The sequence below is a fragment of the Acinonyx jubatus genome, chromosome C1, assembly GCF_027475565.1.
Source record: "Acinonyx jubatus isolate Ajub_Pintada_27869175 chromosome C1, VMU_Ajub_asm_v1.0, whole genome shotgun sequence".
Classification (NCBI taxonomy): Eukaryota; Metazoa; Chordata; class Mammalia; order Carnivora; family Felidae; genus Acinonyx; species Acinonyx jubatus.
In genome coordinates, this window is record NC_069381.1 from 92,102,502 (window position 1) to 92,174,212 (window position 71,711).

Sequence of the window (71,711 nt, forward strand, 5' to 3'; positions counted from 1 at the left end):
CCCTCTTCTCCTCTGGAGTTTGTTGCTCCCTCCTTTGGAACTCAGGTTCTCTGAAAGCTCCCCTTTGCTGCATAGCTGGGGCTTCCACTCACCCTCCAGCCTTTGGATCTGAGCGGGAGAAGGCCCTGCTCCCTCATCTGCTTATCAGCAGGGAGTGAGCAGAGCTTTTTCCCTGGACCCAGGCAAATGCTCTCGTATTCCTGCATCTGGCTGAGCAAACACCGCAGGTCCGTGCTGGCCTAGGAGCAAAGGGGGATGCAGGGAGGCACCAGACCTGGCCTTATCCGTAGGATACTCCCAGGTACAGGGAAAGAAGGCCTGTCCCCTGCCAACAGGAAACCACTTAATGCCTGAGAGATCATCCCCGTGAGCCAAGGAGGGCTGTACAAGCACAGAGACCCAATTCTCATGCTAGACACTTGACCGTTGTGGGCTCACGGAAGCCTCACTGTGGCCCATTCAAGTCAGCCCTGTTGTAGCATTGTACAGATGAGGGGAATGAGGCTCAGAGAGGTGAGTCGCCTGTCGGAGGTAGCAGAGCTGTGAGCAGAAGCACTTCATTTTGACCCCAGAGAGGTCGACTGCAAAGCCCACTCTCCCTATGTACGTGCTTTTTCCTCCTGGATAAAGGATGAGCACCAGGTTGGGAGCCAGGGTCCATAACTCACCTCTGACCTTGACTTTGGGTGCTGTAAAATGGGCATAAGCACTGAAAAAATAGTGAGGATTACACTCAGAAACTGTAGAAAAAATTATGAGGTGCGATTCAGTCATTGATTCAACAAGTATTTATTGAGCACGTGCTCTGTGCCAGGCTCCATGCTGGATTTTAGGGATATGGTCTCAAGGGAGACAAATGCAATTCTGACTTACACAGATAACTACGTAAGTACAAACCGAATCATGCCAAACAAGGTTGTTTAATTGGGATCCAAACATGGGGCCAAGGAGGTTTTCCTAAGGAAATGGGATTTAAGCTGAAGGATGAGGGGTCAGCCGGGCACAGAGCAGGAGAGGGACCCCCAGGCACAGGGGGTTAGTGCAAAGTCTGTAGTGGGGAACAAGCCAGATGCATGAGCCAGGAGGGGCTTGGGGGTACTGACTGGGCTCGACTGGGTGTGGTTTTGCAACAGGGAGCTAGGAGGATTTCCTTTAAATGAGCTAACAATAAACCTCTATTTCCAGTCCTTTTCTGTTTGGCCTGGGCCCCTGGACCCAGGACCCCGGAGTGTCTCCCTGATTTCTTTGCTCTTGATGTCCGTTCTGCCTGGTGAGAGCCGAGCCTGGGGAGGAGGCCTCAGCCCCCCCGCCCCCTCCCTGGGCTGAGGGGCAGCTGATTGGAAGCAGATGCCTTGCCCTGGTGGGGCCCTGCCGGGGATGGTGAGGCCGTGGTGGGCCCGGCTCCCCACTGCTGACCTCAGACCTGCACCGCTGGTATGTCCAGGCCGCAGACTCTCTGTCAGCAAAGCCGCATCCGTCCTGCAGAGAGACGGTCACTGTGGCTGTCCGCACCCCCAAGCCAGCAATTTCCCTGCCACGGTGAGAAACCTCCTGTGCTCCCTGGCCAAGGCCCAGCCTCCTCCAATTGTGCTTGAGATGCCAAGTAAGTTCGTGGATGGGCACGAGGCTGGAAGAGGTCTGCATCACCCTACCTGACTACTCAGACACCTGGACCAGTGTGATGCCAACTGAGGCCGCCCTTTGGCACCATGTGCCAGGCTCCGGGCTGAGTGCTTTATATCCTGCCATTGAATAGTTCCATGAGGTCCATACTGTTGCAAGGTGCATGACTGAGGCTCAGAGAGGGTACCTTGGCACACAGCTGGTAGGTGTGAGCTGGGGTTTCAAACCAGGTTATTGGGCTTCAAAGGTTGTGATCCCATATGTCCTTTGCACTGGGTGCTGGCTGTTGTTTCTGTCCCCCTTGGACACTTGCGTCTGTGGAAGGCCAGGTCAGCGGCTGTGCAAGCCCCAGAGGCCCCTGGAAGATTGCATCTTAGCACAGGGCACTGAGATGGGCACAGAGAGAGTTGGAGCAGCTCCTGGGCAGTGGGAGCTCTTCTCTGGGGCAGCCTGAGCTCTGGACTCTGTCAAAGGCAATGGGCTTGTTTTGATTTACAGTTTGAACCAGGGCTCTCTTCGCAGAGGGGAGTTACAATTCCCTGGATCCCTCTGAGAGCCCCCTCCCACAGACCTCCCCCTCTGTGGCTGCTGTCCCCACCAGCTCCTGCCATTCCTGCTCCCCAACCCCTGCTAGGCACCTGAAAGAGTCCGGCAGTCTCCAGAGTTCTCCTAAAGATACCTCCCAGGTCCTTCAGCAACCAGAGCACCACCCTCATTGCCCCTAGAAAAACATCCTCTTTCCTCTGTTCCTGTGAGGCTGCCCCACTTCTCCTGCAGACCCACATGCTTCTCTGCTTCCGATGGGCCTGGTTTCCCCTATTCCGGCCAACCCTCCATCTCTGCTTGACCCTCCCCACTTCAGATAGGTTTTTTGCTCTCAGTCAGTTGGTCAGTCAACAAACATTGACTGAGCCATGCATGTGGACATGTTGGTGAGAGCTCAGGCTCTGGAGCCAGATGCTGGGGGATACAGAAATGCAACCCTCTCTTATCCTCTGTTTCCAGGAGCTCACATCCCATGCTCCTGGAGCATAAAGAGAAAAGGGCTCTACCACTGCCCTACCTTCAATTTTGTCTTCTCTCTGCTGCCTAGTTACCGAGAAGAAACAGTATGGCAGGGTGCCCCACTGGAGATGGCTCTCTCTCTAATTCTGGAGAATTACCTTGGTGGTCCATGGGCAGGGGAATCAGCACTGAGGCTAGCCATCGGGTAGGGGGCTGGAGTGGCCAAGGTGTGCTGCTTTCTGAGGTCTTTCAGACACAGAGGAATAATGAGACTGTTTGTATTTAGGTGTCTAAAAAAGAGAACCCCAAACCCAGGGTGGATCCTGGGGAAGGAAAAGGGATTAAACACCTATCCAGTCTGTGAGGGGTGGTCCCAGGAGCCCCGAAGAGTCAGCACTGGGAATGGCCACATATGGGCACGAACAAGCCACGAATGTGGGTAGCAACCCCAGGAGTAGGAGTGAGGGCACTCTTGGCCATGCTTGGAGTCATCTGCCTGGAAGATCCATGTGGCCTTGCGGGGCGCTGGGTGGGGCAGGACCGGCTTCCTCCTTCTGACCGCATGGGAACAGCTGTCAACAGGCACCATGGCAGTGGGACTAGTGAGAGTTCCAGTTCTCCTGGCCCACGGGTGGAAGTTGGACCTTCCACCTCCTTCTTTTGGGGCACGTAAGACTTGGGGCTCTTGAGCAATTTAAAGGGAGAGGAAGCATCCTTCCTCTCCTTCAAGTAAAGTAGTTTGGGTCTGGATGGTTTTAATTAAAACTACAAAATGAAGGAAGTGGGATAGTATTTGCACCCTGATTTCTGCTGCCCCTCATAGTGTTGACTGAAACAAGAGCTTGTACTTATTGAGAGCGTACTGTGTGTCAGGTGTTATATCAAACCTTCCGTGGGCAGTGTTCTAGTCAATCCTCACAAAATGGTAGGTGCTTTTTAGGAACATTTTACACATGAGGAAACTGAGGCACAGAGAGGTTAACCAAATTGCCCAAAGTCACACAGCCAGCGAAACTATGAACTGGGCTTATAACACACATATTTCCCACTCCAAAGTTCTTCAACCACAGATCCCCCCCTACACCTGCATCTAGGGGTTCCCTGCATCTGGGGAGGCTCAGGAAATACAGGCCTATAGAGAGGAACCCTGGGGTCTGGGGGCCTGGGACCTGAGCCGGTGGGGCCACCATCAGGTGCCTGTCCCCCACAGCAGCTGGATCCCATTGCAGTGTGGATGGCAGTCTTTAGAAAGCCACCTTCTCCTGGGCTGCGATGGAACAGGGTGACCACAGCCAGTGAAGCCTGGGGCCCCTTGAGTTCCCACTGCCTGCCCGGCAGCGTTTCACAAACCCGTTGACGTTGACAGGGCGGCCTGTGTGGACAGGGCAGGAAGCCCGGGGGCTCTGTGGTCTGCAGGCATTGCCCAGAGTTTCCTGGGCTGAGCTCTTCCTGCCGCCCAGCGGCCCTGTCCTGAGGCTTCCGTTGGTCCTGTCTGGCTCTGAGAGATATCTCCTGTTGACTCCAGGACCTCTGCACATCCAGGAAGGGCCCATCCTCTGGGTGCTGAGTCTTGGGGGAGCTTTGAGGTTCTGTCTGAAGTTTCCTGGGGACCAGCACCGTGAGGCGGGGCAGGGACAGTGCTACTTGCAGTCAGAAGACCCAAGCTCCACTCTTAGATCCAACACGGATGAGGGCAGCAGCCTCGGGCGGGTGTCTTACCTCCCTGAGCCCCCTGCCCTCATCTGCCTCACAGGGGAGTGTAAAGTGCTTTGCAGGTGTCGGTGGCCCTAGCAGGGCTGTGGCCTGACCTTGGGCCGGCACCCCATTAAGTCCTCCCTTCTGAAAACCCTGCCATGGTTGAACCCACAGATTCCTGCAGAAAAGGGGAAAAGCATTCCAGGTAGAGGGCAGTGAGAGCAAAGACGTGTGCACAACATGCACCCACGCACCCACACGCATACTGAAGTCTTTGTACCAGGAAGTGTTCTAAACATCTTATATATGTTAACATATATGCACATATATTATATATATTAACGCATATTAACTCATTTACCTCTCTTATGAGCCCTGTGAAGTCGGTATTAGCCTGCCCTCACTTTATAGAGAAGACAAGGTCCAGAGAGGTAAAGTAATTTGCTTAAGGTCACACAGCTAGAAGTGGGGAGGAGCCAAGATTAGAAGCCAAGCGTGATTGAAAGCAGGGATGGTGGGCCTGGAAAGGACGAGAGAGATACTGGGATGGGCCACATCTGCCTTTGTCCACTGCTGTGGGGCCAGTGCCCAGTATAGTGCCTGGCCCATAGGTTTCTGAAACATGAGCTCTGCAGAAGGTATGGCCAACTTGCACGTTTGGGGACACTGAAATTTTGCACAAGGGGATGCTGGAGTTGCTACGTGGGGGCAGTATGGGCCCAGGGATGAAGCCTCTTAGACCACCTTGTCTCCTTTCTAGCTTGAGATCTGGCCTCTGCCCAGGGCTGTCCTCAAGCAGCAGGCTCCTTCTCAATGGGACTGCTGAATCCCCACTGGCAGGAGGGGCCACCAAGGAGGCAGATGGGGAGTTACAAATAGTTCCTCAGTACCCCTCTGGCCCCCCCCCTTAGTCTCAGCCTCTCCGCCCTTGGCACATGAGCATCCTTGCCTCCTTGTGGAATGTTCTAAGCTCTCCCAGAGGCAAGGTCTAGGGAGGGCCAGGGCTCTGAGGGGAGGACCCACACAGGCTTAGAGGAGAGTGTTTGCTGCCGGCAGAGGCTGCTGAGAGACCGGACGGTGTGCTGGGCTGGAGAGCTGGGGTCTGGTGAGAAAGGAAGTTTCCGTCCTCTGTGGCATTCAGACCCCACCAGGAATGTGGCTTTGGGCCAGGATCCCTCTGGGCAAGAAAGGATGACTCAGCAGAAACAGCGTCCTGACCCCACAGGATAACAGAGCCTCTGCCCTGGGGGGTGGGGGGGGGGGCAAGTGGCAGGGCTGGTGAATTGACGATCCTCCACCACAGCCTTCGTCTGTCCGGCTCCCGGCCCTCCCTAGATGTCCTTCTCTGCACCGAGGTTTTAAGACTCTCAGAGGAGCAACTTTCAGACAGACCAGGGAGGCACCCCACACTCTTTCCTACTCTGGGGGGAAGAAGCAGCTTGCTGTTGAGGCCTCCCAGGCCTGGCCAAGGGCAGAAGCCCCCGCATGATTCAGGGTGGGGGGCACTGGGCAGCTGGGGTTGCTGGGCTGGGCACTGGGGAACTCCGGCACAAGACAGCCAATTGGAAGCACATGTGTTGAGACAGGCACAGAAAGCCACAAGGCTGCTTCTCCATTCCGTGAGCCCAGCTTCTGAAAAATTAAGGATCCATCACCGGGAGCCCCGGGGAAATGCATCCCTTTGGCACCAGCCTCCTGCCTGCTTGCGCCCCAGGGGCCTAGCAGGAGTGGGTGCTGGTGGTGGTGAAGAGGACGATAATGTCAGGGCCACGGCCACCCCTGCTGTTAGCATTTGTCAAGGATTTCCCACACGCCCTGCTGACCACTTGTACCTGTCTAATCTCATGCGCTCCTCATAACAACCCCATAAAGTAGGGAGGTACTTGTCCTACTTTTTAGAAAGGAAACAACACTGCAGAAGATTAAGTAACTTGCCCGAGGTCCCCCACATAGTGACTGGCAGAATAAACTTCCAAGTCTGGGATCTTAATGGTTTGCTTTATTCATGACACCTTCTTCTGCCCCTTGGAGGGAGGAGGAAGGCAGAGTCCTGTGGTCCTGCACCCCTTCCCTTGAGGGCCCCACAGTGACTGAGGGTCAGCGGGGTTGGCACATGGAAACTCTGACCTCTTTCTGGGAGCCGTTGCAACACTTGGCGGTTTCCTGTGCGGTTTCCATCGGAGGGTGCTTGGGGCCCACAGAGCAGCGAAGATCCTGGGATTCAGGGCTAGAAGACACGCAGCTACCTCCTGACTTACTAGCTGTGTACGTGACCCTGACACCTCACTTTGTCTTTCTGGGCCTCAGCTCCTTTACCTGTTAAATGAAAGAAGAACACAACAACTTGGTCTTTACCACCAGCCCTGGCAGGATAAAGTGTAGACCATTAGGCCACTGTGGCCAGGGGCCTGGCCAGATAGAAAGCAGAGTGGGCCAGTGGGGGTGGGGGTTGAGAGGGAAGGGGGTGTGGGGTGGCAGGAGGGGGCTGTCAGGCAGGCATCGTGCTGCTCTGCTCCCAGGTCAGGAGGGAGGCCGACAGAGGTGAGGATTTCCTCTCCTAACAGGTGACAGCCACTTTGCACAGTATCACCCGCCTTGATAGGGGAGCGGAGCCAGGAGCCTTTGGTGAAGACCCAGAGCAGAATGGCTGCATCTTCCCGGGAAAACTGCATGGACAGAACTGTTCTAGGCGCCAGATGACTATCAGTTTCTTGCAAGCGCCCTGTTTGCTGACTTCCTGTTGATGGAAAATGTCCTGCTCTAACCTGGGCTGCTGTTAGTTGACTGGTTCCTGTTACCCCAGCAACAGAGCAATAGTGGAGGTGGCTGCAAGCAGCTATGTTAAATCACTTCATCAATTGTCACCCACAGGCACTGTGTCAAACAAGGGGTGGTTACAGCCCTGTTAAGCTTAGTCACTGCCTGCTACTAAATGTGGCTGAGATGGTTGTAAACATGCTCGGAATAGGCAAACAACAGGCCTCCAACAGACACGTCTTGGTTGATGAAAGAACTTTTGGAATCATGAAGACTTCAGATCATGTCCCTTACGGGTATCACTGATGACTCTATTTTGTTACATTTAAAATCTTGGCAAACCAGTAATTTATATAGGATGTGCATGGCCAGGCTACCCCCAGCTGCCCCATTCCTTGGCTCTTTACGAGGATTTATCAATAACAGCATATCCGTTCTGTTTGGGCTGTTATTATGCCTCTATCCTGGAACATCCTGTAGTGGTTATTTTTTGGAAACATCATCTGGTTCATAATCTCTTAGCAACAGAACTTTGAGGGCTAACGGCTGATGCACACTCCCAGCAAGATGATTGTGACTGGTAGGCAAACAAACCCACAGCAGCCGAGTTGGAGCACCCCTCTGATTATGGGTTTAATTGTTTTAGGCCATCAGACGTCACCAGCACCCACCATGGGCTGAGCTTGCTTTGTTAGACGCTTGAGAGCATTTGCTGTGGCAGCCACACACCCAGGCCCGGGCTGAGGTGGTGGGGGGAGCTTTCAGTCACCGGGTGCCCAAGGCTGGCACAGTCTTGTCTCCTCGTGGAACATGAGGAAAAGGTCCTGGAACATGTATCTGACTCGAAGAGGAGGAGGGCAGGAGCAGTGGCCTTGCGCTCTGTCCATGCCCGCACAAACTCCTTTCGTGGCAATGTTAGACTGTCCTCACACTGGATTGGAATCCAGCCCTGCTTGAGCCCCCAGCCTTCCCTCTTTCTTTCTTTTCTTTCTATCTTTTCTTTTTCTTCTTTTTTTGCCCCCAATAGTTAATTCTGTCTGTTCAAGGGCTCATATCGCAAGCATTAAACCAAGTGCAGGCTTTGATTCTGTGAGCACAAATTCATGTATCTACAAAGATAAAAAGCAAACTGTGATCCATGTACATGGATAGAAACTAGAGATTCATGGTTAATCATGTTGGAGTTTTTAAATTTCTACAGCCTAGAATCCAGAAGTCACAGATCTTTTAGGTCCTTCTTGATGTCCCACAGGGTATCTGCACTTTTCTGGAGCTGAGCAACTTGGTCGGCCTTCAGCTTCTGGTTGATAACACTGGTTAACCCCTGGGCACTCAGGATACATGGAAGGCTCAGGAAGACTTCATTCTCAATGCCGTACATTCCCTTCCCCATCATTGACACAGGATGACCCCTGGATAGATTTTCAACATGCATTCAATGAGGTGAGCCACACTTATCCAATAGCCTATCTGGTATATCCTTTGGCTTGATGGTTCCATAGGCACTTCTGGTCACCATCTTCTGTGCTTCCTCCCAATTTTCACTATCATTCCCATTTTTGGATTCAGTTCCTAAAGAGAAATGCCTGCCACATTCACTCTACTCCATACAGCCTCACTAAAGACACCGTGTTCTCCCCAAACTCGGCAGCTGCTGGGACGAATGCCAAGTTTTTCACCTGGAAGATCTCAAAATCTCGCACTCACTTCCAATCACATCATGCTCAGGTAATCCAATTAGTCTCCAGGTAACATATGTGAGAATCCACCGGATCGGGAACTATAATTATGACGCAATTGGCTGTCCTTGATGGTCTGAAGAATGAATCTGAAGACATTAATGTTCCCCTGCACCAGATTGAGATGACTCTCTTCCTCTGGCTGGCAGACTCCTGCATTTTCCATCACAATCTTAGAATTGGCAGTCAGAGTAATCTCTATCTGCCACAAGTTTTGGTGTCTGAAGAAGTAAGCTTCCATGCTGCAGATGCACCTCCTCTTTTTTGAGTTTATCTTCTAAAACATCCACGACGGCAAGTTCCTCATTTAGAGACTTTCCCAGAAGGCTGCTGGCACATACCATACCAACTAGTTCAACACCTACTGCAATGATTTCATTGTTTGGCACTACTGCCATTGCCTCTTCTTCTGCAACCAGGGCGATCAGTTTTTCCATAAGAGTTGCCATCGAGTGCAAGAGAGAGAAGGCTCTGGGGAGGTTGTGGTAGCCATGCAAAGAAGACAATGGCAGCTGCGTACCTTGTCTTCACTCTCTCTGCTCATCCCATTCACATATCCAGGTCCATAGGGACAGCTGGGTCCTTACTTTATGTGTAATCTCCAAAGGTACTGCATAGTGTAGCACATGAGGGCCACTGCCACAGACCAGTTCCAGGGGTCAAAGGCCACACACAATATGTGCATCCTGGAGTCACTGAACCCAATACTCACAGGTAGCACGGGGCCTCCTGTCATTGGGGCTCACGATCCTCTTTTATTCTGGTTCTTTCTGGTCCCTCCCCAAGGTGAGATCATGATTCCCCATCTGTGAGGAGTAGGAATAAAAATTAAAATAATAGCTACCATTGGGGCACCTGGGTAGCTCAGTCGGTTGAGGGTCCAACTCTAGATTTTGGCTCAGGTCATGATCTGATGGTTGTGGGCTCCACGCTGAGCATGCAACCTCATTGGGACTTTCTCCTTCTCTCTCTGCCCCTCTCCCTGGCTCGTGCTCTCTATCTCTCAAAATGAAATGAAATGAAATGAAATGAAATGAAATAAAATAAAATAAAATAGCTACCACTTATTACTATGAACCAGGATCTTTACTGATATGCCCTTATTTACTCCTGAAAACCTTTTAAGGACATGATATTGTTTTCCCCATTTACAGATCAGGAAATTGAGGATCAGTGTAATTGAGTGATTTGCTGTAAGTCACAGAAGCAATTTCTGTTTGTGACACCCACAGTCATGCTCCTCCCCCTCCCCAGCCCTATTACTCATGAGCAGAGGTGGATTTACTAAGAAAGTCCTGAAGCTCTGCTCTGGGCCCCGACACTTGCACCGCCCTGTCCGAGGCCCTAGAAATTGATTCATAGGGCCACATATTGTTGGGACACGAGATATTTTAATATTTTGCCTAAAGGAGAGTCCCCCTCTGATTCCACAGATTCTCTCCTCAGATTCTTCCCCTTTCTGTCCCCTTCTCTGCTCTATTCGTTCTCCTTAGCCTAGTCACTAATACACCGTGGTGTACCATTGCACATCCTAGGCACCACTCACTATGTGTTTTGAATGAATAAATGAATGAATGAATGAATGAATGAGTACAGCCATTGTCCTTATGCGTAAAGCAATCTTGTGCCATAGGTCAGGCAAAGATATAAAACTGTGAAAAGTGACTTGCTCAAAGCCCCTACTTACAATCCAGTCTCCTTTCTCTTGCTCTGAGCTGCCTTTGAACTTGGTCATGCCTAGGTTTCCTCTGGCCCCAACACTACAATTTACTCATAGACCAGACATCATGTCACTGGTGTTTCATCCCTGACTCCTCTCTCTCAGTGACTTCCTTTACCCCCCAAATCCTATCAACTGCCTCCCAAGTGTCTCTGAAACTGATCACTCTGTTTATCTCCACAGTCCCCACCGCAGATGGGGTCTCCATCAGCTTCCTGGCCTCCTCTCTGCCCCCTGTCTGTTGCCCACACAGCTTCCAGAGACTGATTTTCCTGCTGGAATTACTCCCATGAATTCCCATTTTGTAGAGATCGTATCTGAAATCCTTAGCCTGACCCACAAGGCTCACATTGGCTTTTTTTTTTTTCAGTTTCTCAAACTCACCATCTCCCTGACTCAGAGCCTTTGCATATGCTCTACCCACTTCAGGTGCCAGAACAGTCTTCCCCTCCTCCCTCTCTACCATCCTACTTAATTTTTCACTCACCCTTCTGGTCAAGCATCACTTCCTCAGGGCTACCTTCCATGTCTACCCACACTGAGTCAGAGCCCCTGTGAATTATTTTTATAGTTCCCTGTATATCTCTGCCTAGAACTGATAACCACTGATATAAATAACCAACTGTATAACCCTTGGTGTTTGATCTGGCGTTGTGACCCCTCCCTCTAGCCTCCTCCCCAGTCAAAGACCTAAGTTCCCAGAGGGCAGGGACCATGTCTGCCTGGCTCACTGCTCTATCTTTGTTTTGTTTGTTTGGCTGAAAGAATAAAGACACTCATTCCTTTCTCACATAACCCTTGAAGTGTTTCTTATCGGCTGGCAGCAGTGCCCCATCTGGTCCTTTCGGGACCTGGGTTCCCTCCATGCTGTGGCTCTGTTATCCCTAGGAGTTGTCATCTGCATAGTTGAGGCTAGGTCATCACCATCTCTGGGCTGGAGCCAGCAGGGAGGAGGGGAAGAGTTTTCTAGGTCTTGGTTTGGTTCCAGGGATCTATTACTGAATAACAAACAGCCCTGAGATAATGTGCTAAAAGACATCAACCATTTCATTATCCTCATAGACTCTGTGGGTCTGTGAGGAATGCTGGGGAATTTGGACAGAACACAGGGAGGGTGACTTCTGTTTCTGCTCTATACCTTCTGGGGCCTCAGCTAAGACTCAAATGACCAGGGGTAACTCAAATGGTTGGGGTTGAATGTTCTGGAGGCATATTTACTCACCCGGTGCCTGACTGGAAGACTAGGCTCAGCCAGGCCTGAACCAGGGGACCCACATGTGGCCTCTCCAGTTTGGTGGCCTCAGGGGAGTTAGCTTTCTTGATGGAGGCTCAGAGCTCTAAGAGCAAGAGTTCTCCGAGAACAAGATAGAAACCTCTATGCCCTAACCTTAGAAGTCACGTTATAGTTGGAGACTGCCCAGGTGCAAGTGGAGGGGTCATAGATCCCCTACCTCTTGCCAGGAAGAGGGTTGAAGACTTTGTGTCATATTTTAAAGCCATTATTGCCAGAGGGACACATGCCAGTTTCACTCACATTCACCTACTGAGAACGTAGGTGTATGGTCCCAGCTAAATTCACAGGGCCGGAAAACACACGTCCCTAGCCACATGCCTGATGTCAACTTCATTATAAGGAAAGAGGGAGAATGGATTTGGGCCAACTGTTTGCATTCTGCCACAGCTATTCCTCTGGTCACCAAATATCCAGGTGTACCCCCTCTTCCCACACGTGCAATATGCTTCTCCTTGGGGGAAAAACCCTAAAGTTCCGTTGACTGCCTCTTTGTTGAATGACTAAGTGTATGTTTGCAGAGTAACTGTGTCCAGCCCGTATACGATAAAGATAGGGTGGTCAGAGGCGGTGTTCCATTTCTTAACCTAGAGCCTCGAGGTGGGCTAGTTCTAAGCGGGGAGGCAAAAATCAGGGAGCAGTGGCCTGTTAGGAGTGAAGAGAAATCTGTTCTCCCTTTATCTTGGTACTTAATTCCATCTATTTACAGGGTAGGAAAAACAATAATTGTTAATTGAAAAGAATGTCTGTCTCATTGTGCATCTAAAATTAATTCCAGATGGATCAAAGATTCAGATGTAAAAAATAAACCCATAAAATGCTAGGGGAAAGGATTAGAGCAGACAGTTCATAGAAGAAGATAAATAAAAGGCTGACAATGGTATGAAAAGACACATTCTTGAGGATGAGGGGAGGCAGGAACTCTTGTGCGTTACTAGTTGGTGTTTAAATGGATCGTTTTTACAAAGGGGGATTCGGCGATATCTCTCAAGATGTCAAACGTTCAATACCCTTTTATCCAGAAACTGCATTTCTAGGTATTTATTCTACAGATATACAGCATTCCCACAATTGAGCAAAACTATATGCCAAGGATGTTCAGTGCAGGCTTGTTTAGAATAGCTAAGTAGCTGGAAACCACCTAAATGCCCCTCTGTGGGAAACTATTTAATAAAGTAGAATCCCACGCAGCTGTTAAGAAGAATATGGTAGATTTATCAGTACTCACATGGAAAAAGGTCCAAGGAACTGCAACAACCAGAAACAAAAGGCAATTTGGAGGGCATGGTGCGTAGTGTAAATTCACGTCTGTTAAGAAAGAAAGCAAGCAAAATAATTCGTAGGTATTTTACAAAATGCCTGGAATTATTCATAGAAAGTTTTTAACAATGGTTACTTCAAGGGGAGTGCACTTGAGGCTGTGGGGAGCAGGAGGATGTATAATTTTTCCTTTATGTCCTTCTCCACTGTATGGATTGTTTTAATTGTAAAAAACATGTAACACCTGCATCTCTTTTATAGGAGAATCAAATTCAGAGTAGTGGTTATTCCTAAGGAAGAAGACAAGGGAATGGAAGAGAGGACATAGGGTCCTTTAGCTGTATGTACAATGTTATGTTTCTAAAAGAAATTGACGGCACTTGGGTGGCTCCGTCGGTTGAGTGTCCGACTCTTGATTTTGGCTCAGGTCACGATCTCGTGGCTGGTGAGTTTGGGCCCTGCGTCAGGCTCCGTGCGGACAGCGCAGAGCATGCTTGGGATTCTCTCTCTCCCCCTCTCTCTGCCCCTTCCCCGCTTGCTCTCTCTCTCAAAAATAAAATAAATTCACTTAAATTTTTTTTTAAGAAATCGAAGTGCCTAAGAAATGGTAAATTTTGTTCATTCCCTTTTACCACCACCACCACCACCACATGGAAACCATAAGTGACGATATGTTAAGAATTGATAGGGGCGCCTGGGTGGCTCAGTTGGTTAAGCGGCCGACTTTGGCTCGGGTCATGATCTCATGGTCCGTGAGTTCGAGCCCCGTGTCGGGCTCTGTGCTGACAGCTCAGAGCCTGGAGCCTGTTTCAGATTCTGTGTCTCCCTCTCTCTGACCCTCCCCCGTTCATGCTCTGTCTCTCTCTGTCTCAAAAATAAATAAATGTTAAAAAAAGAATTGATAAAGCTGGCAGGGGGGTACCCGGGTGTTCATTATATAATTCCCTATGCTTTTCTAAATTTGGGGGACATTTTACAACTTAAAAGAAGCTTTTTAAAAAAGGATTCGTTCTCTACAACAACATAAAATAAATGGAAAAGAAGCCAGAAAAATGAAGCAACTTGGTAAATTCAACCGCAGTCTCATAGGAAGGAGATACGGAGACTTAATGTTTCCCGTTTGGACTCTTGGGTGCCCCTGGATTGGAAGAAACGCTAGGGATGGCGTTGCTTTGGGAAAGGGAATGTGCCGACCTGGCACTGAGGCTGGGGTTCCATGCTGGAGCCCGGGCTGGGTGCGCAGTTAGGAGACTGACGCTGGTCTGGGTGCGAGCAGGTGAGCAGGGGGAAACCCGGGCAGCGCAGGGGGGCAGTGGCAGCCTGGGGTTCGCCGCCAGCACCGCCAGGGCCTCCCGGGGCTGCTCCTCTTTGCTCCTGTCGCACGCACCACGTCATCATCTGTCAGCCGAAAGAGCCGTAGGGGCAGCCGTGTCTCCTTTCTCCCAAGTACTGCTTCTGGGGGAGACTGAGCAGCACCCCAACTCCTGCACTGGAAGCCGGGAGAGCAGGGTCTCGGTCCCCCGGCCCTCACTCCCTTCCCTCCGGTCCCTCCTGCCGGGCAGGGCCTTAATCTGCTGCACCTGCAGTTCTTTGATCCGTTTCAGTTTCCTTTCTTTTGAAAAAAACTAACCACAGTGCCTTGCGTGTTGCCAGCCTGACTCTGTTGCTTTGAAAGCCCTCTTCCTGTGAACTTGAGATGTGGGTGATAAAGCAATGAAGGACAGTGGCCTGTGGGTCTCACCAAGGGCCTTTGTTCTGGGTACTGATGTTATGTCACCCGCAGGCAGAGGTGGGGCCTAGAGTCTGTCCTTGAGGCTCAGAGGGCTGTCTCAGGCAGGGCCGCAGTGTCACTGCTGGGGTCCCGCCTAAGTGACATATGTGCAGGTACATGGGAGCATCCCCACACAGGGAGGTGGACTCGGGCTGCCAAGTGTCCTTCAGCTGGGCCCCTGTCCTGCTTCCACCGCTCCACCCACCTCAGATATCTGAGTGTAGACCCCAGGCTTCCGACAGGCCCAGGGCTGCTTCTTTCCAGAGGGGCTAAGACGCAGGGCACACACCCTCCCGCAGTTGCTGCCAGTGTGTGTGTGTGTGTGTGTGTGTGCACCCTTCAGGCCCCTGCAGGGAGACAGAGAATTTCTGGGTTCCAGTCCTGGCAGGGACTGTAAGACCTGCTGAGCAAACAGCTCACCAGTGCATTGTGTGATGTCCAGGGTTTCTGGGCTGGCGTCCGGCTTCTCAGTGGCCCCGATTTTGTGTTCTTGTTGTTGAGCTCTTGGGAACCAAGGGCTGGCAGCCAGCCAACGCATGCAAGGACTCCACGCTGGAATCCTTAAACACATCATCGCGTTTCAAATTCAGAACAACTGAGTACAGGCATGCTCAGCATCCCTGTTTTACAGAGGAGGAGACTGAGGCCCACAAAGGTCGGATAGCTCGTCCAGGGTTCCCAGCTGGGAAGGGGTGGGGTCGGGATCTGGTCTCTTCTCACTGCCAGGTCTTCTCCACAACTTCTCTTCCCTGCTCTGTGTGCTGAGGGGGGTCTGTGAGGATTGCATGGGGCAGGGCAGGGCGGGGTGGGGGTGGGGGGAGGAGCCCTTACTCTGCACCTTGACCAGTGGGGAGCACCGACAGCATATGGGAGGCAGAGAGTGCATGGCCCTTATTCTGTCCCACACCTCCTGTGGGGTGGCCATGATCTGGCTGCATCGCTCAACTGAGAAGACCATGGCTCGCATCAGGGCCCTCTCCTCCCAGACAGGGTCTAGTCGCCCCCGTGACCTCTCACCCCATCAGACCTAGTGGTGGATGGACTGCTGTTGGGCCAGGTTCTTAGAATCGTTTCCTACACCCTGCCCTTACCTTTGAACATAATCCCTTGATTGAATGTTCCTCAAATGGCCCCATCTGAGTGTGCCATCTGCCTCCCACTGGGACCCTGCCTGACCCATACCATCCTGCCAGCTCATTGGCAAAGACCGCTGGGTCTGCTGAGTCATCACAGACAGCAGCTGGGATCACAGGTGGGGGGGGTCCCTTTTCCACTTCCTGTGCTTTTCTTTGGCTCTCCTTGTACCCTCACCCCTCCTCATCTGCCTGCTTTGCCTCCACTCCCACCTGTGGCTCTTCTGCAGCCAGAGGTCGGAGATGTTTAGGGGATGACAGTCACGGCTAAGCAACCCCTACCCCTATCCCATCCACCTGTGATGCATCCGGGAAGTGTGCTCCAGAATCATGGGCGTCATGGGCCAGTCATAGAGGCCCTGCGTCCTTGGGACAAGATGTTTTAGAAGCCACTGCACAGAAACAGGATGATTTCACATTGCTGGGAGAGCCTTCTTCCCTGGGGACCCATGACCAGGAAAGCTTACCCACTCACCCGCCCACTCACTCACTTGCAATGCAGAGAGGGGCTGACTCCCCACCAGGCCTCCCCCGCTAAGGGACCTGGTTGTCACTTCCTCAAGGAGACTGTCTCCGGCCCTCGCCGAGGCTGGCTGCCCCGTTCATCCCATCCCTCCTTGTTTTGAAACCCTCATCACACTGATATCCCTTGTCATTGTTCAGCTCCCTCACTCTACCTTCTACTCCCTAAAAGCAGGTCCTCTGCCTGTACTGCTCACTGCTGTGTCCCCAGTGCCTGGCACAGTGCCGGGCACACAGTGGGAGCACAAGAAATTGTTGAGCTAAGATGAAAACAATGGTAATTAAATCAATGCTGTGCGGATTACTCCTCTCATATCTAGGCAGCCACTGAGAGAACAATGACCAGTGCCGCAGGCTGGGTCCTGGAGACAATGTCAGCCTGCAGAGTCTGGACCCGAGGCTCTAGTCCCTGCTTGGCTCATACTCATTGTATGGCTTGAGCCATCCCTGAGCGTTAAGTCCCTCATCTGTAAGATGGGATAATACTTCTATTCGTTTTCTATTGCTTCATAATAAATTATCATAAACTTAGCAATTTAAAACAACACAAGGGCTCCTGGCTGGCTCCGTCGGTTAAGCGTCCGACTTTGGCTCAGGTTATGATCTCACGGCTCCTGAGTTTGAGCCCCGCATCGGGCTCTGTGCTGACAGCTCAGAACCTGGAGCCTGCTTCAGGTTCTGTGTCTCCCTCTCTCTCTGCCCCTCCCCTGCTCACGGTCTGTCTCTGTCTCTGTCTCTGTCTCTCTCTCTCTCTCAAAAAAAAAAAATAAATAAACATTAAAAAATTAAAAAAAAACCCACATGTATTTTTCATCAACAGTGACTTGGACCAAGAGCCTGGGCACAGCGTAACTGGGTCCTCTGCAAGGACAAGGTGTCAAGATGTGGGCCAGGGCTGGGTTCTCCTCTGGATGCCCCCGTGGGGAGGGATCTACTTACAGGCTCACACAGGTTGCTGACAGAATTCATCTCCTTGTGGCTGTAGGACTGAAGTCTTTTTTTCTTTTTTAAGTTTATTTATTTATTTTGAGAGAGAGAGCGTGTGAGCATGAGCAGGGGAGGGGCAAGAGAGAGAGGTTGAGCGAGAGGGAATCCCAAGCAGGCTCCACACGGTCAGCACAGAGCCTGACACAGGCTCCAACTCACGAACCGTGAGACCGTGACCTGAGCCGAAACCGAGAGTCAGGTGCTCAACCCACTGAGCCACCCGGGCGCCCCGCATAGGACCGAAATCTTCTGGTTGGACGTTGGATGGAGGCTGCCCTAGTTCCTAGAGGCCACCCACAGTTCCCAGCCAGGAGACCCTGTCCGAAGGCTCTCTCAGAACTTGGCAGCTTGCTTCTTCAATGTCGGCAAGAGAGGATGTCTTTATACCAACCTGCAAACAGGACTGAGCCTTTTATAGCATGAGGTAATCGTGGGAGTGACACACGGCACCATCTCCGCCAATATCGGTTACATATTGGCATCTTGGTTATTCTATTGGTTGGAAACACGTCACAGGTCCTACCCACACTCAAAAGGAGGGGATTACACAAAGACATTGAGGCTACAGGGATCATGCCGGTCACTTCAGAATCTGTCTCCTGCAATACTAATCCCTATCGCAGAATTCTTGAGGTACCTAAGGAAAGGAATATATGAAAGCACTTCACACGGTGCCCGGTGCTTAGTGAGACTCGGAAAATGTCGCAGAAGGTGGCTAGCAGCAGCTGTGTTTTCCTTTGGCCCACCGTGAAATAGGATATGTTGGTCCGTTCTGGGTCCCCAGGCCCCACCATGCCTCATTATCTTTGACTTTCACCGATAGGCTGTGTCAGCCATCTACCTCATCTGTCTAGATCTTGAAGGCAGCTGAACTTGCCATGTAGTATTAGCTAGTGTGATCAAATAGGTGTTCTTGCTATTGAAGTTACAAGTTCTTGACAGGTGAGGCTGTATCTTACTCATTTTTCTAGCCTATGGGGGGCCTAGGATGTTGAGTTTAGCTTGGATGATCCAGGAGGGTTGAGCCACAGCACCAACTGGAATGGTCTGAGTCCACGGTTATAGCGGCAGGGAACACATGATGGTTGGCAGGGAGGGAGGGAGCAGGGGCAAGTTGGATGGATGAAGTCAGGGAGGTGCAGGATGAGTCTTGGCAGGCATCCATGTCAGGCTCTGCTGCGGGAAGCCCCTCCTGTTACCATGTCTGCCCACCTCCCTCAACCCCCAGCTTTCTTCCCTTCTTACTGTTCAAGCCCCTAGTTTTGAGCAGGGTCTCTGTGGGATCTGGGTGCGGTGGGCCATGCCTGTTCTGATGAGGGAAGAAAAGATGGATTCTTTCAGAAATAGATCATCTGGGTTGGGAAGGGTCTTAGCCCCCAGGAAGTGGTCAACAACTGGCTTTAGGTTACAAGATGAGGAGTCATGTTTGTTGAGTGCCTACTCATGACTCGGGCTCCACACTTCACATATTTCATTTCCTCTGTTGTCTCAGTCTTCAAGGTGGAAAGACTAAAGCCCAGAGAGGGCAAGTGGGTTCCCCTGATCACACAGTTACTGGGTGGCAAAGTTAGGACAGAACCTAGGTATCTGGACCATAAGTCCAAAGCTTTCTCTTTACAACACCCCTCACACCCAGGCCTGTGGGCCCACTGGTGCTGGGGGCAGGGGCACACTTTCCCTGGCCCTAGCCCAGGTCTCCATGCAGGTTGGTCTGACTTCCCAGCTCCTCATTTCTTCTTTCCCTCCTTTCAAGGAGCCCTCAGGGTGCTCCTTCTGCTGAGTCTGTACCACATTCTCAGCCTGGCCCACACCAGTGATGGTGGATGATCCGGACACTGAGCCCAGAGATGCTTTCCCAGCAGACACAGAGGCCGCCTGAGGCTTGCACATCTGGGCATTTGTTGCCCAAGTCTAATCTGCAGAGGATAAACCAGAGGGATAATTTCTGTCATTTCTGGACAGAGCCAGGGAGCTAGAGTCACTTCAGAGAGGCAGAGGACCTGCCTCAGCTGTGGGAGGGGTAGTGGTGAGAAGGGTCCTACCTGGCGGGGTCATCTGTCCTGGGGCAGGTGGGCCTCTTCAAGTCGGGTCAGACAGGAAGTTCACCCACCAGCGGCCGGGGCTGTAACAGCTGCTTCAAGTCTGAAACATTTGTAAATCCCTCGTTTTCACGATGCCTCTGTTACTCACTGTGCTTTCCCTGAAGGGGTCGGCGGCAAACTCCTTAAAAGGCATGCGCTTGTCTTCAGGGTGGGAAGAGAAGGGGAGCTGAGTGCCTGTGTTCCTTTCGCACCCGGATTAGGGACGGGAGGCTGAGAGCAGATGGCCAGAGCTGAGAGAAGCTGGCTGTGTCCCCGCAGGGGTGGGAGGCAGCCTGGACCCCAGCCAGTACTGGGCTGAGACTCTGTCAGCGCTGGAAGCCAGCTGCTGTGAGGGCTCCGATGGGCTGGCATTACCCTGAAGCCCAGCCTGACTTCCAAGAAAACACTCTAAAACCGGTCAGTGACCCAGGGGAAGAGCATTCTGCAGACTAATTCCACTTCCTTTCGTAAGTGGGAACCAATGCAGGCTCTTCAGGGGTAGAAGCTAGAAATGGAGAGAGCACACAACAGGTCCACACACACCTATCTCTTCCCGACCGTGGATCTGGGGCTACGGACCCCTAACCTCCTTGGGCCTGTGCCGCGGAACACGCATGTGGTCCCGAAGAATCATACGAAGCCCACGCAGTCACACACAACATCCACAGACACACCCCATCCCTCACACACTGTGACACTCAGCAGTACGCAGCCATGTAGAATCACACGTAACCACATTCATGCATCGGGAGGCCATAACACACAGCCACATGGGTTCACACACATACATTACACACAGTGAGCCTTAACCACATACATATGCACTCGTCCATTCATCTGCACTAAGCACGCACAGCCGGACACGGTCACGTACGGGGATTCTGAATCCCGCACAGTCGCACACACACTCACAGTCTGCACAACCTCTGTGCATTCAGCCCCACTCATTGGCACATGAGAACACACGGTCACAGGCCATCACACGGAACATACGATCGTGGGGCAAGCTGTGAATGGTGCTTTAATACAAGCAGCAGGGGAAAGGGGCTGGGGGTCGGGGGGGCTTGTCCTCAGAAACGGGGGTCAATGAGGGCCCGGAGGTGACTAAGTCAGGAACAGAGGGATCCACTCAGGCCCTCGGACAGTTCACTTCCTGGTCATACCTCCAGAGCAGCAGCAACTCGGAAGATTGTTGTCCCCCTTGGCCGCCCAGCAGAGCATTCCTGGGTCCTGATGCGGCCTCCTCCCCTCCCCTCTGGTCCCAGCTGGGCTGCGGCAGGGACCGTGGTGAGTCAGCAGGAAAGGGCTCAGGGAATGCGGGTGGGTGACCAACAGGGCCTGTAGTTGAAGCTCTGGGGGAGGAGCAGCTGCCCGCTGGAGCTTCCCTCCCCGCCCCCCCTCCCCGCCCAGCAGGGAGGCCCGCAGACACGGGTCTGGGTGCTGATGGCCGTTTCTCAGCCAGCCCGCTATGCAAGAAAGCAGATGGAAGGGGCCACGTTCCCCCGCGGTCTGTGCTTGGACCTCCTCACCTGCTGTGGCCCTCAGCGCGGCCCGGCCCACAGGCCCCGAGCCGCACCCTGCTCTCCACCATCACCAATTCATGCGTTCATTCAGCCGTTCGTGGACCACCCACCACACCAAGATGCAAGGGCTGTGCCTTCCAATGGGGAAGGTCACACAAAAGATGACTCCAGAGCTATGTGGACGGCAGGGACAGATGTATGCATGCTGTCATTGAAGCTACTAGGGCCAGCTGCTTGTGAGCCTTTGAACTCCAGTTTCTGGTATGGGCCAGGATGGCTGATGATGATGGTGCCTGTCCCTCAGGGTGCTCCTGACCTCTGACCTCTCTCAAACGAAGCAGCAACACAGTCAGAGAAGGCATGGGTGGGCGTGACTTAACAGTGAGCCATTTTCCAACAGAGTCAGGGAATTCGTTGTTCAGATCTAAAGAACAAAAATTCAAATGTTTACATATTTATTTTGAGGGGGAGGGGCAGAAGGAGAGGGAGAGAGAGAGAGAGAGAGAGAGAGAGAAAGAGAGAAAATCCCAAGCAGGCTCCTTGCTCGGCGTGGAGCCCAACACAGGGCTCGATCCCACAACCCTGGGATCATGACCTAAGTTGAAATGAAGAGTCAGACGCTCAACTGACTGAGCCACCCAGGCGCCCCAAGAACAAAGTTTTAAACGCCACGTCTGAAGGAATCTTGCTAAAATGACTTCCCGCAGCATGGTGAAGTCCCCACCAGCCTTCTTCTTGCTGCCTCAGGGTTATTATTACGAACTTCCATTATCACTACACCAGATACAATGGTTCTTTCTTGAGAGTAGGTGGTCAGCAAATATTTGTGGAAGGAACACACACGGATGAGCTCAGACTTCTGGGCTCAAAGACTGAAAAGCAGGTGGTGAGAGTACAGAATGCTCTCTGGTATGGGGTTTGGGGTGCAGTGGACGCTACAGGGCCTTCCTCTTGCTCCCTAAACTCTTCTCAAGAGAAGCATCACTTCCTCCCTTCCTTCTTCCCTCTTTTTCTTTTTCTTTTTCTCTTTCTTTCTTTCTCTTTCTTTCTTTCTTCCTTTCTTTTTCTTTCTTTCTTTCTTTCTCCCTTCCTTCCTTTTCTCTTTCTTTCTTTTTTTCTTTCTTTCTTTCTCTTTCTTCCTCTTTCTTTCTTTCTTTCTTCCTTTCTTTTTCTTCCTTTCTCTTTCTTTCTTTCTTTCCCCCTTCCTTCCTTTTCTTTTTCTTTCTTTCTTTTCTTTTCTTTCTTTCTTTCTTTCTTTCTTTCTTTCTTTCTTTTCCTTTCTTCCATCCATCCTTTCTTTCTTCCTTCCTTTGGAATAAGAGCCAAGTTTTTAATTTTTCATTTCTTGCATTTGCAGTGTTACTCAATGATGTCCTTTGCCATAGTACTGAATCACCACACAACCACAACTGACCACTTTTACGGGGTTTCCCCCTTTCACAGAGGCCTACCCATTTCCCTAGTTTCTTGCTATCAACTTTAATTAGGTTGATTGGGTGTTCAGCACAAAGAGCCTCCACCAGCTTGACATACAAGCTTATCACAGTTGGACCTGCCCCCCTTTCTTCTTCACTGCAGGGGCTCACCTGCTTTCCCTCCTCTGGCACTGTTCCCCATCTTCCCAATGTTATTTGAAGCCTGTGCCCCAGTCTCATTTCATCCCCCTTTCCTGATTGTCCCTGAACTTGAAGACAAGCACCAGACATTTTCCTTCTAACCCTTCTGATCATACCATGGAAACAAAATGTTAACAAAAATCAGAACCACAGGAAAGCAATAGAGGTTCGGGAATCTAACAATTGGCTACCCATTTGAAAAAAACAAAACAAAACAAAATTCATACCTGCCTTGCATGTAGAATATAATAAAACAAAGTCCAGATAAATAAAATATTTAAATAGAGAAAACAACCATAGACATCATGAAAGAAAACATGGGTGACCATTTTCTGTTGTTGTTATTTTACAGTGGGTAAGACCTTTCTAAGCAGAAAACCAGAAAAGCCTGATACATTTAATGACATAAGATTTGTAAGGTTCTGACAACAAAAGCGCTACACACAAAATCAAAACACAAAGGACAAGCCGGGGAAAATATTTCCAACAGATAAAACAAAGGGTTTGTATCCCTAATTTACAAAGGGCTCTCACAAGTCAATAACAAAAAGATAAATAACTAAATAGAAAAAAAAAAAACTCAAAAAATGAACAAAGGCCACTAGCAGGTAATCCACAGGAGAGGAATTATAATTAGTTAATAAGTGGATGAAAAGATGTTCGCCCTACCTTAGAGTATTAAAAATCAAATTAAATTGGGGCGCCTGGGTGGCTCACCCGGTTGAGCGTCTGACTTCGGCTCAGGTCATGATCTCACTGTTCCCAGGTTCGAGCCCCGTGTCAGGTTCTGTGCTGACAGCTCAGAGCCTGGAGCCTGCTTCGGATTCTGGGTCTCCCTCTCTCTCTGCCCCTCCCCCACTCTCTCTCTCTCTCTAAAATAAATAAACATTAAAAAAAATTTAAATCACATTAAATCTATCTATGAGGGTGGCAAATATTAGAAAGATGGATAGTATTTAGTCCTAACAAGATGTGGGGTAAGGGGCCTCTTCATAGATCATATTGTTGGAAGGAGAAATTGGCAAAAAAAAAAATCTTGTTGGGGGTCAATTGAACAATATCAAAGTCTGAGTAGTGAGCCCTTTGAGTCAGCAGTTTCCGGTTTCCAGACTTTCAGGAACATATCCTAGAATAAGCGTATACATTCACATCAGGATGCCCCTGGTGCAGCTCGAGGGAGTTGGTGTGAATTTGCTCCCCTACACTTGTGTGTTTGGCTCTACCCCTTGGGCTTCTGCAGGCATCAGGGGGTGGGGTGTACCCAGTCCAGAAACCCACTTTTTCTTCTCTAAGCAGGACTACTTGAGCCCATTGACTTTAATGAGGTTCAGAACTCCCTTGCTTACCTCCTCACTTCCCACTCTTCTCTACTTCCCATTTCCCAACCTCCTAATTTTTATTGGAAAATCCCTCTGACTTTGGGAAAGCCATCCCCACCTCTACCCCAGCCGGGGAGCGTGTACCCTAGCCTGAGTCTGCGAGTGCGTGACATCTACTCATCACCGTGATTGGTTCAGTGGTAGCACATGACTTAAACTGGTCCAATCAGAATGCATCTCATGAGTTTTGTTACAAGTCCTAGGACGAAGACCTGGATAACGTCGTGGGTGGATACGAGCCTGCCATGCTCTAGCTCTTTTTACTACAAGGAGGAAAATGAGTTTGTGGACGGAGCTAACCCACAGAGTATAAGTGAGCCAAGAAAATTACAGAAAAATGAAACCGGAGCCTGGTGACATTGCGAACCTCTGGATAAAACCGCACCTGAACCTTCCCAGCTGCTGGACTTTTCTGACGCAGGCGGCAATAGATTCTCCCTATTGCCTAAGTCCATTTGAGAGGAGATGTTTTTGTGCTTGCAGTGGAAGCCTCTCCACAAACACAGAGCCTCTCCCTTTCTCTGACAGTCTGGTTTCTTGACCCTTGGAACCTTGGCTCAGCCTTAGAAAACAAAGGCCTAGTAATTCTTTCTGGGAGCTTGGGAAGCCCTGACATCCTTCACCCAAGGCTTGATTACTTTGGAGTGAGGTTGGGGTAGTGTGTGGAGGAGAGGGAAAAATGCCTCCCCATCTTTGTGAGCCTCTCATAGCAGCATGAGCAGCTCAGATATTAGTAACTCACTCAAGTATCTTGCCACATTTTTTATAGCTGAAAAATCATAGACAACCCACATGCTCACCGGTGGGTAACTCTTCATGGTCCATCCACACGGTGGTACACTCTTCAGCTTTAGAAAGATGGAGAGGCACCTGGGTGGCTCGGTCGGTTGAGAGTCCGACGTGGGTTCAGGTCATGATCTCACAGTTCGTGAGTTCAAGCCCCACATCGGGCTCTGTGCTGACAGCTCCGAGCCTGGAACCTGCTTCTGATTCTGTGTCTCCCTCTCTTGCTGCCCCTTCTTCTCCCTCTCCTTCTCCTTCTTCTTCCAATCTCTCTCTCTCTCTCATAAACATCTAAAAATTTTTTTAAAAAGAAAGGTGGAGGAAATGCTACATGTATCGCCATGGAAGGCATCATTTTACTGAAAAATACAGGTCGAAGAACAAAATGTAAAGCGCAAATCCACTTTCATTTTTTAAAGCTGTAAGTGTTGAACAGAAAAAAAAGGCATAGAAGGAAGATCGCTTTATACAACAACTTAAAAAAAGTGATTTCTGAGGCCTAGGATTCTGAATGATTTGTATTTTGTTTTTTTTTTTTCCCCTCCATTTCATTACTGAAATTTTATGGTGTTATTTGAAAACATTTTTTAATTTAATTTTTATTTTTAAATCGTTTTTAAGCATTTTTGTTTGTTTACTTTTTAATTTTTTTAACGTTTATTTATTTTTGAGACAGAGAGAGACAGAGCATGAATGGGGGAGGGTCAGAAAGAGAGGGAGACACAGAATCTGAAACTGGCTCCAGGCTCTGAGCTGTCAGCACAGACCCCGACGCGGGGCTCGAGCTCACAGACCGCAAGAGCATGACCTGAGCTGAAGTCGGATGCTTAACTGACTGAGCCACCCAGGAGCCCCATACACGTTTTTGTTTATTTTTGAGAGACAATGTGCTAGCAGCAGGGGGCCAGAGAGCAAGCGAGAAGGAGATGCAGAATCTGAAGCAGGTTCCAGGCTCTGAGCCGTCAACACAGAGCCCGACACAAGGCTCGAAGTCACGAGGAGTGAGTTGGATTGTGGGCTGAATAAGGATCCCCAAAGATATCAGATGCGAATGCCTTGGAATTTATAAATGTGACTATATATGGAAAAAAGATCTTAGCAGATGTAAGATTAAATTAAGAATCTTGAGATAGGGAGATGCTTTTGGACTATCTAGGTGGGTCTTAGGTGCAATCACAAATGTCCTTATAAGAGAGAAGAAGAGGGCGGCTTGACACAGATAGAAAAGAAGGCAATGTGACCACAGAGTGACAAGGCCACAAGCCAAAGAATGCCAGCAGCCAGTGGAGCTGCAAAGGAACAGATTCTCCCTCAAAGCCTCCGGAGAGAGCACAGCCCTACTGACACCTTAATGTGGACCCAGTGATACTGATTTTGGACTTCGGGCCTCCAGTGAAAGAATACTTTCTGTGAGGCTACCAATTTCATGACAATTTGTTACAGCAGCCACAAGAAGCCAACAGAGTCTTAGAAATCGAAGCGCGCTAGCTGCACAAAATGCTCTTCCCTGACTTGCCTTCCTGATTATACGCTGCTCAGGCCAGAGGAGAACGAGGCCTCTAGACACCCCAGAGAGGGCCTCTGAGACACTTAATGAACTCCAGCACTTGGGACCCGGGGGGCTGGGAGCTTCGGAGCCCATCCCTGGCTCTGCACTGGGCCTCCTCCAGTGGAAGCAGGGAGACCAAAGGGGTTGCCTGGCAACCCCAGCAGCATGGCAGGGCCCCCACTGTGCCCTGGTTTCTCCTCAGAGCGGAAGCCCACGTATTGTTAGAATGCAGACGCTGTTAAAAAAAAATATCGCGCACCAACCCTTCGCTCAAAATAACTTCCCGCTTTCTAAAAATGGAATTCTGCCCAGCAATCACATTTCCTACTGTAGTAAAATTTCTCACCTCCTCGTGCTCTGTAGGTTTGTGACTGGCCGGAGAGGGAACTACTATAAACAGCACTTTCCACCTGATGTAACCTCCTTGGGGAGCCACGCGCTCAGCGCAGGGAAGGTGACAGTCCCTTGCATAATAGGCCTCCTCCCTGCCTCCCACGGAACCTCCCCTAGGGCTCGGGTTTTTGCCTGCTCCAGTATCCACAGTGTCCCCTGCCTCAGAAAATAATAAAAATAACAATAATAGGACAGTTGTCCCTTGAGCAACCAATTCGAACTGCGTGGGTCCACTTATACGTGGATATTTTTGGATAAATAAAGTATCGTACTGGAAATGTACTTTCTCTTAGGAGTTTCTTCAGAACATTTTCCTTTTTAAAAAATATTGTCTTAAAGTTTATTTCTTTTGATACATATACAGAGTGAATGCTTGAGAGCAGGGGAGGGGCAGAGAGAGAGGGGGAGAGAGAAAAGCCCCAGCAGGCTCCCCACTGTCAGCATGGTGCCAACTCCGGGCTTGAACTCACGAATTGTGAGATCATGACCTGAGCTGAAATCAAGAGTCAGGCGCTTAACTGACTGAGCCACCCAGGCGCCTTAAGAACATTTTCTTTCCTCCAGCTTACTTTATTGTAAGAATGCAGTATAGAATACATATAACATATAAAACATGTTGATTGACTGTATTCTTGGTAAGGCTTCTGGTCAATAGGAGGCTGTTTGTGGTTAAGTTTTGGGGGAGTCAAAAATTATACATGGATTTTTGACTGCGCTGAAGGTCAGCACCCCTGACCTCCACATTGTTCAAGTGTCAACTGTAATAATAAACTAACTACTTACATAGTCCTTACAATGTGTCCTAAGTACCTTACATGTGTTAACTCATCTACTTCCCATGACTATCCTATGGAGTAGGTACTGTATTATTGTCCTCATTTTATAGATGAGAACACTGAGACACAGAGAGGCTACAAACTTGCCCAGAGTCACACAGCTAAAAGGTGACTGACCTGTGGTTTGAACCCCCACTGAAGGGCTCTAGGGTATAAGGGCTCTTACTTCCCTATGGTATGTTGACTGGCAGGAGTGGGGCAGGGAGGCGATAGCTGGCCGGCTGGTGGCTGAGACCTCTTCTCTGTGCAAAGCCAGCTGTCTTGGGCACGGACCTAGGCTGAGACTAAGGCCTCCCCAATGGGAACCATCGGCTGTCTCCAGGTCAGGGCTGCAGTGGCCTAGAGAGGCCGCCTCCAACCCACTCTCTCCCCAGGCCATCCGCCTTCTCTTCCTGCTGCAGCCTTTGCAAAGGTGGTAACTGTGAGCAGGGTGGGGAATGATCCTTCCACTTCCAGGTGTGGACCTCAGATGGGTGCCCAAGAGAAGCCAGTGTGAAGTCCTCAGGCTCGGGCATGGGGCAAACCTGGCTTCATCCTGCTCACATTTACCTGATGGTTGCGTGGATAAATAGACCAGGTGCCTTGAGATGGCTCTGGGCTCTGAGACTAGAAGGGAAGCCAAGCTGCCTCCCTCTTCTCCCTTCCCCTCCCCCCTCCGCCCCTGGGATGAGGAGGACAGGGACCCACTTGGGCTGCACCTGTGTGGGGCTGGCCTGGCTGGGTGGGACGAACAGAGCCTAGAACTTGGAGTGAGGAGACCTGGCCTCGTCCTCCTCCTCCCAGGTATTCCTCTCTCTTTACCCCAGACTTCCCCTCTGTAAGCCAAGGGATTAGATACGTTTTGATATGTGAAAGCCCTTTGTAAACGCCTAACTGCTTTACAAATCCAAGTTTCCTCAGAGGGAGGCAGCAAGGCCTAAGCTGCTAAATCCAACCCTCTGGGTCTGCACCTCGGACCCATTCATCCCCTCTGGCTGAGACTCTGTTCCTACAGTAGCAAAACAGGGGTTAAAAAACCCACTCATGTCAGGGCTGTTGCCTTACTTAAAGAGACACTGCACGGGAAAGGCAGTCTTCGGAAGGTCAGAGCCCTGCACCCGTGGAACCTGCCGGGGACAGGCCCCTGCTTCCCTGAACTCAGGTGGGGCCACTGGCATTGGCACCAGGATCCTCGGGAGGGGAAAGGAAACCAGTTGAAGGGGTCACAGATTGGCAGGTCTGGCCTGCACAAGCCCGACACACGTTTCTTCCCGGCAACACTAGAACATTAAACAAACATCGCAAGTACCTCAGGCGGGAGAGGAGGGGCCCCAGGTCTAACACTTCAGCAGAACCCACCCCTCTCTGCGCCTACTCGGGGCTGCTTAAGGCTCTTGTAACCTCCCAGGGTACAGCTGGCCAATGAACTGGCCTCCAGAGAAGCCCGCCTGGAGGGTTTGGATGTCTCGGGGTGGGGTGGGGGGGCAGGGTAGACGGTCCTCTCACCCCCAGCCCCTCCCAGGTCTCGGCAGAACCCGAGTGGGTGTGTTATGACGGGGAGTGCTGAACTGATCTGGACCCCACAGCTCTCTCTCACCCCCCACCCATCGCTCTGAGACAAGAGCTCCACGCCCAACTCCCTCTGGGTCTGCTGCCTCCTTTCCTCTGTCCGGGGGAACCCCAGACCCCACTGTCCCCAGAGAGGGTCAGGGCAGAGGGAGGCACTGTTTCTGCTGGGCCTGTGGAGGAGGCCGAGGGCTGGGTGTACCCTGGCCGGCAGCCCAGGAAGCCTGAGCATGTAATTAAAAGATTGTATCTTCTCGGGTCTGTCTTTTGGGACAAGAGCTCCCAGTGTTGTCTTCGCCCTGTGACCTCTGTTTGGGCACTGCGTCCCCTGCTGCCTGGCTCTGCACTGTCCCTTTAGTCAGGGTTGGCAGCTCAATTTCAACTGGTTCTGAGCACGGAGAGGACAGACTCCCCTTCTTCCCTTTCAGGTCTCCTAACAGCCGAGCTACAGGCCGATGGCTATGCCTCCTTGCTGCTGGTAGAGCATGGTGGCATCCATCCTGGAGGGGCTTTTACAGAGACCATCCAGCTAGTGAGTGGACAGCTGAGACTCAGGTACCACTCTGCTGAGGATTGCACCACATGGGTGTTGGGGGTGGGCTGGATATGCAGGGGGAAAGCCCCCAACCCCCAGCACTAGACAATGGCCTTTAGGAACCCAGATGGTCAAGGAACACTTTGGCCTTTGCAAGACCACGAGACCCCAAGTCGTCATGGCCTTGGCAGCCCCACCCCACCCCATGGGCCCAAGTTCACCAACAGGGAGGTAAATCAGGCAAGTGTGCTCAGCAGGGGAAAAACAAAACAGCTTCTGGGAATGCCACGGGGAGGGAGGACAGGGCAAGACAGAGGGGGGATGTCAAGGGCTAGGATCCTGGGGTGCCTGGGGTACCTGGGAAGTGAGGAGAGTGTTTAAGGGCTGAACCAGTGGGCTGACTGTGTGGCCCTTACTGTCTTTCGTCTTCTCTGGGGCTGGTCAGGAGCTGGGGGTGAGCGTGTGATTTCTGGCCCTGGGGGCCTGGGCACAGAGGCTATGTGTGTTCGTGGAGACACCTCCCGCCCATGAACCCACTGATTCTGCCACAGACCCGTGAGATGTGTGGGCCTGTCCTTCTTGTACAGCCAAGATGGCTGCAGCCTGAAGAAGGGGAGGGGCCTGCCCACAGTCTCCCAGGGAGGAGGCTGCCATCCACCATCTCTACGCTGAGCACTTTACAGGCACTGTTGTGAGCCCATTCTACAGATGAGGAGAGCAGGGCTCAGGGAGAAGGTCTCACCCACAGCCAGGGCCAGAAGCTGAATCAGGTATTAAACTCCAGAGTCCCCTTTCTTAGCATAACTGGCCTCCCTACCGTCCCCCCTCCCACCAGACATTTTTGTGTGGTCTTTCTCCTTCTTGGCCTTGGGGTCATCAGACTACTTTTCCTGCCCTCAATCCCCAAGGCCCCTCAGGGGGTCACAAGCCTCAAACCATGGGGATCCAGGGAATTCTCCCTTTATGTTCAGCTGGGACTCCTTCCTGCCCTTGAAAGAAGGACAGGGGAAGGAGTTTGGGAAAGTCTTGAAGGTGGACACAGAGGAGGTCTCCACCCTCCGCCTCCAGGTAGGAGGCTGGGAGCCTCTGGGTAGTTGCCTGCATAGTGACCCCAGCCGGGGTGGGGATGGGGAGGACAGAAGTGTTGGTTAGGGGTATAGCTAATGAGGGTGACCCCCAGACACTATCCAGAGGCTTCTTGTTCTTTTCTTGGAAGGTTAAATGCTTAGGGCATCCAGGTCATGTGGCCACTCAGCCATCAGGCTTCATGACTTCCCTTAGCCTTATCTCTACCGCCTTACAACCAGCCTGGTGATGGGCTGTGGTGGGCTCCTGGAATCTAACAATCTGTACAAAAGGCCTGCAGAGTCTTCAAACTGAGTCGGGACACGGTTTCTGCCTGCCTAAGAGTAGTGCCTGTCCTGTGAGGGATGGCAGGAAATGTCTCGCCTTGCAGGAAGGTCAGGAAAGGCCTGGAGGGCAGATCCCTTAAGGATGAAAGAGCCAGACCAGAAATGAAGGGAAAGGCATTCTCAGAGGTGGGAATAGCATGGGCGAAGGTGTGGTGCCAGAGCGGAACCTTTTCAGGGAATTGTGAATACTCTGAGTGGATGGAGCAGAGGAAGAGCGGGAGGGGAGGCATGAGGAGTGGATCGCGTCCTGGCCACCTGACCTGGAGGCCCTGAACACCCGGCTGCAGGGCACGGCCTTTATGCCAGGGCAATGGGAAGTCATTGAAGGCTCGAAGCAGGAGTGGGATGTGGTCATTTCTTTTGGAAAAGCCCCTTCTGGCTGTGAGAGTGGCACAGGGAGGACGGTCGGGAGGTGCCAGCCAGGACCCAGTATCCACATGCTTTCATGGAAGAATTCTGTGATGAATGCCCCGAGCAGTTGGCTCAGTGGTGCAATAGTCCTGGCCCGGGCCACACAGGTCATCTTCCCCTCGGCTGGAGCGGGGCCGGCTTGGCTGGATAGATGAGCAGGCTCGAGGAGAAACAGATGTGGCTGGAGTGAGTGTGGCTGAGCAGGCTGTGGTTTGTACGGATGACTCAGTTGCCCGTGCCCCGTGCCAGTACTGGCAGCTTCTGGGATTGGGACAAAGATTCAAGGAAGAGGGGTGTGAGGGAGCGGGTGAGGGGCTGCCCCCGGGAGGCTGTGGCTTGAGAAGCCCCAGGCCAGCCTTGGTCCCCGCCTCTGCTTCCACCCAGAAGGCACTCCAGACCCTCTTTCTGTGGGAGGCTGGGCGGCCCAGGTTAACCCCTGCAGTGCCAACTGTCATCCGGCCCCCTCCCCGGAGCCCTAGCACCCAGGGGTGCCCTAAGGCAGGGCCGAGAGGGCAAGCTTTCATTTCCTTTCTGTCTCAGGTGGACGTATTGGCCTCCAGCTCTCCCAGCCTGGGAATCCCGGGGCCACTGCTCTTGGTCCTGATGCCATGCCCAGGGGCCAGTGCCCTCCTTGAGACTTGCCCTTTCCAGTAGGCTCCGTCTCTGCCACTGGCTCCTCGGAGAGCTGGAAATAACCCAGCAAGATCAGCTGGCCTTCCCAGAAAGGCAGCTGAAGGCTTGGGCTTCCTCAGAGGAATGGATTCTAATGGTAAAATATCAATATCCCCAGGGGTGCGAGGGTGGGGAGCACAATCGTGTAGGTGGAGGCTGTCAGAGGCTACCCCGACCATGGCTCTGACACCGGCAGGTCTGGATAACAAGCTGGGATAGCCTTCCCTCAGGGCTCCCTGCAACTCTGTTCTGAGGGTCCCACATGGGAATGGGCTGGCTCTACAGGAGGCAGGGCTAGATTGTCAGTCCTTGGCTCAAGGCAGGGAGGGCAGGAGGAAGGGAGGCGCCATTGTCCTCACCAAACTCAGGTCAGAGTGAGTCATTGATCCAGGCTTGGCTGCTCCCTTGGCTCCATCTCAGGGGGGGAGGGAGGCCTGAGGGAGAACCCAAGATGGCTTCTCTGGGGGCAGGGGACAGGGGCGGCAGTGAGGGGAAAGGTGGCTCTAGGCAGATTCCATGGACAGTGGAAAAAAAGGACGGAAGCAGGAAAGATGACTCCATAAGCTGTCGCTTCTTTGAGTAAAGCAACAAGGAGTGGGTGGAGCTGAGGGGTTATTGAGTAATGTCCTCACGGGGGAGGCTAAAATGAGGAGGGCATGTGACCCTCGGGTGGCTCAAGGGCCAGTGAAGTCATTCTTTCTCCTGGCCTCAGCGTCTCCAGCTTCTCAAGATGACAGGCTGCCCTCTTGATGCAAGCTCCTTCTTAATGACACAAGACCTGTCTCTCTGGCCAGCCTCCTTCCTTCCTTCCTTCCTTCCTTCCTTCCTTCCTTCCTTCCACAAACAGCCACTGAGGACAAAGAGGAATTCTGGTGGGCAGAGTGGAGGGCACATATGTACAAAATGGTTAATTCCTATTTAGGGGGTCCATATCCAAGCATGAGGGCAGAGAGATGTGGGGGCCCAGAGTGAGGGGTTGGCCCTGCTGGGTCATACAGGGAGGCTTCACAGAGGAGGTGGCCTCGCTTGAAGGAAGAGTAGTGACCGGCCGCAAAGAGAGAAGAAGAAGGGGACTTCTGGACAAAGAGTAGGTAGCACGCCGGGACTATGGGGTACCTGAAGGAGGCACAAGGGAAGAGATACCTGCGAGTGTGGAGGGCACTAGGACTGAAGAAACAGGGGGATTGCCTTAGATGGGGCAGCAGTCATCAGCCCGTCGCCTAGACTTGATGTTGGGCAAAGAGTGGGAGAGAACCTTGGTCTGATATAAGGAGTGTAGGGCTTGCAATCAGCCAGGCCTGGGTTCAAGTCCAGGTTCTATATCACCTAACGGCTGGTGAGCTGGAGCTGGCCACTGAACACGCTGTTTCCTCGTCTGTACAGTGGGATCACTGTGGCTCTGGGGTTTCTGTAAGGATCAGATGTCACAGTGCCTCGCAGGCCGTAAATAACTGCAAATGCGAGGCGTCCTTGGGCTAGCACCTCGGCAGCAGCCCACTCTGCCTTGACCTTTTGGGGTGCCATTTCCTGGGGCAGGGCCACAGAAGGCTGCTCTCATCAGGCCAGCGTTCATGCAGAGGATGAGGTTTTTGACCTTTACTATACCCTCTGTGGGGTCACTTTGTTTGGGGTCAGCGGCTGCCCACCCCGAATCTAGAGCTGCGGGATGCTCTAATGCTACTTCTGGACACTGGGACAGTGAGGCCGGAGCGGGCACCAGTGTTGCCAGTGCACCCTGCGCAGCGGGACAGGAACCCTGCAGCAAAATAGGATAATGGACAGCAGGCGGGTGAGGCCAGGAGTGGGCGGACATGAGAGGATGTGGGGAGAGGACGGGGTGAGAAACAGCTGAGTGGGGCAGGCAGGGCCTCCCGCACCTCCGTCACCCCCCTCGTGCACCCCACACCCCCTGGTCTCAGCGTCCTCGGCTTTGGGCCTGGCTGAGGAGGGGAGGCTGGAGAGGGGAAGGACTGGGACTTGTTAGCTCTGAGTGGCCACATTGTGGTAGCAACTCAGTTCCCCTGACCCCCAGGGCCACCCTAGCTTAGCCTGGGCAGTGTCCTGAGTGGTCTGTGACTCAGCAGTTCTTTGCCAGGGGGCAGGGCCCCCGTGGATCCGCTGAGCTCGGGTCCCCGCAGGGCTGGGCTGTCTCTTGGGGCCAGGTGGTCCTTGGCGCCCGACCAGGCTCCTACACCCTCTCTCAGCCCCTCATCTGCTCCAGGGACCCTCGAAGTCCCTCCGGCAGCAAGACCGTAGTGCTGGGACAGGGCCGTGCCCGGTGACTCAGCCTGGCCCTCTCATTTGCACTGAGTAGGTGCCATAAATATTTGTTGAGTGGAGTTCTTGCCTCCGGTTGGGATTTTCCACGGCAAGTAGTGGCTCCAGGCCCTGCCACGGGCCGGCCTCACACATACACGATTCCTCTTCTTCCCTACCCCACCCTGCTCCTCCCCAGACGCCCCTTCAGATTGCTCCTCCCAACCTCCGTCTCCTGGGAGTCTCCTGCTTCCCCAGGAATCCCCGAGACTCCCCGCGGGACCCCGCCCGCCCGAGAGCCCTGGCAGGTGTGTGCCCGGCGTGTCAGCTGAGGAAAACAGGGCCCGAGGCAGGATCTAGCGTGGAGTCCTGTTTGTGGGGGTCCGCGTGGACAGCGGCTGCCTCCTGTCAGCAGGGCAGGGGGCCGGGGCCGGGCTGAGCCGCATGACACCAAGACTTCGGTGTGGGGAGAAAGAGGACCTCTCATAGACCAGGTGGCCACGCGTGCTGGTTGCTCAGTGCAGGTCTGGACTGATTATCAAAGAGCAGCGTGAGTTATGTGGCCACTCTGATCAGAGGGCTTCCACGGCTCCCCAGGGCATGGGGACCTGAGCTCGTGCCATGCCTCCGGGGTCCACATGGTGACTCATTCAGGTCCTCACCTCTCCCCGCTCTGGAAGCTGGTGCTGAGGCTTCATCTCACGCACACAGTGGAGCATCACGCTGACTGGACCTGGGTTTCAAGCTTGAGGCAGATGCACGAGGGGCACAGCCCCGGGGGAGCCCACGGTTTAACTGCGGCGCGAACTGCAAAGGGATGTGTGACACGTGTGTGGGTATCAAAGAAGGTCAGGTAAGAAAGGGAGAGAGAGCTTTGCAAGCCGTGAAGTTCCTAGATACTCATGGTAGCAGCTCATCTTTGTAGGGTACTGAGCCTGTTTGCTGAGAAACCCCAAGACGGGGGTCATATTATTGCCCCCATTTTAGAGACGCAGAAACTGGGGTGCAGAGAGGTTAAGTGACTTACCAAAGGTCACGCAGCTAGTAAGCCAGGTTTCAAACTCCAGAGCCATGTTCTTAAACACAGTATCATGCCTCATATCCGACGTTTCAGTAATAGCTACCATAGGGATTTTGTGGAGACAAAAATAAGGCCAAATGTGGAAGTTTGCTTTGTGAACAAAAACCAAACATGAACAAATTGTGAAGTATTTTGGAACTGGCTTCCTCAACAGCCCATGGAGATACAGTAGAAAATGAAAGTATTTGTAAACTTTTCCCAAATCCATTGCCTCAGAACTAATCATCAGGTGAGATTATGAATTTTCCCCTTCTTTCTCTCTTTTTCAGATGAATACATTTATCATATAATTCAATTGATGGTCAGTTTTAGCCATTTCTTTTTACCATCAGCGTCACCACCAACTTCTGTCAATTCTTTCTTTTTTTTTTTTTTAAATTTTTTTTAACGTTTATTTATTTTTGAGACAGGGAGAGACAGCATGAACGGGGGAGGGTCAGAGAGAGAGGGAGACACAGAATCTGAAACAGGCTCCAGGCTCTGAGCTGTCAGCACAGAGTCCGACGCGGGGCTCGAACTCACGGACCGCGAGATCATGACCTGAGGCGAAGTCGGCCGCTTAACCGACTGAGCTACCCAGGCGCCCCTCTTTCTTTTTTTTTTTAATGTTTATTTTATTTTTGAGAGAAAGAGAGTGAGCCGGGGGGGTACAGAGAGAGGAGGGGACAGAAGATACAAGGAGGGCTCCTCACTGTCAGCACAGAGCCTGACACGGGGCTCGAAGCCACGAACCATGAGATCATGACCTGAGCCGAAGTCCGATGCCGAATGGACTGAGCCACCCACACACCCTGACTTCTGTCAACTCTTATTCCAAGGGGACTCTTAGCTGGAGCCCCTTCTCACCATTTCCTAGGATTTTATCCACAGCCACGCCATCTTTACACCACAGCTAAATTGCTACCACGGTGTCCCAGCCATTGCTCTGTGGCTAGCCACTCTCGTCTCACTCACATCCATCCTTCCTGTAGCTGCTTGAAAACTCAACGTAGTTTTCGCCCCTCCCAAGAAGGGCCTACGTGGTGATAATCTATGAGATAAGGCAGGAAGTAGAAATAGAAAATTGGGTAATGGAAAAAGAACTGGCCAGTATTTCATTAGTCACTAATGACACAAAAATAACATGGGAGGATTCACTGAAGAGCAAATGGTTTAGGTGGATGAAAAAATAACAGCTGATACCTGTGTAGAACATTCCCTGTGCCAGGCTCTGTCCCCAGTGCTGTCCACACATTGCCTGGGAGCAGGGCCTCTTGTCCTCATTTTGCAGACAAAGAAACTAACGCAGGGAAGTTCAGTGGCTTGCCCTAAATCAAAGCAGCTTGGTTCCTGTGTCTGCTTAGCTCCTTTGCTACCAACAGCTTTCCCGTATGTCAGCAGTTACTTCCTACAAAATAAGTCAGGAGGACAAGATACGCTCATAATAGCCATCAGAGGTATGCGATTTCCCAACATGCTGGCTCATTTTGTCACCTGTGTCCCACAGCAGCTGTGCCCGCCCATGCCCAGAGTCTCATGCCACCTCTCACAAAATAGTCATCGGCTTCTGGCCCTTAGGCCGCTAACAGCAGGGCCCCCATCCTGTGCCTAGGGATCGAATGAAGAAGAAGGCTTCCATAGCCCTTTATCGGCCTTGTCCCTCCCTCAGTGCGAAGCAGCCTGGTTTGCAGAGGTGCAGCCCTGCCTTCAACAGACACAGCCCGAATCTTCTTATAAGTACAGCCCCATTTCAGGAGAGGACCTTTGGTAGTTTCTAGACCCATCTGGGGAGTTCCTCCTCAACAGGAGGACTGAGGGCCCTGAATGAGTATTGCAGCCTCCACTTTCTTATCAGAAGGTAACTCCTTGTAGCCATGCCAGCCAGGGCCCCCTGACAGCAGTGGGGGCCTCCCAGTGTCTGCAGGACCCAGGGGAGGCATTGGCGACACCATCTTGGTTTGCTAGTAGAGTCCATGTATTATGTTTTCCCTCACCCTCACCCTCACCCATCTGGGCATCTTTCTGGGGCTGAGAAAATTCATCCTTCCCCCTCTAATCATTTCTGGGGCACCAAACAACCCTCTGAAAGGAACAGGATGCTAACTGGCTGACCAACTGGGCTATGGCCTATGACGGTCCCTCCAGAAGAGGTGCCAGGAAGCAACACGTATCAAGCGTCTTTTATACGTACCCAGTATGTTCGGTGCTTTTCCATGTCATCTTATTTATGCCCCCACAATAACCTTACAGAGTGAGTGGTGTGATATAGTCACTATAGATATGAGTAAACCAAGGTTTCAAGAGGTTGAAGAACTTTCAGTAAATATTGTGGCTGGAAATTGAACACAAGCCTTTGGCTGCAAAGCCTACAGTTTCTGACTGTGTTACACTACCTCCGTAGGAAGATCACTTCTCCGTCGTCTTGCTGAAGACACCTGGGTCGGATGGGGTGTGGGTTAAGGTATCTCCCCAAGAATGACAGTGAGGCAGCCCGTTCTCAGTATAAGGCAGCCCCTATAATGAGAAAATTCCAAGGCAGGAGGGGCTCTAGGTAGGATAGGGTGTGGAAAGGGGCAGGATTTCCAAGGAGCACTGACTTTCTCTGGATGTCACTCGCAGCACTAGCAGGAAGGGGCTTGATACCCCATCAGACTGAGCTTGTGCAGAACACTCCTTGGGTAGCGTGAGCCCAGTAAGGCCTACCCTTGGCCTGCCAGCTCTGGGTCTTTCTTCTGCGTTCTGAGCCCATCTGCAGAATGGGACAGCCCCTCTGGGAGACTTGGACCGGTGGCTCTCCCAGTCCAGGGCCTTTGCCACCACTAAGGACTGAGGCTGAACCCACGGCTCAGCTTGGGCCAAGTTGAATGCCAGGATGCTGGTGGAGTAAACAGGAAGGAGGGAGTTTGGGTTTAGTCCCTGACGCCAGGCCTGAGGGGTCAGCCTCGTGGAGGAGAGGGAGGTAGTGGAGACTCTCTGTTGCTGCCTCGCTCCTCTCCTGTCCCAGCTGTCCCCCCGGGGCTCATGCAATTCCCTGCAGCTTTTTTGAGGGTGGAGGTGTGGCTGGAGCGGGACCGGGTGAGAAAGGGGGATCGGAAGGGGGCTGCCGTGGGACTGGAGGTAGGGGTCCGTGAAGGGACGGACTGGCACAGCCCTCGCAGCAGCAGCATTTCCCGAGCTGTTACCATGCACCAGGGGTGGTGTGGAGCACTTCACGTCCAGCATGTCTCTGAATCCTGACAACAACCGAGGGCTGGGCACTCTGATTCTCCTCACTGTACTGATCCAGAGGCCGAGGCTTATGGAGACTTGAGTCCAGATCTCCAGCCGGTGACCTGGCTGCTACACCAGAGAGAGGGTCTAGGAGAGAGACAGAGAGGGCCCAGCAATCTCGGGCCTAGAGCTGAGGCCACTGTGGTCCTGGGCTCTCCGTTCCTCTGGGCCCTCACCTTGCCAGCCCCGGCTATGCACCCCTCCGCTAGGCAGGCCTGCCTCTTTTGGGTTCCCTCCTGCCATGCTCCTTGCCCAGGAAAGCTTGCTGCCTGCAAGGGGCCAATGGTTCACACTGAGGCAAAAATGACTCAAGTGGCAGCTGAGGTGCTCTGGGAAAAGCACCGCATGCAGAAGCCTTGGCTCTATGTCGTTCCTGGACCACTTACTAATTGGGGCGCCTGGGTGGCTCAGTCGGTTAAGCGTCCAACTTTGGCTCGGGTCATGTTCTCATGGTTCCTGTGCTGACAGCTCAGAGCCTGGAGCCTGCTTCAGGTTCTGTGTCTCCCTCTGTCTCTGCCCCTCCCCCGCTCATGCTCTGTCTCTCTCAAAAATAAATACACTTAAAAAAATCTTAATAAATTAAATAAATAAATAGATAGATAGATAGGGAAAGCTAATCTGGGAGAAAGAGCCTAGAACAGTGCCTGACATATAGTAGGTGCTCATTAAAACTTTCGTTTGTAAAAGCAGAGATTATGATCCCACCGCACAGGGCTAAGGTCAGATGAATATTCTGTGTATGAAAATACTTAGGAAACTGTGACATTATTTAGTTGTGAAGAGTATTGGTACGATCTCAGGAATGTGTTTTATGAGGGCAAAGCCTTAAGCCAAGGGATGAGGCCTTGACTGCCTGGGGAGTTTTCTTGGGTACAGAAAGTCCCCACTGTTGCTCTTGGAACACACCTAAAACCCCACAGTTTGTCTCTGGCTGCCTCCTGTGAGGCGGGAAGCCAGGCTGAGCTGGTCAAAGACTCTCACAAGGAACCCCAAGGCTGGATGCTTCGGAGCTTCAGAGAATTTTCCAAGGAGCAGAGATCTTGTTTTCAGAGGGGGTAACTCAGACCTTTGATGGCTGGGGGGCTGTCCCCAGGGAGGGGCTCTCTGTGACTGCACATGCACTACCCCCACAGCTCTTTCAAGCGGCTCCCCCCGACCAGACGACTATGGGAAGGGGCTGCGGGCTGCACACGCACGTGGGAGGCACAGTCCTTTGGCTTTCCCTGCATCTCTGGCAGGCACTTCACTCCCAGCTGACCCACCTGTTGGCACTAAGAACTAGCTGTTTCACTGCTGAAAGCACTCAGGGGTCAAGGGTTGATCGCCCTCGCCCAACTCACACAGCTCTGAAGAGGATTTAAAGCCAGTTGTGTTGGATCCAACACCCAAGCTCTGTCTGCTAAACAATGTGGTTTCCAGGTAGCATAGTCTTTAAAAAAATTTTTTATTTTATTTTATTCATTTATTTATTTTAAATGCTTATTCATTTTTGAGAGCCAGAGAGAGCCAGAGCGAGAGCAGGGGAGGGGCAGAGAGAGGAAGACACAGAATCCGAAGCAGGCTCCAGGCTCTGAGCGGTCAGCACAGAGCCCGACGCGGGGCTCGAACTCATGGACCGCGAGATCATGACCTGAGCCAAAGCCGGTCACTTAACTGACTGAGCCACCCAGGCGCCCCCCTCCCAAATGTTATTTTAAATGGTGGCAAAAAATACAGAGCATAAAGTTTATCATCCTTGTCTTAAATGTACGGTACAGCAGTACTATTTTCACGTCGTTGTGTAAAGCTCTCTAGCACTTTTTCATCTTGCCAGACTAAGACTGCACCCACTGAGTACCAACTCCCCATTTCCCCTCTCCCAGCCCCCGGCCCCCACCATTCCACTTCCTGTCTCTTGCGAATTTGACTACCCTTGGTACCTCATGTAAGTGGAACCATACAGTCTTTGTCCTTTTGTGACTGGCTTATTTCACATCGCGTAATGTCTTCAAGGTTCATCCATGTTGTAGCATATGGCAGGATTTCCTTATTTTTTTAAGGTTGAGTAACATTCTACGGTGTGTGTGTCGCATTTTTTTCACCTACCCATCTTTCAACGGACCGCTTAGTTCTTTAGTCTTTTAAACTTTTCACTGAGTTCAACAGAGTGGGTCTATTTTATTAATTCAATCGCTTTGGAAATTAAACCCTTTTTGGTTGGCTTCATATTTTGAAGCTGCCTGTCAGATCTTCTCAGGGATTGGGCAGTGACACCACCATGGCATGTGTTTGGAAGGACAGAGACCTTTTCAAGGATGGTCCGTTCCACTCTCCAGGAAGGCGAATGTTGGGGAGGTTTTCAAATAGTACGAAATACAAATACATTTTATTTATTTTTTAAAATGTTTTTTTATTTTAGAGGAGAGAGAGACAGACAGAGCATGAGTGGGGAGGGGCAGAGAGAGAAGGAGACACAGAATCCGAAGCAGCTCCAGGCTCTGAGCTGTCAGCACAGAGCCCGACGCAGGGCTCGAACCCAAGAACTATGAGATCGTGACCTGAGCTGAAGTCGGACGCTCAACCGACTGAGCCACCCAGGCGCCCCTGCAAATACATTTTAGATCTCAGTCCTGGACCCATAAATACATGTATGTATGTAATTGACACAACAGTTCTCTGAAGCAACACTTAACCTCACTCTGTGAGATGTGCTCACATTTTCCAGTCAAGGGCTCCTTGCAGTGCGGTCTGTGAGCCGCTTATCACCAGCCAGGGAGGAGATAGGTGCAGAAATTAAGAGTAAGTGTTGAGTAGGAAAAGATGCTCGACATCTATCAGAGAAATGCAAGCACAAACCACAAAAAGAGATATCACTTCATGCCACGAGGATGGCTGTAGAAGTGTTGATGAGGATGTGGAGAAATTACTTGAGAATGTAAAATGGTGTCGCTTCTCAGGAAAAGATATGGTGGTTCTTCAAAAAAAAAAAAAAAAAGGAAAGCACGGAGTTACATGACCCAGCAATTTTGCTTCTAGGTGTAGGTACTCAAGAGAAAAGAAAACATATGTCCCGCCCAGAAACTTGTATATGAATGCTCATGGCAGCATTATTCATGACAGCTGAAAGGTGGACACAGCCCAAATGTGCATCGATTGATGAAGGAGGAAGCAAAAGTGCTGTGTCTACTCCATGGAATATTGTTTGGTCATAAAAGGAATAGTGGCCCTGATTCGTGCTATAACATGGACATACCCTGAAAACATTATGTGGAAAAAAAAAAGCAGCCAATCACAAAAGATCACATACTGTCTGACTCCATTTATATGTCATGTCCAGAATAAGCAAATCTATAAAGTTAGAAAGTAGATTAGGGCACCTGGGTGTCTCAGTCGGTTAAGCGTCTGACTTCAGCTCAGGTCATGATCTTGCAGTTTGTGAGTTCGAGTCCCGCGTCGGGCTCTGTGCTGACAGCTCAGAGCCTAGAGCCTGCTTCGGATTCTGTGTCTCCCTCTCTCTCTGCCCCTTCCCCACTTGTACTCTCTGTCTCTCAAAAATAAATAAATAAACATTAAAAAAAAAGAAAAGAAAGTAGATTAGTGATTGCCTAGAGCTGTGGGAGATAGGCTGGAGGGAAATGAGGACTAACTAATTGCTCATGGTAGGAGCTTTCTTTCAGGCTTGCTGCAAATGTCCCCAAATTGGCTGCAGGGATGGTTGCACAGCTCTGTGAATACGCTAAAAACCACTGAACTGTACACTTCAAATGGTGGGTTGAATGCTGTGTAAGTTATATCTCAATGAAGCTACTAAAGAGTGTTAAAAAAAAAAAAACTTTTATAGCAATTTGACATCGCTGTGACATCCAAGAGCATGGTCCCTTTTCTAGTAATTGATTTTTATTTGTTTTATTATATTTTACAAAAGAATCAGTCCGTGACAGATTGGAATTTAAAAAAAAAAACAACCAAAAAATGAAAACAGAACAGGTTGTCTATGACAGATCATGCAAAAGGCACTGTTCTGGTCTATTTCATTATTATTTTTTAAAAATTATAGGGGCGCCTGGGTGGCACAGTCAGTTAAGCGTCCGACTTCAGCCAGGTCACGTTCTCGCGGTCCGTGAGTTCAAGCCCCGCATCAGGCTCTGGGCTGATGGCTCGGAGCCTGGAGCCTGTTTCCGATTCTGTGTCTCCCTCTCTCTCTGCCCCTCCCCCGTTCATGCTCTGTCTCTCTCTGTCCCAAAAATAAATAAAAAACGTTGAAAAAAAATTAAAAAAAATTATAGTTTAAAAGCATGAAGTTGCTTTCATTATCTACTAATGGCTTATGACCTATAGTTTGAAAAGTGCTGCAAAGTCCTGCTCCAGGGGCCCATGGCACGCAGGCGGGTAAGGTCTGCTCTGGTCAAGGTTCTTAGCAATCCATCCAAGGTGGGGGGGCACCTGCAGGCTAAACTCAAGGCCATATCTGTGACCTGACTTCTGGCCACCCCTCCCACCTCATCTATCACGATGTTCCCACACAGACCCTCCTCTCCAGTCACGTCCAACAATGTGCTTTTCAGAGCAGGCCAAACACTCTCAGATCCCAGGGTCTTTGCAGATGCAGCATCCTCTGCTAGGACGACAACCCTCCGGTGCCACCCACCTGGAAATCACCACGTTGTTCTCCAAGCTGCAGCCCGGACATCATCTGGGGACTGGCTTTCTCTTTGCACCTCTTTCCCCGAGTCCATAAAAGCAATCATCACACAGCATGGCATCACACGCCCGCCGGTCTGTCTGACCCAGTGGACGATAAACTTCCTGAGGGTGGGTGTGATGGTTGCTTCATCTTTACATCCTGGCATAACCCAAGGGGCATAACCCAAAGCATGAGTGTGGGAGAGTTCACCCCCACTTATATGAAAACTGGGGTGCTCCTGTCTCTGACACCAGGGCAAAGAGACGGGCAGAGCCCCCTTCCAGTAAATGCTACCCACCTCCGCATCCGTGGCCTGGGCTCTCCCTTCCCATGTGCTTCTGGGTACATCTCCCAGTACCGTGGGTTTCCGAGGCGATGCTTATCTATCTTTTCTTCCTTACATCCTCTACCTTGGTACCAACTACCTCAGACATCTCTTTCTGTTTCACACTGATCATGGTGTATCTGGGGCTACAGTCTACCATTCCCAGGCTTCTTTGATGTGGAAAATTCTTTTTTTTGCACTGTGCCTTTCAGAGACAAAGTGTCAGTTTCTAAACATGTTACTCAAAAAAGGATCCCACCCCCCACCCCCACCCCATTTGGCCCAAGTTTTTATGTCCAACTGGACCCAGGCTACTATTTATGATACATGGTATTATGTTAATCTTGTTTCTCCCTCCCTCCCTCCTTCTCTCTCTCTCTCTCTCTCTCTCTCTCTCTCTCTCTCTCTCATGTGACCACTTAGCACTATTAAAGTGTAAAAGGTCAAATTACTCTCGATGAGGTGAACGGCACACACAAATTGAGGCAGACAAGCAGATTAAAACACATTGTTGTGATGATTTAAAAAGGCAGCGAAAAGCAGGTGGAACTAAGCTCCATTTGGTCCAGGTCTGGCACAAATCAGAAGTAACCTTCGTTTCATTACCATTAGCCACTTTCAAGCTGAGTTGGGACTGAATGTGTGTCTCTACCACACTAACAAGGCAGCTCGGCGCAGCATTCAGAAGCAGGGGCTCTGGGAATGGAATGTGTGGATTCGTACCCCGGCTCTACAGTTGACCAGCTGTGCGGTGCTGGCCGAGTTCCTTAACTTCTCTGTGCTCTTGTTTCCTTTCTGTAAAAGGGGGATAGCAATTGTGTGGATCGCGTAAGACTGATGTGAGAATGAAATGAATTAGCACAAAAGGGCACATAGCACACACTAGGGCGGAGGATGCGAGCAAGACAGGACGGGGGCAGACAGGCTTCGGATGCAAAGCCTGTGCCAGTCCTGCCTTAGCGCTAGACATTTGGAGAAGTAGACACTTGATACCTTGTTTAATTTTTACAATTATCCTGTGAGGTACATTGTGTTACCCTCGTTTGCAGCACAGTTTGCCTTAGAGACATTAGGACGGAAAAAAAAAAAAAAGGAGCAAAGAAATTACAGTTTAAAGTAGGGCAAAACAACGAATGATTTCAGGTCATGTCAACAGTTTCTCTCACTCAAGATCAAAGCGAAAACTAGTAGGAGGTGATGCTTGCTTGCCCATCTAAGGCTGTGAAAATGCTGGCAGGGCTGGTTCCCGAAACACATCCCTGTTCTAGTCGCACAGCCTGACCGCTGAGCCACTCCGTTTCGCCGTTAAACCTCTGAAGAATCCTGGTGAGAAGGGAGTTGTAACGTCCCCAGTTTATGGCTGGGGAAGTGAGCCACCTCAGGCAGCCAGCGAGCAACAGAGAAGTGCCTGGAACCCAGGTCCTTTGGTGACCATGAGCACTGACCGTTGACCACAGACGGTCCCCTGCCCCACCCTTCGCGGATATAATGGCGTCAACAGTTCAGACCTTTGCACAGGCCGTGGTGGTTTTCCAAGGCGGAACGCTCCCATACTCTCAGTGTCAAGCTCAGGAAAACGCCATACATGGGCTCCCACACACAGGTCACCCTGCTAGGGTTGGGACGGGACAGTCAAGTCACCTCTTCACAGTCCCCTTTCCTCCTGGTGGCGGCTCTTTTTTTTTTTTTTTTTTTAATTTTTTTAATGTTTATTTGAGAGACAGAGACAGAATGTGAGCGGGGTAGGGACAGAGAGGGGGAGACACAGAATCCGAAGCGGGCTCCAGGCTCCGAGCCTGTCAGCACAGAGCCCGACGTGGGGCTCGAACCCACGAACCGTGAGATCATGACTTGAGCCGAAGTCGGACGCTTAACTGACTGAGCCACCCCGGTGCCCCTCAGTGGCATTTTTGGTGGCCTTTCCCACCAGTAGTCCTCAGGGGGGAACCATGTAAACGCATCAGAGACACGATCATAATCTTGAGTCTGAAAAGGGGGTATTGAGGTATTGGGGTGCTGATCCCCTTTCCTCTCAATTACATATTTAGTAAGTAAATGGGATTCCATTGACTCTGATTCTGATCCCAAGGATTTCTCATGAGTCACATAAAATCTGAACCCGCCTGTGGAAATTCAAACAACTTTTGCTTATTCCTTACAGATGACTTTGAATCATTTGTAGAAATTGCTCAATTGGGAAGCTTTAAATGAAAATATAAACTTTCTCAGCTTAAGTCTGTGTTTCATCCAGTGACAGTTTTGTTGTTTTGTTACCTCTTTCCCCCCTACCCTTCCTTGAGAGCAGGAAAGATTTTTTTCCCCCATTATCACATACACAGTGTCCAACACAGAACTGGCACATAATAGAAGTTAAACAAATGTTGGCTGGATGGATGAAGGCATAAATGGATGGCTGGAGGGACAGATGACAGATGGATGAACGGCAAGACAGACCCATAGATCTGTGGCCAGCTAGGTGGACAAGGCCACAGCACTGACAGTGCTGAATTGTGATACAGTTGTTAGCTACTTTCTCATGAGGACGTTGGTGGACTGAATGTTTGCTGAGCTAACCCGGCAGAAAATCTTAGCTATTGACTGGTTTTGAAAAAGACACGTAAGTAAGATCTTTACTTATGCATCAGCTAGTTGCTTTTCCCTGCTGCCATTTAGTTGGCTTAATTTTTCAGCAATGATATGCATGTCAAATAGATATGATTAACATCCGTTGAAGGACTCCTGGCCCAGAAGCCACAGAACTGTCCAGACTAGAGTCTGTGCCATGGAGCTGGCACCTTTTCGGCTTCCAGCATGCCTCAATACCCTGTAAGAGGTGTCCCTGTGCTTCCGCACCAACTCAGAGTTCCCAGACCAAAGAACACAATTTCTGCCCCTCCAGGGACACCCTCCCCATCAGGAGAGGCAGAGAGCTTGCAAGAGTGAGCAGACTGGACAGACAGTCCACCGGGAGGGCTGTGGGTAATGCTTCACGTTCCTGTTAATAGTGGACTGGGACAGCAAACCTGTTAGAAGAAGCGCCCTCTGTTCCTGCTGTTGTCCCGCTAACCTCCATTAGACCTGCCAGTCAAGCCTTTGTCTGCTCTGCTCTCCACCCTGAGTCTGACATCCCTCTGGCAGGAGGACACTGGCCAGCTGCCCTATGGTTATTCCTGCTCTGCCCCCACTCCCCGACCTGGCTTCTTGTTACTCAGGTCTATCTCCGGCCCAGATCCTGCTCAGTTCTGCCAAGGCCCAGCGTAGGATTGGTCAGTTCTGATAGAATGTTCTGCATAGTAGCAGGCTGAAGTGTTCCTGATGATAATTCCATCTCTTGATTCCGTTTCCATCCCCTGGGGCAATACTGAAGACTCCCATCTTCTGCATGAGGCTCCTTCAGGGTTTTGAAGACAACTAACGTGTCCCCTTCAGACTTCCCTCAAAGCTGACAGCTCCAGTTCTGGCAACACTTGCTCCGAGTTTCGCTTTCCAGACCTTCAGCATTCTAGACATTTTCTGGCATGACCAATGTACTCTGGAGAAGTCTTTTAGAAGACTGACCCACTGTCCCAGATTGGAGAAGACTAAGGAGATACGACAGGTAAGTGCGGTGGGGGAGCCCGGATTGGGTTCTGGGCCAGAGAAGGGAGTGTAGTGGGACACTGACTTAATTGACCTAATGGGATGTCTAAATTAGCTGGGGCTGGGGCGGGGAGGAGCGGCGCACAGGAGACAATTTGCAAGAGATCGAAGGCAGAAATGGGAGTGCTGGGGAGGGGTCTGGGCAGGTCAAGACACTGCTTGCCGCTCACACCGTGTTGTTCATCTGCCGGTTTATTTGCTGAGGCAGCACAGTGCCAGGCCTACAGCTCCTGCCTGATCTGCTTCAGTGTCTGTGACTGCTCGGCCTAGAAGGGCATCCTTGGGGAAGAACGCTCTGGGATCTCAAGGCTGCTCATTTTATATTTCATATATGCCGAGCGTTTCCCTTGGAAACCCTTCTTCTCCTGGCCGGTTCTCGGACCTCGTTCCTTCTGTGTCTCAATGCCGGCCGTCAATTATCTGGTTTTCCCAGCAGACGCTTGGATGACTTATATGAAAATCATTTTGGCCATTGGGAAGGAACTTGATTACTGAGTGAGTTATTACTGGTACATCCATATCTACGTGGTCTAAAATTGTGCGAACTTTTTGAGTAACCAGGTCATAGCTCTGTCTCCTTTTAAGCTGGGATCAACTGTAAATCTCCAGAAATTTTCCCATATGGGTTGTTCTCAATCCAGGTCTCCTACAGTTTATTCCTGCACAGTGGATTTTTGAACCTTAGCTTTACATTTTTCCCCATAAAATATCATCTTGGGACTTTCCACTCATCGTTCTGGCTAACATGATTAATTTGGAATGTGGGATCTGACATCTGTCATGTTATCCCCTGCTGACCTTGTGTCACTTACATCTTTGATAAGAACACATCCAAAGTCCTGTCCAAGTGACAATACAGGCCGGAAGCATGCAATCTTCAGTGGGTCAGCATAAATCAATCGGTTGAACTGAGTGTTAAGCGGGCTAAAACCCCTTATGCTTGTAGTACCATCCAACTCACATCTCTCTCGTTTCTACGCAAAAATATTCTAAGGTGCTGTCAGTTCCGCATCTTAGCAGATAAGACAGCTGCTTGATAACCTGTAACTAGTATAACTTGCTTTACCAGACTGGAACTCACATAAGATTCCCCTCATTTATTTTCCAGGTTAATCTCTGGAATCCCCACATGCCCAAATCAATTTGTTTCTGGGACTACCATAACAAAGCACCACAAACTTGGTGGCTTCGAACAATAAAAAGGTATCCTCTCACAGTTCAGGAGGCCAGAAGTCTGAAATCAAGGTGTGGGCAGGATTGGTTCCTCCTGGGGGCTCTGTGGGAAGATCTGTTCGAACGCTCCCAGTTTCTGGTGTTTCCCAGCAATCCTTGCCGTTCCTTGGCTTGTAGCTGTCTTACTACAGTTTCTGCCTCTGCGGTCGCCTGGCCTTCTTCCCTGGGTGTCTCTGTGCGTCCTTCTCCTGTCCTAGAAGAATACCAGTTGTGTTAGATTTAGGGCCTACCCTAATCCAGTATGACCTCACATTAGGTCATTACATCTACATCGACCTTATTTCCAAACAAGTTCACGTTCTGAGGTTTCAGACAGATGGGGGTTCAGGGGATGAGGGAGTGGGGTAGGAAACACCGTTCAACCCAGTGTACCAACTAAACAAAAATCTCTCTCTCCCTGCGGCCTGTGCGCGGTTGTGCCGTCAGTGCAGTGCTCGGCGGAGGGAACCAGGCTCTCTCTCTGCCGCTATCACCTGTATCGCTGTTAAAAACAGAAGGCCCCACCCAGCCCCTGCTGCACGAACGATGACAGTCTAGCCCTCGGCACAGGCCATCATGAGTCTTCCCCAGCGTCACGCTTACACAAGAACGCGCCACACTGGGCTCCTCCTCCAAATCCTCTCTGCTGGGGCAGCTGGGCCAGGAGGGTGCGTCAGCCACAGCTATGCTCTATGCTGGAAAACAATCAAGTCAACATTTGACACTTTCCCTCCCTCCCTGGTTAGTCGTCTCCTGGATGGTGGACAGCTCTGGGCCTTCTGGTCAGGTATGACCATTTCAGCACATTAGAGAACATCCAGTAGTACTTAGCCTCAAACCCAAAGGCATCAGTCCTGATCCTCTTTCTCCCAGGCTCCTTGCACCTGTATAAATTTGTCCAATTGCTTCTGACCACCAGCTATTCATACCAAGGAACATGGAAGAGAATGGCCTCTGTCAAGCCATACAACCGGGGAAAGCGTTCAATTATATCCTGTTCTCAGGATAATGGTGCTGGCTGCCTACGTTTATACAACTGAAGGGTCCCATTCTTGAGATTGTTCTAGGAACAAAGACTTCCTCCAAGGTGATTTGCTGCCTTCACCCTCCTGGCTGGTGACTTTGAAATGGTGGCTTATCGAGGTAGAAGGATCTAAACTTCCACTTTCTAGACATCCCATCACACATCTAGTACATATTTGTGCCATGAATCAACGTAAAGTTTGGAAATCAGAAGTAATTAAACTTACCCGAATGCACATGTTTTTCTTTTTTTGAAAACTGAGAAACATCTCATGTTTCCCTGGCTATTGGCTCCTTTCCCAAATTTCTCAGAATTCATGGACAGCAGCTCTGTAACCTTATCTCCAAGCTCTGATGGGATTCATCCAAAGCCGGCGCTCATGTAATGTGGCCAGATGTTCCCACACCTCTTCTCTGATCTTGGGCTTGATATTCTTCTCCTGGAATTTGCCTTTTATACTTTCTGGTTTGAGCGTTACTATTCTGGAGGGAGAAAAACGTTATGCATTAAAAATTATGCCCTTTCCGCTAAGTGTGGGGCCTGGCTCTTCCTTGTCATTTTTCTTGTTCCAAATAATTTTCTAAAACAGTCTTTCTGTGGCCTCAGCCATTGGTTTAAGGCTCAGCTCGTTTTACGCATTAGTATTCCTGACACCAGTCTTGCAGGTTTGTGCTTTTTGGCATTTGTATTTGGCCCTCTGCCCCCTCCCACTGTTATACACTCTCTTTGAAATGCTGGACTCGCTCTGTACTCTCTGTTGTTTCTTTAGATGATCCCTCCTCCTCTCCACCTTTCTCCGTGATGTCATCGGTTTATTCCTCACTCCACAAATATTTGCGCAGTACCTGCCATGCGTTAGGCACAGCGCTGGGCACTACTGTTAAACCAGGGAACAAAGCCAGACACGGCGCCTGCTCTTACAGATTCAGGGAAACAGAGAGTATTCAAATAATCGAGCAAATAGTATAAAATTGCAACTGTGATAACCGCGAAGAAAAAGAGGTACATAGGATTTTGAGGTTTTTTTAAATCTAGTCTGAGATATGAAAAGGGATCATTCAGTTAAGATCTAAAAGATGAGGAGGAAGTGTTTATTGAGGTCAAAAAGGGAGAAGAAAACAATCCAATTAAAAAAGGTGCAAACGATCTGAACAGACATAGATATACAAAGTAGGTATACAGATGGTAAATAACATATGAAATGATGTTCAACATCATAGTCATTAGGAAATTGCAAAGTAAAACAACAATGACATACCACTATACACCCATTAGAATGGCCAAATCCAAAACACTGATAACGCCAAACGCTGATGAAGATATGGAGCAGCAGGAGCTCTCCTTCACCACTAGTGGGAATGCAAAATGGTACCACCACTCGAGAAGAAAGTTGGGCAGTTTCTTAAAGAACTACAAATACTCTTACCACAGGATCCAACAGTTATTTGGTATTTGCCCAAATGAGCTGAAGACTCTGTCCACACACACACACACACACACACACACACACACACAATGTTTATAGCAGCTTTATTCATAATTGCTAAAACTTGGAAGCAACCAAGATGCCCCTCAGTAGGTGAATGGATACATAACCTGTGGTATGTCCATACAATGGAATACTATTCAGCACTAAAAAGAAATGAGAGCCAAGCCATGAAAAGACATGGAAGGGGGAACCTTATAAAAGCATATTGCTAAGTGAAAGATGTCGTAGACTCTGGGTCTAAAGTTCCCTCTCTGTCTAGCAAAAGAGCGGGACGCAGGATTGAAAGCGAGAGATGGCTAATGTCTGGGAAAAGACAAGAGCCCTGAATAAGGGTCCTTGCCCAGTATTTATTCAGATCAGAAGGCTTACAAACGTGATGGGCATGTACAAAGGGACAAAGAAACTGGGAACATTAACTTGGGGACGTGAGGGAAAAGGGGGTTTTGAAGATATACAGTGTTTGGGGTTTGGGTCAATATAAAACAAAATCCGGGTGCCAGGCAGATGGGTGGATGGCTGTTAATGGCAGATAGGAGGTTCTGGACCTGTTTCCCTTAGCCTAGGGGATGAGACAGGTAGGGGGAATAACCTCAGGGTTGACAAGGCACCTTTTCTTTTGTTAACCCTCTCTGCTCTGGGCTGCTTTGCCTGCAGCAAAGTGGTCCATAGTCCAATTCACCAAGTTCCCTAACCTGGCCCTATCCTTCTGTGAAAGCAGCTTTTCTGCCATAGTACTAAATTGGGGGTGCTTTCACCCTGAACATCTTAACCTTGTTTATTTCATATTCCTGTGTACTGGGCACCTTTTCACCGTTCCTAGTTTAGGCCTTTGCCTCTCCCTCTCTATTCTGGGAGCCCTGCACCCCCTCCCTATTTTGGGGTGCCTTTGCACCTCTCTATTCTTGGCAGCTTTGCACCTCCCTATTCTTGGGGTGTCAATCTGGTTTACCCAAACTCAGGTGTAAGCATTTTACGACTTTGTATTTCTTCATGCCTTGTTAACCCATTGGTGTAAACCCAGGGGATTCCTAAGCTTATCCCCCACAGTTACCCCTTTTTGTTTTGTTTTGTTTGTTTGTTTGTTTTTTGTTTTTAGCTTCGTGTTCAAGGACCCTCATGATGAGTTCCTGGTCCTTCTTTTGCTTTTGGATGGCTTGGAGGGTGATTCTGCAAAGACATAAAAAGAGACACAGTAATGGCATTTTGCTTCCCAAAGTTATCCAGAATTTGAGATGGGTGCTAGCTATAAGTAAGAAAGGATTTTAGGTCGTGCCACATTTCCCAGGAATCATTCCATTCATTTTTTAAGCCGATCCTCTGCATATTGTAGCTGTTGGTGCAATGTCACATCTAAATCTTCTATATCTTCAGAGAGGTGGGAAGAGAAGACACTGTGAAGGTGTGTCTGGACAGCATCCCAAGCTTAGGAGTGATTATAAGGAATTCCAGTCATGCAGATATGCTGGTAGTTAGGGTCACAGGGCAGTTTAGAGGGGAGGAACAAGGCCTGCTGTTTCTTTCCAAAAGTTTCACTGCAGCCTCAAGAGCTTTGAGGCGGGCCAAAACTTGTCTATCAATAGAAGTTTGGGTTATAAATTTTTTGGTAGTGTTGACCATAAATTTATTAAGGACATGGGCTGTCTGGATAGTATGATGCAGGCTGATTTTAGCTACAGTAGTAGAGGCGATAACACCGACTGCTGCAAGGATGCCCATGATTAACGGGCTAACAAATCTTTTTTGCCTTGCAGCAGAGTACCAGTGCTGAACAAGCTTGGAAAGCGAGCCTAGTCCTGATGGATGTCTATAGGGTTTAGAGCTATTAACAGGAACCCAGGTTGAGATGTGCTAAGTACTAACAAGGAGGAGATGTTTAATTGGGTGATGTTATTATTACTTACGCAGGACATAAACCAACCTTGAGTGATAGAGATATTATAATTATTTCCTAGTTGTCAGATCTGTAAGGTGGAGGAGCAAAGAGAACGTAGGGAGAAGGGACACAAATAGTGGTCCATGTGAATTAGTTATTGTACAGGGAGGTCCCAGTTAGGTTAGCATGTTGCTTTACATGAATCTCACCGTGGCTAATACTAGGAGGGAAGAAGGGAAGACTTAGCTTCCAAAGATTAACAAGCCTTTTAATTTCCCTTTATGTGCAGAAATTATAGGGCCAGACAAACCTCCATCTTTCCAAAAAATGTTCTCCCTACTAGGCTGGCCAAAGGTTATGGTCTTACTAGAATATTTTGTTTCAAGATGTCCTCAAGGACCCCTGTCAGTAATAATCCAATTTCCCCAGTGAAGATGATGCTCAGTCTCTCCATAACAGGTTGTCCCAGGAAATTTATTACAGGGGTGGCCGGACTTTTGAGACCAGAGCAATCTATAACATTAGGAGTGTGAGATATGTTTGTTTTTTGAGGTATATCGAAGCGTGTGGCTGAGAAAAAGGTAAAATTGACTGGCCTTGTAGAGGTTTTGGGTTGATTTTTAGTTGGAGACCAGCAGATAAGTTGCTAAGTTTAGAAACACACATAGGAGGTGCTTGAGTAAGCCACCATTGAGGTCTTGGCATATAAAGCCAATGCTCTTGTTCAGTTTGGAAGGGCGGGTTAAGACTGGCTCCTCCCATGAACTCTGTCATTACTGCTAATAGGAAAATCCCAGGCCAGGAATGTTAAGCTATCAAATATAGATGGGTTAAGGAGATGAGCCCAATATGAATATTGAGCTTGGCCTGGACAAATGAAGCCAAGAAGAATCAGGGTTACACATAGAGAATTTTTGTTAATGGCAGACATCATGGCCATCAGATGTGAATTGGGGGTATATGCAATATCATTGTGTTGTAAGAGGATGCTGGCCTGGTTAGACAGGCATTGAAGGCTTCCCCATGTTCTATCAGGGGCAAGGACTTGCGATTGTGGAGTGGCCTCAGGATGAGGAGTCCATGAAGAGGCTTCCATCTTGTAAAAAGGGGGCTAGTAGCCACTCACTCAGAGTCATTCTCTGGAAGTTCTGGTTCATTGGAAGATATCCTGGGGGTCTCCATTATGCCATGGTAAGGCTTCACCAAACGAGAAGGAATACACAGAAGTCCAGAATCTGAAAAGACACAAGCAAATCCTCAACCCCAGGTGGCAAGTTGAGTGGGCCCAGTCCGGTTGGGCCCCCCTTGGGGGGCTTTGCATAGCACCATAGGGTGAGAAGGTTTATATGATTTTGAAGAATGTCACTCAGCTGCAGTTAGTCCTTGAGGATTAAGATTTAAAAAGTGAAGAGTAATCCTAGCACTATCAAGAAGGAGCTGAGGTTGTAATGCAGACAGCCAGGGGTATCTCCCCCTTTTTGTTAACATGTTTTTGGGCATAATAGATGCTCATTTTACAATTGCTTGGCCTTGTGGATTACAAGGAATGGGTAATATCAACCAAGGCTTAAGTAAAACAACTTAAAAAGGCGTGTTGTCTTATTGTTTTACCCTTTTTGTTAAAATTATATATTTACTTATTTATTTATTATCATTAACAAAAATATATTATTTTTTCTGTGGTTGTTGTAGGATGCTCTAATTTCATTTTTGCTCAGCGGTAACTTACACATTGATAATTGGCATTTGAGGGAGGGGGCTGAAGGGCCAAAGTCAAGGTCTATTCCCCTGTCTTTTTTAGTAACGTCCACATAAATATGTTTTAGCCATGTGGATATCCATTTGAGCATACAGTGGGCTAAGTTTAGTAAAATGGCTCCCATGTATCTTAGTAAAAGCCCTTTATATATTATCCATCCCTCATATGGCAGAGGCATCCATTCTTTTGCCAAACAGGAACAACATAAATGTGGAGGATTTTGAAGGCTGGCACCAAGAGTATTGGCATTAATGTCCCAGTCTTTGGATCAAAAGACAAGGAATTTTAATCTTAACCCTGTATACTTTTAAAATCCATTTATTTTCTAAAATTTTTTTTTAATGTTTATTTATTTTTGAGACAGAGTGAGACAGCATGAGCAGGGAAGGGGCAGAGAGAGAGGGAGACACAGAATCTGAAGCAGGCTCCAGGCTCTGAGCTGTCAGCACAGAGCCCGACTCGAGGCTCGAACTCATCAATTGCGAGATCATGACCTGAGCCAAGGTCAGACGCTCAACCCACTGAGCCACCCAGATGCCCCTAAAATCCATTTATTTTAACTTTAGTCCGTCCTGACCACACATAAAATTTCTTTTTAAAGATTTTCCTTTACGAACCTTTTACAACTTTTCTTTGAGTTTAGGTTTTGTCTCAAGCCGTTTTTCTCCAAACAACCAGTCTCTTTTAAGACAAAGTTACTTTCTTTTACCTTTAACAAAAATATATTTCCATTTTTTATATCTTTTTTTTCTCTTCATATCTCCTACTTTCCTACATACAGAGTTGCTTTTGTTATTTTTATCAGTTTTAATTACATTTAACCAGTTGTGAATTGTCTGTTACATCAGAGAATTTTTTAGGTGGTAAACTTAAGAATCCATTAAGCATAAAGCATGGATTTAAATATTCTGTTTTTGTTGCCATAAGAAGTTAAAAGCATAAACCGATGTCTAATAAGCAATGCTTCAGCTTTCCCTTTGATTCGGAAGAGGTCTAAATGTCTGAAGAACTTAATTCAATTGCTCATTTAAGCAAAACGTTAAAGTTTTAGGTTACCAAAGATGCTGAAAGCTATCTTAACAATTACCCATGGAAACTATGAGGCAAACGAAGTTAACCATTACTTTAAGTCATCCTTTTGCTAACAAACCGGAACAGAGATAACATGAACTTATTTGACCTTTAGTAAACCTTAGTAGAATAAAATTTTATATTTAATGCTGATAACTTTAAAGACAGAGCCAACAAACTTAAATTAGTTTAAACACCGAATATGCTTCATTTACCATTTAAATCCTGGGAAGTTTGTGAAAACCTTAGGAAGTTATCATAAAGCACATCGTAAATAGGATTACAGATCGTTACAAATCTTGAAACTTTATTTAACCAACGTGGCAATAAAAGATCCTAAAGGTGAATGTATAGCATTATATAGTTGTTAGCAAAACCTAGTTCCTTTAACATTGAGAAGTTTTACCTAAGCAATCAAAGACCTGATAAAGATGAAACCTAAAGCTTTGGTTTTTTGGCAAAGAGAAAAAAACCTTCGCTTACATTGTCTTATCAAGAGCAGAACAGTCCAAGAAAGCTTTGTTTTTTGAACAGAGAGAAAAGCAGAATTTCAACCTTATATCAGTGTCCTTTTAAAATTCCATTCATCTCGACCTTAGCAGAATAAAGTCTTATAATTTAAAAGACATGCCTATCTTAATAATATTTTATCTGTGTCCCCTTAAAAGTTTACCACTGTTAATTTCCCCCGTGGAACCACTGAAGAAATTTAAAGTTTAAGGGGGTGTTTTTTGCCTTTTGACAGCCTGGGGAGGAGGAGTCCTGTCTGAGGCATTGATGAGTCAGATATGCAGTCCGCACTCCAGGCGGTTCAGAAACCGGCGGGGGGGGGGGGGGGGGGGGGGGGGGGGGGGGGAGAAGGCAGAAAAGAGGGGGGAGAGAGAAGGCAGAAAAGGTGAGGAACCGCCTGGAGGCCTGAAGGCAGACAGAGGCACGGAGGGCAGAGAAAAAAGTTCACATGGTCCTAAAGCCTGTCAGCTCAGATAGATGAGCAGATACCGACTTTTGCTTTGTTTTGTATTTGTTTTGTTTTGGTTTTGTTTTCCACTAGCGGAATTAGGCAGTCCATGTCCGGCCAGAAGACAGGGAAGTTCCCCGAAACAAAAGGAGTTTCGGCAGCTGCTTGGGAATATTCCTTAAAATCTTTGTCCCGAGGTAGACTAGCCAGAGAGAGTTGGCTCTAATCATCATAGTTATTAATCCAGGAAATGAGTGAGGGAGAAGCCCTCACATATAGTCAGAGTAACCAGAGTGTATTAGGAGAAACAGTGAGAGAGAGAGAGTTAGAGTCCCCTGTATCAGAGATGGCCTCTGTAAAATACACCACACTGTTTCAGTGCATTGATTTACTGACAATGATTGGAAGCTGGGCTCGCTGCCTTGGTTGGGAATACTGCACTACATCAGTTGTTTAGAAGACACCGGAATAGCAGCAGCAAAGTTCTGCACAGCACTAGTCACGTAAGCAGCATGAAACTCTTGGGCACAAACAGCATACTGGGCTGGGTTCCGAATGATGTTCTGAAGAGAGCCCAGTCCCAGGCACACATGGAATGAGTGCCATGAATATTTTCTAAAATACCGATTGTAAAAAGGCTGGGATGGACATACAGCCTAACTGATTTTTGCAATTCTTGTAGTATTGGAAAGAGCAGGCCTTCATGGCCACATTGCTCATTTTTTCTGACAACAGGAAACAGCTGGAAATTACTGGCCTTATGGACTTTTTCAATATACTTGTGCATTGGGGTGAGGACTTTATCAGAGTAGGTCAGTGTGGTTTTCAGAGGCTCCATACCGTCCCACCCTTTTTGGGGAGGAGGAGTATCTTCTGGCTGTAAAGGAGCCAGAGGCACAATCTGAGTATAGGGGGAGTGAGGTTTTTCCTCCTTTTTAGATAACTTTACGTCTTCTGTCTTCCTGTCTTCTTCTTCGTATGCATTGTCCAAGCTCAAGGGGAGAAGGGCAGTGCGGACAACGGATCAGGTGAGGATTACTTTAGGGGGGACATTAGCCCCTTTAGAATGCCTGGCCTTCATTATTTTTTCTACTCCTTCCCACACTTCAAGATCATAAGTTCCTTGTTCTGGGGACCAAGGGCAATTTTATTGGATAGCCAATAATCTAAGGAGAGCCATATAATTTACAGCAGTCCCTGTTGCCTCTCCTAGGGACTGAAGAATTCAAATATAGCGCTTTTATTCAGGGGGAGGGAGTTTCCCATGATAGATCTCTCAAAAAGTTCCGCAGCAGCGAATCCTAATATAGTTTTGCTTTGTCCCTTACCTGGTCAGGTAGAGACTGTACCTGGTGCATTTTTTTCTTTTATTCTTTCTTGGAGCTCCTTGATCGTTGCGCAGCATCCTGCAGTCCTTGTGTCGCACTGCCTGGCCACATGGGCTCCTTGTCCACGTTGGCCCATAGTCCCCCTTTCTTTCTATCACGTCAGGGTCACCATCTGTCGTAGACTCTGGGTCTAAAGTTCTCCCTTGTCTAGCAAAAGAACGGGACGCAAGATTGAAAGCGAGAGAGGCTAATGTCTGGGAAAAGACAAGAGCCCCGAATAAGCGTCCTTGCCCGGTATTTATTCAAATCAGAAGGCTTACAAAAGTGATGGGCATGTACAAAGGGACAAAGAAACTGGGAACATTAACTTGGGGACGTGAGGGAAAAGGGGGTTTTGAAGATATACAGTGTTTGGGGTTTGGGTCAATATAAAACAAAATCCGGGCACCAGGCAGATGGGTGGATGGCTGTTAATGGCAGATAGGAGGTTCTGGACCTGTTTCCCTTAGCCTAGGGGATGAGACAGGTAGGGGGAATAACCTCAGGGTTGACAAGGCACCTTTTCTTTTGTTAACCCTCTCTGCTCTGGGCTGCTTTGCCTGCAGCAAAGCGGTCCATAGTCCAATTCACCAAGTTCCCTAACCTGGCCCTATCCTCCTGTGAAAGCAGCTTTTCTGCCATAGTACTAAATTGGGGGTGCTTTCACCCTGAACATCTTAACCTTGTTTATTTCATATTCCTGTGTACTGGGACCTTTGCACCGTTCCTAGTTTAGGCCTTTGCCTCTCCCTCTCTATTCTGGGAGCTCTGCACCCCCTCCCTATTTTGGGGTGCCTTTGCACCTCTCTATTCTTGGCAGCTTTGCACCTCCCTATTCTTGGGGTGTCAATCTGGTTTACCCAAACTCAGGTGTAAGCATTTTACGACTTTGTATTTCTTCATGCCTTGTTAACTCATTGGTGTAAACTCGGGGGATTATTAAGCTTATCTCCCACAGGAAGATGCCAACCTGAAAAAGTCATATACTATATTCTATGAACCCAACTGTATGACATTCTGGAAAAGGTAAAACTATGGAAGCAGCAAAAAGTATGTATCAATGGTTGCTAAGCATTTAGGGAGAAGGAAGGATGAATAGATAGAACATGGGGGATTTTTAGGGCAGTGAAACTATTCTGTATGACACTATAAGACTGTATATTTGTAATAATACATTTGTCCAAACCCATAGAATGTACAACACAAAGAGTGAACCGTAACGTAAAACTATAGACTTTGGTTGGTAATGGTGTGTCAATGTTGATTCATGGCTTGTAACAAATGTACCACATTTGGGATGTTGGTAGTAGAGGCAGCTGTGTGTATATGTGTGTGTGTGTGTGTGTGTGTGTGTGTGTGTGTACGTGGTGGGGAGGGACAGAATATATGGGCATTCTCTGTACTTGCTGCTCAGTTTTGCTGTGAGACTTGAACTTCTCTAAAAGATAAAGTTGGTTATTTTTTTAAAGGCAAGGAGGGGGAGTATTCCAGGAAGAAACTAGCACATACAAAGGCCCTGTAGCACAGGGAAGTTTGAGGATTGTGTGGGCCTGAAGGAAGGCAATCGTGGGTAGAGAGAATGAGACAGAGCTGGTGGACCTGCTGGAGCTGGAGAAACAGGTGATGGCCCAACTTCGCAGGGCCTCTTGGGCTATTAAAGCTGTTTTTCTTTATTCTGAAAACACCGGGGAGCCATTGAGTGGTGTGGGTGGAGGTGGGGTAGGGACAGCAAGAACATGATCAGATTTGTATTTCAAAACAATCACTCTGGCTACAGTGTAGAGAGTACAGAACGCATTGGAACTCTGGCAGGGGCAGAGTTGTCATGAGGAGGCCCGTCGGCAAGCTGAAACTTCAGTCCAGCTGAAAAATAAAGGTAGCCCAAGCAAGAATGGGTGATGTGGGGTTGGGAAGAAAGGCCAAAGCAAATTTAGGATGTCATATGGACAGTCCTTGGAAGGGGATGAAACATACGAAGGAGGGGAGAGAGGGGCCAAGCATGCTTCCTTGATTAATCCATGATTGTATAATGGGAATTTTACTCGTGGGGATTTATGTGCCTCTTTAGCCATACTCTCCTTTGAACTTTCTGACTCATGAAAATTTCCCAACTGGTTGAAATCTGCTTTCCTTAAGTGAAGTGAACATCATGAAATATGTCCTATGAGCCCAAGTCCCTGTTGTACCATAAAGGGCTCCCTGATATCACTTCTACATTGTAAACCAGTATTGATACATGTTTTAGAATTAGGTCCAACCACGCTTCTCACCCTATCTCTTCTACTTTCAGAGGATTGAGTTCATAAAGCAAATTAAACATTTTTGGGTCATCCACAGGAAGCGTGGTCACCTACAAATACAGTACTTGCCCCAAACCAGGAGCTCTTCTGAGTGGATCATTAGCTTGCTGACTCCCCACCCCCAGCAGCTCAGCGCAGAAGTCACAATTATCATCTTCATTTTACAGTTGGGAAGACTGAGACACAGAGATGTTAAATAATTTGCTGTGTTCGCACAGGCAGGATTTGAACTCTGGCTGTGGGGTCCTTGCTCTTAACCATTACTTGAATTGTCTCTCAAATGAGGTTCTTTCTTTTGAATTTTTCAAACTAGTCCTAGAGAGAGAAATCTTTTTGTCTGTTGGGTCTCAGAAGTGGAGGATGGAACGCTGCAGGGGCCTATTCCATGGGGAAAAGAACAAAGCTGACCTGCAGGGTAATCTGAAATGAGGGATGGGAAGGGACAGAAAGATAAAAAGAGAGAGCTAGGCAAAGATTGGCCAGAAAAAGAGAGATCTAAAATGTCGGCAGGAGGGTGCCTGGGTGGCTCAGTAGGTTAAATGTCCAACTCTTGATTTCCGCTCAGGTCATGACCTCAGGGTCATGAGATAGAGCCCTGAGTTGGGTTCCTCTCGGGGTGTGGGGCCTGCTTGAGATTCTCTCTCCCTCTGCCCCTCCCCTACTTACGTGTGTGTGTGTTTATGTGTGTATGTGGGTTTGCGCTTATGCTCGCTCTCTCTGTCTCAAAAATAAATAAATAAATAAATAAATAAAGTCTGCAGGAAACCACTGTGGCCAAAATATGCAAAGCGGCCAACACCAGCATCTCTCAAGGACAGTTGGCCCTTTTCCTGATAGTCAGAAGGTGAATGTCAATTTGCTGCAAGGCATGAGGAAAACAAAAGATAGACATCTGTTTCCTGAGAATAGGGCTAAAAGCCAGGTAACTGGGGAGCTGGAGTCGCCTTGAAGAGTTTGGTGAAGACAGACAGGCAGGAGTCATAGCTAGACGTTGTCTGACACGATGGTTCTTAACCAAGAGTGCATAGCTGGCCTCCAGGGGGAATGCTTTAAAAGTCTTGCACCAGCCCTACAGAATCTCTTGGAATGGGGTTGGTCCCAGGCAACCCCAGCTTCTCAGATGATTCTGGCAAGAGACCTTGGTTAAGACCTATTTATCTGAAGACATATAGCTGATGCTCATAAGAGTCTCCATGTGAAATATTTACCAAGTGCTTAGGAGATAAAAGGGAAATCCTTGAACATGGAAGTCAACAGCGGGGAGTCGGGGGGTGGGGGTGCTGGAATTAATTTGACCCGAAGAAACTTGGGCTATTGGCCTTCAACTTTTCCATCTGATTCCACATGGGTCAACTGTGTTTCATGAGGCAGAAATGGCCTGGTACCATCTTGGCATGGACTGAAGAATAAGACCAGGGAAAGTGGGTGTCCCCACAAGAAAGGCTTGGGTCCCACATTCCTCAACACCTACCTTCACCAGGAGCATGGGAATTGACCACCACACACTCAGGTGTTGAACTGCAGCTTCTGAACCGAGCATGACTATTATTGGAATGATTATAGATGGTCTGAAGAATAAACAGTTAAAATGGTGTTTTGTCAGTTACCATTCTATCAACACTCCCTGCTCGAGTGTAGAATTCTTTTTGTCTAAGACTAAAAACACTCCTCTCAAGACTAGCTCAGGCAAAAATGAAAGGAAAGGACTTTGCAAAGGGAGTTGGCAGTCCTGTCCCACAATAGATGCACTAAAACTATATAAAAAGGGCAGCAAAGGGAAATATGGGATTTGATTTCATAGTTATCTTGAATAAGGAGAGTTGCAGAGAGGGTGTGTTGAAGGGGTGGGTATGCTTAGGGTTGCTTTTGTTTTGAGCATTAGGTTTGGGGGCACTTATTCCATTATTAAAATAACCAGCAAACAGACCAAATAAATGAATAAATAGAAGTGGCCATGTCTGGGGCGCCTGGGTGGCTCAGTCGGTTAAACGGCCGACTTCAGCTCAGGTCATGATCTCTCGGTCTGTGAGTTCGAGCCCCGCGTCGGGCTCTGTGCTGACAGCTCAGAGCCTGGAGCCTGTTTCAGATTCTGTGTCTCCCTCTCTCTGACCCTCCCCTGTTCATGCTCTGTCTCTCCCTGTCTCAAAAATAAATAAAACGTTAAAAAAAAAATTAAAAAAAGAAGTGGCCATGTCTGTGGGATTATGACCAACCACACTGTGTGCACTTAAGGGGCAATTTTAAAAGAAACAAAAAGCTAGATATACAGGGAAAACTCATCTGCAGATAATCCCACTATCCATAGGGTAACAACCACTGTTAACTCTTTCTTTCCCAGGCCTTTTGTACATCTCGGTTTTTTATTTATTTATTTAATTTTATTTTATTTTTTTAATGTTTATTTGTTTTCGAGAGAGGCAGGGAGAGATAGAGCATGAGCAGGGGAGGGGCAGAGAGAGAGAGAGGGAGACACAGAATCCGAAGCAGGCTCCAGGCTCTGAGCTGTCAGCACAGAGCCGGACGTGGGGCTCAAACCCACAAACTTTGAGGTCAGGACCTGACTCCTTTTTTTAAATTAATAGACTTTATTCTTTTTAAGTTTATTGTTTTTAGAGAGAGAAAGAACATGAGCAGAGCAAGGGCACAGAGAGAGAGAGAGAGAGAGAGAGAGAATCCCAAGCAGGCTCTGCACTGTCAGCACAGAGCACGACACGAGGCTTGAACCCATGAACCGTGACATCATGACTGGAACTGAAATCAAGAGTCGGACTCTTTTTTTTTAATTTTTTTTTTATTTATAATTGAGAGAGTGACAGAGCACAAGCGGGGAAGAGGCAGAGAGAGACAGAGACAGAGTCTGAAGCAGGCTCCAGGCTCCGAGCTGTCAGCACAGAGCCCAATGCAGGGCTCAAACCCACGAACTGCAAGATCATGACCTGAGCCCAAGTCTGACGCTTAACCAACTGAGCCACCCAAGTGCCCCTACGAGGTTTCTGAATTTTAAAGACTGATATACTTAAGATTAAGCTTAAAGAATGCCAAGAAGCTTTATAACATATAAGCTTAATGTATATTCAAAATATATTTTTATTATTATTTTTAAAGTTTATTTATTTATTTTGAGAGAGAGAGAGAGTGTGAGTGCGTGCACCGGTGATAATGGGAGAGGGGCAGAGAGAGACGGAGAGAGAGAGAATCCCAAGCAGGCTCTATGCTGTCAACACAGAGCCTGTGTTGGGGCTGAAACCCATGAAACATGAAGTCATAACCTGAGCTGAAATCAAGAGTCGGTCGCTTAACCGACTGAGCCACCCAGGTACCCCTAGACGGTTTTTTTTTTAATGTTTTATTTATTTTTGAGACAGAGAGAGAGCATGAGCAGGGGAGGGGCAGAGAGAGAGGGAGACATAGAATCTGAAGCAGGCTCCAGGCTCTGAGCTGTCAGCACAGAGCCCGATGCGGGGCTCGAACTCACGGACTGTGAGATCATGACCTGAGCTGAAGTCGGACGCTTAACCGACTGAGCCACCCAGACGCCCCTCTAGACATTTTTTTTAAGGAGCCTATTTTATTTATTTATTTTTAATGATTTTATTTTTAAGTAATCTCTGCACCCAACATGAAGCTTGAACCCACAACCCTGAGATCAAGAGTCGCACACTCCACCGACTGAGCCAGCCAGGCGCCCCACTTTATTTTTTTTTTAGGGCAGTTTTAGGTTTACAGCAAAACTGAGCAGAGTACAGACATCCTCCTCTTTTGACTTAACATCAGGGCATACAAATATTTTCATTTCATTCAAAGCTTCTCAGAAACAAACTTTTTACTGTCAACAAAATGTTCCCTTATATGGATATAATATGGTTTACTTAGCCTTACCACCACTGGACATTAGGGTTGTTTCCAATTTTTTGGTGGTATAAGTGACAATGAACATTTTCGTGTATAAATTCCACCCCCACACATATTTAGCATTATTTCTTTGGGACAGATTATTAGAATCATCGAATGAACCAATAGGAACTCTTTTTGAGAGAAAGAGAGAGAGAGAGAGAGAGAGAGAGAGAGAGAGCAGGGGAGGGGGACAGAGGAAGAGAGAGAAAGAATCCCAAGCCGGTTCCACACTCTGTGGAGATCCCACAACCCCGGGATCATGACCTGAACTGAAACCAAGAGTCAGTCGCTCAGCTGACTGAGCCACCCAGGTGCCCCCAATATGAACATGTTAAGGCCTATTTTATGAAACCACCAACTTACTTTCCAGAAGTTTTATGCAAATGTACACCTTTACCAGAAGAATTTGAGAGGATCTACTCTTACCAGCTGTGGCAGGCAGAAAAATACCGTCTCCCAACCCTTGTGCCAAGATGTCCCCCTCTAATCCCTGGGGCCTGATTAAGTTATCTTATATGGTCCATATAAGGGGCATTAAGGTTGCTAATCAGCTGATTTTGAGATGGGGCAATTATGCTGGATTATCTAGATGGGTGCAATGTAATCACAAGTGTCCTTAGAAGTGAAGGAAGGAGGCAGAAGGGAACCAGAAAGATGGCTGTGTGAGAATGACTCAGTCCCACGTTGCTATTTGAAGAAGGAAGGGGCCACCAGCCAAGGAATGTGGGAGAGGTCTGGAAGCTGGAAAAGGCAAGGAAATGGATTCTCCCCTAGAGCCTCCAGAAGGAACACGGCCCTGCCAATAAGGTGATCTTAGCCAGCAAGATGTGTGGGACTTCTGACTGCAGAAATATAAGAGAATACATTAGGTGATTCTAAGCCACTAAATTTGTAGTAATTTGTTACCCTGGCAATAGAAAACTGCATTGGGTATCTTCACTTCATTCCAGTGGTATTTAATGTCATTTCAATTCATATGTGTTTGATTTTCTGGGCAGAGCACGCCTATTGTTCTGTCTACCTAGAAAAGACTCTTCTGGGAAGCGCACCTTCTCCTCCTTATAAACACAGGATCCAAAATCAAGCTTGATCCTCAGGCAGGCCAAGCCATTCGGAGACTTTCTTTGTCATTAAACAATTTTAGGATTAGAGAATATAAGTCCCGTCCTTCTATATTGGTGTAGAGAGAGGTGAGTCACAGCAGCTGCCAGGGCCTCGTTTCTGCGGTTGGCCCAAAACCTGTCGGAGAGAATGACGCTGCCCTGCAGAGGAAAGCAGGGCAGAAGGGCAGCGAGAAAGTCTCCTGGCGTTGGTCACTGATGTCAGCTGCATCCCTGCCCTTCTGGCTGTGGGACCTTCCAGTAAAAGTCTCTGTCATAGAAATTAGTTGGAGTTGTGTTTCTGTCCCTTACCACCACAAGAATCTTAATACGGAACTTGGAACCTGAACTGGGGTGTGGAAATTGACGATCCCCCAAATGGCTGAATGAGGATTGGTTAAGGAAGTGGCGTATGTGGGGGAGTGGGGGTGCAGGCATCCGTAGATCCCAGGCCGGGAACATTGCCTTCCCTATTTTTATGTTATCGAGACAGTTGGTTAGACTATTTTCCAGTGGCACTTGGGACTCAGACCATGTGTCATTCAGACTTCTACTTTGGGAGACTTGATACAAAAATACCAGGAGAAGAGAAGTGTCGGTGATTTCTCATAGTCTTTGGGAAGGTGCTATGAGAGAGTTAAATCATAGGCCCAGAAGAAGCAAGCGTTCAGGGAACCACTGGATAGACACTTACAGTTTTTAAGAGGGTTTTTTTTTTTTTTTAAGTTTTTATGTATTTTGAGAAAGAGAGAGAGCATGCAAGCCGGGGAGGGGCAGAGAGAGAGGGTGAGAGAGAAAATCCTAAGCGGGCTCCATGCTGTCAGCGCAGAGCGCGATGTGGGCCTCGATCTCCCAAACCACGAGACCATGACCTGAGCTGAAATCAAGAGTCGTATGCTTAACTGACTGAGCCAACCCAGGCCCCCCAAGAGAGGCCTTTTTGTTGGTAGCCAGTGGTCCCAAATGGCCAAGGCCATAGAGTCATGCCCTTTGCTCAACGGCGAAAGCCTAGCCCTCTGAGTCGCACTGGAGGTTCTGCTCTGGGGAAGAAGCTTAGAATCCTGGAAATTGGGAAGGTGGCACCTGGGGAGGACAAACCAGCCAAACACCTCGTGTGGTACACTCCCTGCCTGATGAGGAATTGGCAATCTCTCCCCCACCCCACCCTAGTGTGATGTGAAAATCTCAGAGCAAGGTCAACGTTGAGGGCGGGCCGGGCCGGGCCATGCCTTCCCTCTGTGCTTCCTGCTGAGCCCCAGGGGAAGGGCAGAGCTTCCAGAGCTGCTCTAAGAAGCTGGAACCACATGGGTGGGATCCAATACACTCTCCTCATGCCTCATAACTTTCTGGGATTGGTTATTGGCCAACAGGGACCCCCCCCCAAATGAAACTCGCAGTCACGTGATTAAAGTTTTCAGGGCTGAAGTGCTGGAAAAGCCCAAGTTTGCCAAACTGAGGTGTGTAACTGCTCAACCACCAAGGTAGTTATTTTTCTAATTTTCATGATGATAAGAAACACCTGGTATAATTGTTAAGCACCTCCCCCTGGAGACTCAGGAGATGCGGGGTGTGATTTAGAATCAGTTTTTGTTTTTGTTTTGTTTTGTTTTCCCACCAAATTCCCCAGGAGATTTCTATCATCCTGGAAAACTGGAAAACTGGAAAACTCTGTCATGAGGTATTTCCCAGGTAACTGGACCAGTGGGAAATAGTTTGTGAGGCAGGAGAGCCCTGAGGTGAGGAATCCTCTCCAACACCCTGCTTAAAAGGCATCTTGTGAATGTGGGCAAGGGAAATTTTACCAACAGGCAAAACCTGCGAGTCAGACTGGTGACCAGAGAACTCACTCTTTGCCAAGATGCAGTGATATTCACCAACCACAGCTCTGATCTCATCATCCCTGTCCAGCTGGATGTGGTTAAATGCTGGACTAGTGACCGCTGTATGTCACCTCCTTTTCACGCATTTTAAATGGTAGCATTTATAACGGTGACCCTGCTTCCACCAGCATCGTACATGGTGTGTTGGAGGTGGCTGGTGGTTATAAGAATCACACACCCAAAGAGAGCAAGATCATGACGAGCCATGAGAAGACTTGACCAAGAGGAGCAAACGCACTCAGGAATCCTGGACTTGGACATGCCATCAGAGGGTCCTCAAGTTAATGCTTTGAGCCCTGCTCCTATCCACACCCAGACTCGCCCATTTTCTCCAAACATGCAGAGGTGACATCTAATGTGTAGTAAGCACTCACTGTGTTCTAGGCATCGTTTAAGAGTTTTCTATACACCAGCTCATTCAATCCTCCCAACTGGTACGATTAGTATCGCTCAGATACAGGTAGGGAAAACTAGGGCTCGGAGTGGTGAAGAAACCTGCCTGAGGTCATGCAGCCACTCAGTCATGGAGCCCAGACCTGCACGCAGGCCGTCTCCAGAACCTGAGCTCTCACCCCGGACTCCACGCTGCCTCTCCAGGAAACGAGAGACACGTGAAAAGAGGAAAACAAAAGGACGCAGCCACATTTCAAAAGAAGATAAACATCTCCATGGATGGAGAACAGAAAAGAAACAGGAAACAAATGTGAAGAAAGACTGCCAACAAAAGCGATCCACAGGAGATAAACTCCCTCCAGATGAAAAGAAAATAGTAGAGCAAGATGAAAATGATTGTAAAGCGAGCGTGTTTAGGATCCTCAAAAGATGAGGGAAGAAGTGAATTAGAGTAAGTGGATATGGAAGAGGAAATATTAGAAACCCCGGGAATGAAAATATCCTGTACTTGAAATAAAAACAACAGATAAGGGGAAGCTCTGGACCAAGCACAGTTGAATAAATAATTAGTGCTTTGGAAGATGGAGCTGAGGAATTCACCCAGAACTCAGCACAGGAGATAAAAAAAAGAAAAATTGAAAATTCTGAAAAGGTACTTACCAGACATGGAAAAGAGTGAGTTTGAGAGGCTCCATCCAAGAAAAGGTTCCAAACAAGGAGCGAATGGTGGAAAAGACTGAAGAGATAATAAGGAAAAATTCTCCAGAATCCTTGGACAGAAGGACCCCACTGAACGCTGAGTGGAGTAAATAATAAATGCTCACCTATCCATGCTGTTCCAAATCTGCAGAACGTCAAGAATACACAAGAAAATCTTAAAAACTACCAGAGGAAAAAAGAGATTTTCCATCTGGTAGGCTCCGGACTTGGAGCGCGATGTGGAGGCAGGATGAATTTAAGCTACATCCTGTTGGGAAGGGGATGGTTGCACATGGTAAGAGAGGACAATTTGCAGACATTATTTGTATGGAACGTGGATATGCTGGGAATCCAGTGACTTTCCATTATTTTGCATCTTCCTTGTTCTGAGCAGAGTTCTTTCCCGACTGACCACGTGGTTCATGTACATGCTTCATTCTCCTCCAAATCCTGCTTCTAGTTTATTAACCCAACGAAGGGTACCCAACCTAGGGTGCCCAGTCACACTAGCTCACCCTCGGCTTCAGTGAATGGACCGCGTTGGGTGAGTAAGAGCCCTTCCTTGGGATCTTTGACCTCCCGATGGGAGAGAGCAGGTCCTAGTAGTTTTCTGGAGGCAAAGCTGTGACAGGTGAGCTGTGGGCGTTCTTGAAAGCCATGCTTCCTGCCACGGGGAAAATGCCAGTCCGAGAGGGAAGAAGGTTGACCTGTAGAGAAAGAGATCGAGTGAATCTTGTCAATGTGTGCAGATCCGGTGCTAGCTATATCTCTGCTCTTTCAGTCTTTTGTGAATCTTCCCTAAACTCTCCTCTTTAAACTTGTAAAACTTACCTCTCTATTATTTTCAACCATATGAATCTTAGTTAATGGAATGATGAGGTTGACACTTTGTTATTCTTTAGCCATTTGCATGTTTTCCTTTGAGGAAATGTTTTCGCTTGTTTATCTTCTGGGTCTTGCGCGGTTTTTGTTTGTTTCTTTTAACTATGCAATATTCCCAAACCGAATTTCTATTCTGCGGATCCCAATCCTCCTCCTTTGTACCCTTTCTCTGCCGAAGGCTTTCCCATGTTTACGTGCATCAGAGACGAGAACCTCAATGTCATCTACTCCACCTTCTCTTGATTTATGCCCCCATGCTCCAGCCACCATCAAATCCCATCAATTCCACCTTTGGAAATAGTTCTCAGATCTGCCGACTCACTTGAACAATGACTAAGCCACCCACGGACAGGGCTGCAAGCAACACTCATTGTTGCTGAGTGTAACTTGGAAAAACTTTTCTGGAGGTAAATTTGGGAATACGTTTCGATACTCTTAAAAATATTTATATCTTTGGACCTGGCAATTGCACCCTATGAATAAGGGGGGGGGGGAGTCAAGCTAAAACTTTTTTTTGATGCTTATTTTTGAGAGACAGAGACAGACAGACAGACAGAACATGAGGGGGGAGGGGCAGAGAGAGAGGGAGACACAGAATCCGAAGCAGACTCCAGGCTCTGAGCTGTCAGCACAGAGCCCGATGCGGGGCTCAAACTCATGAACCTCGAGATTGTGACCTGAGCCGAAGTGGGACGCTTAACTGATTGAACCACCCAGGTGCCCCCAAAGATAAGACTTCCTGAAAAATGAGAGCATTTACAATAATGGCCAGGTTAAAAATAATAGTTCATAAGATGGAGTGTTGCTTAAGACAGAATGTTAAATAAGAAAGGATATGGAACACATATTTATATACAGTATGATTCTCATTTCATTAAAAAATACATGTCACATTCCGTGAGTGTGCAAAACTGGATGCGATCAGTAGGTTTCCTTTCTCCCTGGCCTCAGTCTCAAACTGGCCGCCCACTGCTCCTCCCTCCTGAGGATGAGGTGTGTGAGGTTAGGAAGTGACTGCTTCAAGGTCATTTGGGGCTTTTCTCAGTTCAGTGTAGAGTGCCGAGTGCAGTATAGTTTTTAACATCTTCGTATTGTGCCTTTTGTGATAGTATAGACTCCCCCCAATTATTGTTTTCCATAACGCAACCCCCACACTTAACACCATTTAATTTTTATCCCCGCACATATCACGTTTGGTAAGATTTTACCGTGTTTGTGTATCTACGTAGAAAAAAAAGAGGTAAAGGAAACACGCTAAAATGTGAATAGTGGTTCGTCTGCAGGATGGAAGTTTGTTCATTCTGATATTCTCCCCTACCTTTAAATATTTTCCGATATGTAATTGCCAATGGCTGCTTAGCTATATGGAATCCCTACTCTTGATCAAATCCCTATTCTTAAATATTTAGATAACTTGCCATTTCCCACTCTCGTAAGCAACACTGTGGTGAACATCTTGGTAGCTACATCTCTGCGCCAGCTGGGTCCTGCAGAATTATACAGACGTGACCCAGAAAGCCTCCTGCCTTCCAGAGCATTTCCTCCTTAGAGAAGAGCAGACGTTTAGAGAAACGACTATACTGTGAGACATAAAGTGGTGAGTGCCTTATCAGGCACTTCCAATCCAGGCAGGGAGCAGGCTGCCTGGAAGAGGGGGGCATTTGAACCAAGCTTCTCAGACAGACAGCTGGGAAGAGGGAACTCATCTTCCCAGGGGCCACAGAAAGTTGACCTTAGTGAGTTACCCCAATGGCACCTGAGAGCTGGAAAAACAGGCCTTTGCACCAGAGCCCAAGAATAGGAACCCGGTCTGTGGGTTTCCCCATCCTCCTTCCAGCCCCACCAAAGTCCACTCTACCATGGTGCCCTTGTGTGTGGAGAGGGAGGGGTGTTTCTATAGCCCGTCCTGCCCCCAAGGGAGCAGGCCAGAGGGGCTATTCCCTGACAGTCCTGAGCCATATGGCAAGCCCACAGGCTCTGGGTCCCTAGCTTCCAGCACCTCCTGCCAAACCCCAGCTCCTGGGGTCAAAGGAATGTTGAGCAATCTTTGGAATTTTTCAGTGAGAAACAAGCACTTTTGAATTCCGTTCAGGCCTCCTGAGCTGGGCATGTTGCCCATAGCCTGGAGCCCTGAGTCTTCCTGAGCAGACATCTGGGAGCGCTGGGGGACTTTTCAGTGTTTGTTTTCTCCTCCTGCTGGCGGGGCCCGTAGGACACCATTACAGTGAGGTCATGGAGCCCTGCCCCGCTGCGTCCATGGGTGGCTAAGCAGCCAGGATCTCGCAGTCCCCACTGGTTCGTGTGTGCTGGGGGATGGGTGGGGTCTGGAAGGACTGTGGGGCAGAGCCCCGTCTGCACC

General features: G+C 49.0%; 1 pseudogene; it reads right to left on the reverse strand.

The window, feature by feature from the left end:
• Positions 1-6,307: 6,307 nt before the first annotated feature.
• Positions 6,308-15,418, reverse strand: LOC106977857 (L-lactate dehydrogenase B chain-like; annotated as a pseudogene).
• Between the last annotated feature and the right edge of the window lie 56,293 nt (positions 15,419-71,711).